We start from the raw sequence: 72,089 nt of genomic DNA, 5'->3' as shown, positions 1-72,089 counted from the left end.
TGCGCACTTTTCTCCATGGGAGTAATGTCTCAAACAGTCTACGCTTTGATCGTTCCCTGGAAGACGAGTAGTAGTTTCCGATGCATAGCTGGAGCCATTCTGTAATCTGTGGACTATCAGAGTGTTGATGAAACACTGAATTTGCATCGGGATTGAATACAACAGTCATCATGCGCACTTTCCTCCATGGGAGTAATGTCTCAAACAGTCTACGCTTCGATCGTTCCCTGGAAGACCAGTAGTAGTTTCCGATGCACATCTGTAAACATTCTGTAATCTGTGGACTTTCAAAGTGTTGATGAAGCACAGAAATTGCTTCGGGATTGAATACAACAGGCACCATGCGGATTCTCTCCATGGGAGTGATGTCTCAAACTGTCTACGCTTTAATCGTTCCCTGGAAGACCAGTAGTAGTTTCCGAAGCCCATCTGGAGTCATTCTGTAATCTGTGGACAATCAGAGTGTTGATTAAACACAGAAATAGCATAGGGGTTGAATACAACAGGCACCATGCGGGCTTTTCTCCACGGGAAAAATGTCTCAAACTGTCTACGCTTTGATCGTTCCCTGGAAGACGAGTAGTAGTTTCCGATGCACAGCTGGAGCCATTCTGTAATCTGTGGACTATCAGAGTGTTGATGAAACACTGAATTTGCATCGGGATTGAATACAACAGTCATCATGCGCACTTTCCTCCATGGGAGTAATGTCTCAAACAGTCTACGCTTTGATCGTTCCCTGGAAGACCAGTAGTAGTTTCCGATGCACATCTGGAAACATTCTGTAATCTGTGGACTTTCAAAGTGTTGATGAAGCACAGATATTGCATCGGGATTGAATACAACAGGCACCATGCAGGCTTTTCTCCATATGAGTATTGTCTCAAAATGTCTAGACTTTGATCGCTCCCTGGAAGATCAGTATTAGTTTCCGATGCCCATCTGCAGGCATTCTGTAATCTGTGGACTATCAGAGTGTTGATGAAACACAGAAATTGCATCGAGATTGAATACAACAGGCACCATGCGGATTCTCTCCATGGGATTGATGTCTCAAACTGTCTATGCTTTAATCGTTCCCTGGAAGACCAGTAGTAGTTTCCGAAGCCCATCTGGAGTCATTCTGTAATCTGTGGACAATCAGAGTATTGATTAAACACAGAAATAGCATCTGGATTGAATACAACAGGCACCATGCAGGCTTTTCTCCATGGGAGTATTGTATCAAACTGTCTACACTTTGATCGCTCCCTGGAAGACCAGTAGTAAATTGCGAAGCCCATCTGGAGTCATTCTGTAATCTGTGGACAGTCAGAGTGTTGATTAAACACAGAAATAGCATCGGGATTGAATACAACAGGCACCATGCGGGCTTTTCGCCACGGGAGTAATGTCTCTAACTGTCTACGCTTTGATCGTTCCCTGGAAACCAGTAGTAGTTTCCGATGCACATTTGGAGGCATTCTGTAATCTGCGGACTCTCAGAGTGTTGATGAAACACAGAAATTGCATCCGGATTGAATACAACAGTCACGATGCGCACTTTCCTACATGTGAGTAATGTCTCAAACAGAATGCGCTTTGATCGTTCCCTGGAAGACCATTAGTAGTTTCCGATGCACATCTGGAGGAATTCTGTAATCTGTGGACCTTCAAAGTGTTGATGAAACACAGAAATTGCATCGGGATGGAATACAACAGTCACCATGCGCACTTTCCTCCATGGGAGTAATGTCTCAAACTGTCTACGTTTGATCGTTCAGTGGGAGAGCAGTTGTAGTTTCCGAAGCACATCTGGAGGCATTCTATAATATGTGGACCTTCAGAGTGTTGATGAAACACAGAAATTGCATCGGGATTGAATACAATAGGCACCACGCAGGCTTTTCTCCATCGGAGTAATGTCTCAAACTGTCTACGCTTTGTTCGATTCCTGGGAGACCACCAGTAGTTTCCGAAGCATATCTGGAGGTATTCTGTAATCAGTGGTCGTTTTGAGTGTTGATGAAACACTGAAATTGCAACGGGATTGAATAAAACAGGCCAAATGCGGACTGTTCACCATGGGAGTAATGTCTTAAACTGTCTACGCTTTGATCGTTCCCTGGGAGACCAGTAGTGGTTTCCGAAGCACATCTGAAGGCTTCCTGTAATCTGTGGACGTTCAGATTGTTGATGAAACACAGAAATACCATCGGGATTGAATACAACAGGCACCATGCTGACTTTTCTCCATGGTAGTAATGTCTCAAACTGTCAACGCTTAGATCGTTCCCTGGGTGACCAGTAGTAGTTTCCGTAGTACATCTGGAGGATTCCTGTCATGTGTGGACGTTCAGAGTGTTGATGAAACACAGAAATTGCATCGGGATTGAATATAACAGGCACCATGCGGAATTTTCTCCATTGGAGTAATGTCTCAAACTGTCTACGCTTCGATCGATTCCTGGGAGACCAGTAGTAGTTTTCGAGGCACATCTGAATTCTTCATGTAATCTGGGGACTTTCAGAGTTTTCATGAAACACAGGAAATGCATCGGGATTGAATACAACAGGCACCATCGGGACTTCTCTCCGTGGGAATAATGTCTCAAACTGTCTACACTTTGATCGATTCTTGGGACACCAGTAGTAGTTTCCGAAGTACATCTAAAGACATTCTGTTATCTGTGGACGTTCAGAGTGTTTATGAAACACAGATATTGCTTCGCGATTGAATACAACGTTCACCATGCGGACTTTTCACCGTGAGAGTAATGTCTCAAACTGTCTACGTTTGATCGTTCCCTGTTAGACCAGTTGTAGTTTCCGAAGCACATCTGTAGGATTGCTGTAATCTGTGGACCTTCAGAGTATTGATGAAACACAGAATTTCCATCGGGATTGAATACAACAGGCACCATGCGGACTTTTCTCCACAATAAGTATGTCTCAAACTGTCTACGCTTTGATCGATTCCCGGGAGACCAGTAGAAGCTTCCGAAGCACATCTTGAGGCATTCTCTAATCTGTGGACATTCTGAGTGATGATGAAACACAGAAATTGCATCGGGATTGAATACAACAGGCACTAAGTGGACTTTTCTCCATGGGAGTAATGTCTCAAACTGTCTACTGTTTGATCGATTCCTGTGAGACCAGTAGTAGTTTCCGAAGCACATTTGGAGACATTCTGTAATCTTTGGACGTTCAGAGTGTTGATGAAACACAGATATTGCATCGGGATTGAATACAAGAGTGACCATGCGGATTTTTCTCCATGGGAGTAGTGTCTCAAACTGTCTAAGCTTTGATTGTACCCTGGGAGACCAGTAGTAGTTTCCGAAGCGCATCTGGAGGCATCCTGTAATCTGTGGCCCTTTAGAGTGTTGTTGAAACACAGAAATTGCATCGGGATTGAATACAACAGGCACCATGCGGGCTTTTCTCCATGGGGGTAATGTCTCAAACTGTCTACACTTTAATCGATCCCTGGGAGATGATTATTAGTTTAAGAAGCACATCTGGAGACTTCCTGTAATCTGTGGAAGTTCAGAGTGTTGATCAAACACAGAAATTGCATCGGGATTGAATACAACAGGCACCATGTGGACTTTTCTCCATGGGAGTAATGTCGCAAACTGTCTACGCTATGATTGATTCCTGGGCGACCAGTAATAGTTTCCGAAACACATCTGTTTGGCATTCTGTAATCTGTGGACCATCAGAGTGTTGACGAAACACAGAAATTGCATCGGAATTGAATACAACAGGCAGCATGCGTACTTTGTCCATGGGAGTAATGTCTCTAACTATCTACGCTTTGAAGGATTCCTGGTGGACCAGTAGTAGTGTCCAAAGCACATCAGGATTCATTCTATAATCTGTGGACGCTCAGATTGTTGATGAAGCACAGAAATTGCGTCGGGATTGTATACAACATGCAACATGAGTACATTTCCCAATGGGAGTAATGTCTGAAAGTGTCTACACTTTAATCGACTCCTGGGAGACCAGTAGTAGTTTAAGAAGAGCTTCTTTAGTCATTCTGTAATCTGTGGACGTTCAGAGTGTTGATGAAACACAGAAATTGCATCGGGATTGAATACAAGAGTCACCATGCGGAATTTTCTCCATGGGAGTAATGTCTCCAACTGTCTACGCCTTGATTGTTCCCTGGGAAACCAGCATTAGTTTCCCAAGCACTTCTAGAGGCTTCCTGTAATCTGTCAACGTTCAGAGTCTGGATGAAACTCAGAAATTGCATCGGGATTGAAAACAACAGGCACCATGCGGACTTTTCTCCATGGGAGTAATGTCTCAAATCGTCTACGCTTTTATCATTCCATGGGAAACCAGTAGTAGTGTCCGAAGCACATCTGGAAGCTTCCTGTAATCTGTGGACGTTCAGAGTGTTGATCTAACACAGAAAATGCTTCGGGATTGAATACAACATGCACCCTGCGGACTTTTGTCATAGGGAGTAATGTCTCAAACTCACTACGCTTTGATCGATTCCTGGGAGACCAGTAGTAGTTTCCGAATCACATCTGGAGGCTTCCTGTAATCTGTGGACGGTCAGAGTGTTGATGAAAGACAGAAATTGCATCGGGATTGAATACAACAGTCACCATGCACACTTTACAACATGGGAGTAATGTCTCAAACAGTCTACGCTTTGATCGTTCCCTGGAAGACCAGTATTAGTTTTCGATGCACATCTGGAGGCATTCTGTAATCTGTGGAATATCTGAGTGTTGATGAAATACAGAAATTTCATCGGGATTGAATTCAACAGTCACCATGCGCACATTCCACGATGGGAGTAACGTCTCAATCGGTCTACGCAATGATCGATCCCTGGAAGACCAGTAGTAGTTTCCGATGCACATCTGCAGGCATTCTGTAACCTGTGGACTATCAGAGTGTTGATGAAACACAGAAATTGCATCGAGATTGAATACAACAGGCACCATGCGGATTCTCTCCATGGGAGTGATGTCTCAAACTGTCTACGCTTTTATCGTTCCCTGGAAGAGCAGTAGTAGTTTCCGAAGCCCATCTGGAGTCATTCTGTAATCTGTGGACCATCAGAGTGTTGATTAAACACAGAAATAGCATAGGGGTTGAATACAACAGGCACCATGCGGGCTTTTCTCCATGGGAAAAATGTCTTAAACTATCTACGCTTTGATCGCTCCCTGGAAGACCAGTAGTAGTTTCCGATGCACATCTGGAGGCATTCTGTAATCGTCTGACTATCAGAGTGTTGATGAAACACAGAAATAGCATCGGGATTGAATACAACAGTCACCATCGCACTTTCCTCCATGGGAGTAATGTCTCGAACAGTCTACGCTTTGATCGATCCCTGGAAGACCAGTAGTAGTTTCCGATGCACATCTGGAGGCATTCTGTAATCTGTGGACTCTCAGAGTGTTGATGAAAGACAGATGTTGCATCGGGATTGAATACAACAGTCACCATGCACACTTTACAACATGGGAGTAATGTCTCAAACAGTCTACGCTTTGATCGTTCCCTGGAAGACCAGTATTAGTTTTCGATGCACATCTGGAGGCATTCTGTAATCTGTGGAATATCAGAGTGTTGATGAAACACAGAAATTGCATCGGGATTGAATACAACAGTCACCATGCGCACATTCCACCATGGGAGTAACGTCTCAAACGGTCTACGCATTGATCGATCCCTGGAAGACCAGTAGTAGTTTCCGATGCACATCTGGAGGCAATCTGTAATCTGTGGACTTTCAAAGTGTTGATGAAACACAGAAATTGCATCATAAAACAGTCACCATGCGCACTTTCGTCCATGGGAGTAATAGCTCAAACAGTCTACGCTTTGATCGTTCCCTGGAAGACCAGTAGTAGTTTCCGATGCACATCTGAAGAAATTCTGTAACCTGTGGACTATCAGAGTGTTGATAAAACACAGAAATTGCATCGGGATTGAATACAACAGTCACCATGCGCACTTTCCTCCATGTGAGTAATGTCTCAAACAGTCTACGTTTTGATCGTTCCCTGGAAGACCAGTATTAGTTTTCGATGCACATCTGGAGGCATTCTGTAATCTGTGGAGTATCAGAGTGTTGATGAAACACAGAAATTTCATCGGGATTGAATACAACAGTCACCATGCGCACTTTCCTCCATGGGACTAATGCCTCAAACAGTATACGCTTTGATCGTTCCCTGGAAGACCAGTAGTATTTTCCGATGCACATCTGGAGGCATTCTGTAATCTGTGGACTGTCAGAGTGTTGATGAAACACTGAAATTGCATCGGGATTGAATACAACAGTCATTATGTGCACTTTCCTCCATGGGAGTAATGTCTCAAATAGTCTACTCTTTGATCGTTCCCTGAAAGACCAGTAGTAGTTTCCGATGCACATCTAGAGGGATTCTGTAATCTGTGGACCTTCAAAGTGTTGATGAAACACAGAAATTGCATCGGGATGGAATACAACAGTCACCATGCGCACTTTCCTCCATGGGAGTAATGTCTCAAACAGTCTACGCTTTGATCGTTAACTGGCAGATAAGTAGTAGTTTCCGATGCACATCTGGAGGCATTCTGTAATATGTGGACTATCACAGTTTTGATGAAACACAGAAATTGCATCGCGATTGAATACAAGAGTCATCATACGCACTTCCCTCCATGGGAGTAATGTCTCAAACAGTCTACGCTTTGATCGTTCCCTGGAAGACCAGTAGTAGATTCCGATGCACATCTGGAGGCATTCTGTAATCTGTGGACGGTCAGAGTGTTGATTAAACACGGAAATAGCATCGGGATTGAATACAACAATCACCATGCGGGCTTTTTGCCACGGGAGTAATGTCTCAAACTGTCTACGCTTTGATCGGTCCCTGGAAGACCAGTAGTAGTTTCCGATGCACATTTGGTGGCATTCTGTAATCTGCGGACTATCAGAGTGTTGATGAAACACAGAAATTGCATCCGGATTGAATACAACAGTCACCATGCGCACTTTCCTCCATCGGAGTAATGTCTCAAACAGTCTACGATTTGATCGTTCCCTGGAAGACCATTAGTAGTTTCCGATGGACATCTGGAGGAATTCTGTAATCTATGGACCTTCAAAGTGTTGATGAAACAGAGAAATTGCATCGGGAAGGAATACCACAGTCACCATGCGCACTTACTTCCATGGGAGTAATGTCTCAAACAGTCTACGCTTTGTTCGTTCCCTGACAGAACAGTGGTAGTTTCCGATGCACATCTCGTGGCATTCTGTAATCTGTGGACCTTCAAAGTGTTGATGAAACACAGAAATTGCATCGGGATGGAATACAACAGTCACCATGCGCACTTTCCTCCATGGGAGTATTGTCTCAAATTGTCTAGACTTTGATTGCTCTCTGGAAGACCAGTATTAGTTTCCGATGCACATCTGGAGGCATTCTGTAATCTGTGGACTTTCAAAGTGTTGATGAAGCACAGAAATTGCATCGGGATTGAATACAACAGGCACCATGCAGGCTTCTCTCCATGAGAGTATTGTCTCAAACTGTCTAGACTTTGATCGCTCCCTGGAAGACCAGTATTAGTTTCCGATGCACATCTGCAGGCATTCTGTAATCTGTGGACTATCAGAGTGTTGATGAAACACAGAAATTGCATCGAGATTGAATACAACAGGCACCATTCGGATTCTCTCCATGGGAGTGATGTCTCAAACTGTCTACGCTTTTATCGTTCCCTGGAAGACCAGTAGTAGCTTCCGAAGCCCATCTGGAGTCATTCTGTAATCTGTGGACCATCAGAGTGTTGATTAAACACAGAAATAGCATAGGGGTTTAATACAACAGGCACCATGCGGGCTTTTCTCCACGGGAAAAATGTCTCAAACAGTCTACGCTTTGATCGTTCCCTGGAAGACCAGTATTAGTTTTCGATGCACATCTGGAGGCATTCTGTAATCTGTGGAATATCAGGGTGTTGATGAAACACAGAAATTGCATCGGGATTGAATACAACAGGCACCATGCAGGTTTTCTCCTTGGGAGTAATGTCTACTGTCTACGCTTTGATCGTTCCCTGGAAGACCAGTAGTAGTTTCCGAAGCCCATCTGGAGTCATTCTGTAATCTGTGGACTTTCAGAGTGTTGATAAAACACAGAAATTGCATCGGGATTGAATACAACAGGCACCATGCGGGCTTTTCTCCACGGGCGTAATGTCTCAAACTGTCTACGCTTTGATCGATCCCTGGAAGACCAGTAGTAGTTTCCGATGCACATCTGGAGGCAATCTGTAATCTGTGGACTTTCAAAGTGTTGATGAAACACAGAAATTGCATCATAAAACAGTCACCATGCGCACTTTCGTCCATGGGAGTAATAGCTCAAACAGTCTACGCTTTGATCGTTCCCTGGAAGACCAGTAGTAGTTTCCGATGCACATCTGAAGAAATTCTGTAACCTGTGGACTATCAGAGTGTTGATAAAACACAGAAATTGCATCGGGAATGAATACAACAGTCACCATGCCCACTTTCCTCCATGTGAGTAATGTCTCAAACAGTCTACGCTTTGAATGTTCCCTGGAAGACCAGTATTAGTTTTCGATGCACATCTGGAGGCATTCTGTAATCTGTGGAGTATCAGAGTGTTGATGAAACACAGAAATTTCATCGGGATTGAATACAACAGTCACCATGCGCACTTTCCTCCATGGGACTAATGCCTCAAACAGTATACGCTTTGATCGTTCCCTGGAAGACCAGTAGTATTTTCCGATGCACATCTGGAGGCATTCTGTAATCAGTGGACTGTCAGAGTGTTGATGAAACACAGAAATTGCATCGGGATTGAATACAACAGTAATTATGTGCACTTTCCTCCATGGGAGTAATGTCTCAAATAGTCTACTCTTTGATCGTTCCCTGAAAGACCAGTAGTAGTTTCCGATGCACATCTAGAGGGATTCTGTAATCTGTGGACCTTCAAAGTGTTGATGAAACACAGAAATTGCATCGGGATGGAATACAACAGTCACCATGCGCACTTTCCTCCATGGGAGTAATGTCTCAAACAGTCTACGCTTTGATCGTTAACTGGCAGATAAGTAGTAGTTTCCGATGCACATCTGGAGGCATTCTGTAATATGTGGACTATCACAGTTTTGATGAAACACAGAAATTGCATCGCGATTGAATACAAGAGTCATCATACGCACTTCCCTCCATGGGAGTAATGTCTCAAACAGTCTACGCTTTGATCGTTCCCTGGAAGACCAGTAGTAGATTCCGATGCACATCTGGAGGCATTCTGTAATCTGTGGACGGTCAGAGTGTTGATTAAACACGGAAATAGCATCGGGATTGAATACAACAATCACCATGCGGGCTTTTTGCCACGGGAGTAATGTCTCAAACTGTCTACGCTTTGATCGTTCCCTGGAAGACCAGTAGTAGTTTCCGATGCACATTTGGTGGCATTCTGTAATCTGCGGACTATCAGAGTGTTGATGAAACACAGATATTGCATCCGGATTGAATACAACAGTCACCATGCGCACTTTCCTCCATCGGAGTAATGTCTCAAACAGTCTACGATTTGATCGTTCCCTGGAAGACCATTAGTAGTTTCCGATGGACATCTGGAGGAATTCTGTAATCTATGGACCTTCAAAGTGTTGATGAAACACAGAAATTGCATCGGGATGGAATACCACAGTCACCATGCGCACTTTCCTCCATGGGAGTAATGTCTCAAACAGTCTACGCTTTGTTCGTTCCCTGACAGAACAGTGGTAGTTTCCGATGCACATCTCGTGGCATTCTGTAATCTGTGGACCTTCAAAGTGTTGATGAAACACAGAAATTGCATCGGGATGGAATACAACAGTCACCATGCGCACTTTCCTCCATGGGAGTATTGTCTCAAATTGTCTAGACTTTGATTGCTCTCTGGAAGACCAGTATTAGTTTCCGATGCACATCTGGAGGCATTCTGTAATCTGTGGACTTTCAAAGTGTTGATGAAGCACAGAAATTGCATCGGGATTGAATACAACAGGCACCATGCAGGCTTCTCTCCATGACAGTATTGGCTCAAACTGTCTAGACTTTGATCGCTCCCTGGAAGATCAGTATTAGTTTCCGATGCACATCTGCAGGCATTCTGTAATCTGTGGACTATCAGACTGTTGATGAAACACAGAAATTGCATCGAGATTGAATACAACAGGCACCATTCGGATTCTCTCCATGGGAGTGATGTCTCAAACTGTCTACGCTTTTATCGTTCCCTGGAAGACCAGTAGTAGCTTCCGAAGCCCATCTGGAGTCATTCTGTAATCTGTGGACCATCAGAGTGTTGATTAAACACAGAAATAGCATAGGGGTTTAATACAACAGGCACCATGCGGGCTTTTCTCCACGGGAAAAATGTCTCAAACAGTCTACGCTTTGATCGTTCCCTGGAAGACCAGTATTAGTTTTCGATGCACATCTGGAGGCATTCTGTAATCTGTGGAATATCAGAGTGTTGATGAAACACAGAAATTGCATCGGGATTGAATACAACAGTCACCATGCGCACATTCCACCATGGGAGTAACGTCCCAAAAGGTCTACGCATTGATCGATCCCTGGAAGACCAGTAGTAGTTTCCGATGCACATCTGGAGGCAGTCTGTAATCTGTGGACGTTCAAAGTGTTGATGAAACACAGAAATTGCATCATAAAACAGTCACCATGCGCACTTTCCTCCATGGGAGTAATATCTCAAACAGTCTACGCTTTGATCGTTCCCTGGAAGACCAGTAGTAGTTTCCGATGCACATCTGAAGAAATTCTGTAACCTGTGGACTATCAGAGTGTTGATAAAACACAGAAATTGCATCGGGATTGAATACAACAGTCACCATGCGCACTTTCCTCCATGTGAGTAATGTCTCAAACAGTATACTCTTTGATCGTTCCCTGGAAGACCAGTTTTAGTTTTCGATGCACATCTAGAGGGATTCTGTAATCTGTGGACCTTCAAAGTGTTGATGAAACACAGAAATTGCATCGGGATGGAATACAACAGTCACCATGCGCACTTTCCTCCATGGGAGTAATGTCTAAAACTGTCTACGTTTTGATCGTTCCCTGAAAGACAAGTAGTAGTTTCCGATGCACATCTGGAGGCATTCTGTAATCTGTGGCCCTTCAAAGTGTTGATGAAACACACAAACTGCAACGGGATGGAATACAACAGTCACTATGCGCACTTTCCTCCATGTGATTAATGTCTCAAACAGTCTACGCTTTGATCGTTCCCTGAAAGACCAGTGGTAGTTTCCGATGCACATCTCGAATCATTCTGTAATCTGTGGACCTTCAAAGTGTTGATGAAACATAGAAATTGCATCGGGATGGAATACAACAGTCACCATGCGCACTTTCCTCCATGGGAGTAATGTCTCAAATAGTCTACTCTTTGATCGTTCCCTGAAAGACCAGTAGTAGTTTCCGATGCACATCTGGAGGCATTCTGTAATCTGTGGACTATCAGTGTGTTGATGAAACACTGAAATTGCATCGGGATTGAATACAACAGTCACCATGCGCACATTCCTCCATGGGAGTAATGTCTCAAATAGTCTACTCTTTGATCGTTCCCTGAAAGACCAGTAGTAGTTTCCGATGCACATCTAGAGGGATTCTGTAATCTGTGGACCTTCAAAGTGTTGATGAAACACAGAAATTGCATCGGGATGGAATACAACAGTCACCATGCGCACTTTCCTCCATGGGAGTAATGTCTAAAACTGTCTACGTTTTGATCGTTCCCTGAAAGACAAGTAGTAGTTTCCGATGCACATCTGGAGGCATTCTGTAATCTGTGGCCCTTCAAAGTGTTGATGAAACACACAAACTGCAACGGGATGGAATACAACAGTCACTATGCGCACTTTCCTCCATGTGATTAATGTCTCAAACAGTCTACGCTTTGATCGTTCCCTGAAAGACCAGTGGTAGTTTCCGATGCACATCTCGAATCATTCTGTAATCTGTGGACCTTCAAAGTGTTGATGAAACATAGAAATTGCATCGGGATGGAATACAACAGTCACCATGCGCTCTTTCGTCCATGGGAGTAATGTCTCAAACAGTCTACGCTTTGATCGTTCCCTGGAAGACCAGTAGTAGTTTCCGATGCACATCTGGAGGCATTCTGTAATCTGTGGAGTATCAGAGTGTTGATGAAACTAAGATATTGCATCGGGATTGAATACAACAGTCACCATGCGCACTTTCCTCCATGGGAGTAACCCTGAAAGAGTCTACGCTTTAATCGTTCCCTGGAAGACCAGTAGTAGTTTCCGATGCACATCTGGCGGCATTCTGTAATCTGTGGACTATCAGAGTGTTGATGAAAAACAGAAAACGCATCGGGATTGAATACAACAGACACCATGCACACTTTTCTCCATGGGAGTAATGTCTCAAACAGTCTACGCTTTGATCGTTCCCTGGAAGACGAGTAGTAGTTTCCGATGCACAGCTGGAGCCATTCTGTAATCTGTGGACTATCAGAGTGTTGATGAAACACTGAATTTGCATCGGGATTGAATACAAAAGTCATCATGCGCACTTTCCTCCATGGGAGTAATGTCTCAAACAGTCTACGCTTTGATCGTTCCCTGGAAGACCAGTAGTAGTTTCCGATGCACATCTGGAAACATTCTGTAATCTGTGGACTTTCAAAGTGTTGATGAAGCACAGAAATTGCATCGGGATTGAATACAACAGGCACCATGCAGGCTTTTCTCCATGAGAGTATTGTCTCAAACTGTCTAGACTTTGATCGCTCCCTGGAAGATCAGTATTAGTTTCCGATGCACATCTGGAGGCATTCTGTAATCTGTGGACTATCAGAGTGTTGATGAAACACAGAAATTGCATCGAGATTGAATACAACAGGCACCATGCGGATTCTCTCCATGGGAGTTATGTCTCAAACTGTCTACGCTTTAATCGTTCCCTGGAAGACCAGTAGTAGTTTCCGAAGCCCATCTGGAGTCATTCTGTAATCTGTGGACAATCAGAGTGTTAATTAAACACAGAAATAGCATAGGGGTTGAATACAACAAGCACCATGAGGGCTTTTCTCCACGGGAAAAATGTCTCAAACTGTATACGCTTTGATCGCTTTCTGGAAGACCAGTAGTAGTTTCCGATGCACATCTGGAGGCATTCTGTAATCTGTGGACTATCAGAGTGTTGATGAAAGACAGAAATTGCATCGGGATTGAATACAACAGTCACCATGCACACTTTACATCATGGGAGTAATGTCTCAGACAGTCTACGCATTGATCGTTCCCTGGAAGACAAGTAGTAGTTTCCGATGTACATCTGGAGGCATTCTGTAAGCTGTGGACCTTCAAAGGGTTGATAAAACACAGAAATTTCATCGGGATTGAATACAACAGTCACCATGCGCACTTTTCTCCATGTGAGTAATGTCTCAAACAGTCTACGCTTTGATCGTTCCCTGGAAGACCAGTATTAGTTTTCGATGCACATCTAAAGGCATTCTGTAATCTGTGGAATATCTGAGTGTTGATGAAATACAGAAATTGCATCGGGATTGAATACAACAGTCACCATGCGCACATTCCACCATTGGGAGTAACGTCTCAAACGGTCTACGCATTGATCGATCCCTGGAAGACCAGTAGTAGTTTCCGATGCACATCTGGAGGCATTCTGTGATCTGTGGACTTTCAAAGTGTTGATGAAACACAGAAATTGCATCACAAAACAGTCACCATGCGCACTTTCCTCCATGGGAGTAATGTCTCAAACAGTCTACGCTTTGATCGTTCCCTGGAAGACCAGTAGTAGTTTCCGATGCACATCTGGATGCATTCTGTAATCTGTGGACTTTCAAAGTGTTGATGAAGCACAGAAATTGCATCGGGATTGAATACAACAGGCACCATGCAGGCTTCTCTCCATGAGAGTATTGTCTCAAACTGTCTAGACTTTGATCGCTCCCTGGAAGACCAGTATTAGTTTCCGATGCACATCTGCTGGCATTCTGTAACCTGTGGACTATCAGAGTGTTGATGAAACACAGAAATTGCATCGAGATTGAATACAACAGGCACCATGCGGATTCTCTCCATGGGAATGATGTCTCAAACTCTCCACGTTTTTATCGTTCCCTGGAGGAGCAGTAGTAGTTTCCGAAGCCCATCTGGAGTCATTCTGTAATCTGTGGACCATTAGAGTGTTGATTAAACACAGAAATAGCATAGGGATTGAATACAACAGTCACCATGCACACTTTACAACATGGGAGTAATGTCTCAAACAGTCTACGCTTTGATCGTTCCTTGGAAGACCAGTATTAGTTTTCGATGCACATCTGGAGGAATTCTGTAATCTGTGGTATATCAGAGTGTTGATGAAACACAGAAATTGCATCGGGATTGAATACAACAATCACCATGCGCACTTTCCTCCATGTGAGTAATGTCTCAAACAGTCTACGCTTTGATCGTTCCCTGGAAGACCAGTATTAGTTTTCGATGCACATCTGGAGGCATTCTGTAATCTGTGGACTATCAGAGTGTTGATGAAAGACAGAAGTTGCATCGGGATTGAATACAACAGTCACCATGCACACTTTACAACATGGGAGTAATGTCTCAAACAGTCTACGCTTTGATCGTTCCCTGGAAGACCAGTATTAGTTTTCGATGCACATCTGGAGGAATTCTGTAATCTGTGGTATATCAGAGTGTTGATGAAACACAGAAATTGCATCGGGATTGAATACAACAATCACCATGCGCACTTTCCTCCATGTGAGTAATGTCTCAAACAGTATACGCTTTGATCGTTCCCTGGAAGACCAGTAGTATTTTCCGATGCACATCTGGAGGCATTCTTTAATCTGTGGACTGTCAGAGTGTTGATGAAACACAGAAACTGCAACGGGATGGAATACAACAGTCACTATGCGCACTTTCCTCCATGTGAGTAATGTCTCAAACAGTCTACGCTTTGATCGTTCCCTGAAAGACCAGTTGTAGTTTCCGATGCACATCTCGAGGCATTGTGTAATCTGTGGACCTTCAAAGTGTTGATGAAACATAGAAATTGCATCGGGATGGAATACAACAGTCACCATGCGCACTTTCCTCCATGCGAGTAATGTCTCAAACAGTCTACGCTTTGATCGTTCCCTGGAAGACCAGTAGTAGTTTCCGATGCACATCTGGAGGCATTCTGTAATCTGTGGAGTATCAGAGTGTTGATGAAACTAAGATATTGCATCGGGATTGAATACAACAGTCACCATGCGCACTTTCCTCCATGGGAGTAACCCTGAAAGAGTCTACGCATTAATCGTTCCCTGGAAGACCAGTAGTAGTTTCCGATGCACATCTGGCGGCATTCTGTAATCTGTGGACTATCAGAGTGTTGATGAAAAACAGAAAATGCATCGGGATTGAATACAACAGACACCATGCACACTTTTCTCCATGGGAGTAATGTCTCAAACAGTCTACGCTTTGATCGTACCCTGGAAGACGAGTAGTAGTTTCTGATGCACAGCTGGAGCCATTCTGTAATCTGTATACTATCAGAGTGTTGATGAAACACTGAATTTGCATCGGGATTGAATACAACAGTCATCATGCGCACTTTCCTCCATGGGAGTAATGTCTCAAACAGTCTACGCTTTGATCGTTCCCTGGAAGGCCAGTAGTAGTTTCCGATGCACATCTGGAAACATTCTGTAAGCTGTGGACTTTCAAAGTGTTGATGAAGCACAGAAATTGCATCGGGATTGAATACAACAGGCACCATGCAGGCTTTTCTCCATATGAGTATTGTCTCAAACTGTCTAGACTTTGATCGCTCCCTGGAAGATCAGTATTAGTTTCCGATGCACATCTGCAGGCATTCTGTAATCTGTGGACTATCAGAGTGTTGATGAAACACAGAAATTGCATCGAGATTGAATACAACAGGCACCATGCGGATTCTCTCCATGGGAGTGATGTCTCAAACTGTCTACGCTTTAATCGTTCCCTGGAAGACCAGTAGTAGTTTCCGAAGCCCATCTGGAGTCATTCTGTAATCTGTGGACAATCAGAGTGTTGATTAAACACAGAAATAGCATAGGGGTTGAATACAACAAGCACCATGCGGGCTTTTCTCCACGGGAAAAATGTCTCAAACTGTCTACGCTTTGATCGCTTCCTGGAAGACCAGTAGTAGTTTCCGATGCACATCTGGAGGCATTCTGTAATCTGTGGACTATCAGAGTGTTGATGAAAGACAGAAATTGAATCGGGATTGAATACAACAGTCACCATGCACACTTTACAACATGGGAGTAATGTCTCAGACAGTCTACGCATTGATCGTTCCCTGGAAGACCAGTAGTAGATTCCGATGCACATCTGGAGGCATTCTGTAATCTGTGGACGGTCAGAGTGTTGATTAAACACGGAAATAGCATCGGGATTGAATACAACAATCACCATGCGGGCTTTTTGCCACGGGAGTAATGTCTCAAACTGTCTACGCTTTGATCGTTCCCTGGAAGACCAGTAGTAGTTTCCGATGCACATTTGGTGGCATTCTGTAATCTGCGGACTATCAGAGTGTTGATGAAACACAGATATTGCATCCGGATTGAATACAACAGTCACCATGCGCACTTTCCTCCATCGGAGTAATGTCTCAAACAGTCTACGATTTGATCGTTCCCTGGAAGACCATTAGTAGTTTCCGATGGACATCTGGAGGAATTCTGTAATCTATGGACCTTCAAAGTGTTGATGAAACACAGAAATTGCATCGGGATGGAATACCACAGTCACCATGCGCACTTTCCTCCATGGGAGTAATGTCTCAAACAGTCTACGCTTTGTTCGTTCCCTGACAGAACAGTGGTAGTTTCCGATGCACATCTCGTGGCATTCTGTAATCTGTGGACCTTCAAAGTGTTGATGAAACACAGAAATTGCATCGGGATGGAATACAACAGTCACCATGCGCACTTTCCTCCATGGGAGTATTGTCTCAAATTGTCTAGACTTTGATTGCTCTCTGGAAGACCAGTATTAGTTTCCGATGCACATCTGGAGGCATTCTGTAATCTGTGGACTTTCAAAGTGTTGATGAAGCACAGAAATTGCATCGGGATTGAATACAACAGGCACCATGCAGGCTTCTCTCCATGACAGTATTGGCTCAAACTGTCTAGACTTTGATCGCTCCCTGGAAGATCAGTATTAGTTTCCGATGCACATCTGCAGGCATTCTGTAATCTGTGGACTATCAGACTGTTGATGAAACACAGAAATTGCATCGAGATTGAATACAACAGGCACCATTCGGATTCTCTCCATGGGAGTGATGTCTCAAACTGTCTACGCTTTTATCGTTCCCTGGAAGACCAGTAGTAGCTTCCGAAGCCCATCTGGAGTCATTCTGTAATCTGTGGACCATCAGAGTGTTGATTAAACACAGAAATAGCATAGGGGTTTAATACAACAGGCACCATGCGATCTTTTCTCCACGGGAAAACTGTCTCAAACAGTCTACGCTTTGATCGTTCCCTGGAAGACCAGTATTAGTTTTCGATGCACATCTGGAGGCATTCTGTAATCTGTGGAATATCAGAGTGTTGATGAAACACAGAAATTGCATCGGGATTGAATACAACAGTCACCATGCGCACATTCCACCATGGGAGTAACGTCCCAAAAGGTCTACGCACTGATCGATCCCTGGAAGACCAGTAGTAGTTTCCGATGCACATCTGGAGGCAGTCTGTAATCTGTGGACGTTCAAAGTGTTGATGAAACACAGAAATTGCATCATAAAACAGTCACCATGCGCACTTTCCTCCATGGGAGTAATATCTCAAACAGTCTACGCTTTGATCGTTCCCTGGAAGACCAGTAGTAGTTTCCGATGCACATCTGAAGAAATTCTGTAACCTGTGGACTATCAGAGTGTTGATAAAACACAGAAATTGCATCGGGATTGAATACAACAGTCACCATGCGCACTTTCCTCCATGTGAGTAATGTCTCAAACAGTATACTCTTTGATCGTTCCCTGGAAGACCAGTTTTAGTTTTCGATGCACATCTAGAGGGATTCTGTAATCTGTGGACCTTCAAAGTGTTGATGAAACACAGAAATTGCATCGGGATGGAATACAACAGTCACCATGCGCACTTTCCTCCATGGGAGTAATGTCTAAAACTGTCTACGTTTTGATCGTTCCCTGAAAGACAAGTAGTAGTTTCCGATGCACATCTGGAGGCATTCTGTAATCTGTGGCCCTTCAAAGTGTTGATGAAACACACAAACTGCAACGGGATGGAATACAACAGTCACTGTGCGCACTTTCCTCCATGTGATTAATGTCTCAAACAGTCTACGCTTTGATCGTTCCCTGAAAGACCAGTGGTAGTTTCCGATGCACATCTCGAATCATTCTGTAATCTGTGGACCTTCAAAGTGTTGATGAAACATAGAAATTGCATCGGGATGGAATACAACAGTCACCATGCGCACTTTCCTCCATGGGAGTAATGTCTCAAATAGTCTACTCTTTGATCGTTCCCTGAAAGACCAGTAGTAGTTTCCGATGCACATCTGGAGGCATTCTGTAATCTGTGGACTATCAGAGTGTTGATGAAACACTGAAATTGCATCGGGATTGAATACAACAGTCACCATGCGCACATTCCTCCATGGGAGTAATGTCTCAAATAGTCTACTCTTTGATCGTTCCCTGAAAGACCAGTAGTAGTTTCCGATGCACATCTAGAGGGATTCTGTAATCTGTGGACCTTCAAAGTGTTGATGAAACACAGAAATTGCATCGGGATGGAATACAACAGTCACCATGCGCACTTTCCTCCATGGGAGTAATGTCTAAAACTGTCTACGTTTTGATCGTTCCCTGAAAGACAAGTAGTAGTTTCCGATGCACATCTGGAGGCATTCTGTAATCTGTGGCCCTTCAAAGTGTTGATGAAACACACAAACTGCAACGGGATGGAATACAACAGTCACTATGCGCACTTTCCTCCATGTGATTAATGTCTCAAACAGTCTACGCTTTGATCGTTCCCTGAAAGACCAGTGGTAGTTTCCGATGCACATCTCGAATCATTCTGTAATCTGTGGACCTTCAAAGTGTTGATGAAACATAGAAATTGCATCGGGATGGAATACAACAGTCACCATGCGCACTTTCCTCCATGGGAGTAATGTCTCAAACAGTCTACGCTTTGATCGTTCCCTGGAAGACCAGTAGTAGTTTCCGATGCACATCTGGAGGCATTCTGTAATCTGTGGAGTATCAGAGTGTTGATGAAACTAAGATATTGCATCGGGATTGAATACAACAGTCACCATGCGCACTTTCCTCCATGGGAGTAACCCTGAAAGAGTCTACGCTTTAATCGTTCCCTGGAAGACCAGTAGTAGTTTCCGATGCACATCTGGCGGCATTCTGTAATCTGTGGACTATCAGAGTGTTGATGAAAAACAGAAAACGCATCGGGATTGAATACAACAGACACCATGCACACTTTTCTCCATGGGAGTAATGTCTCAAACAGTCTACGCTTTGATCGTTCCCTGGAAGACGAGTAGTAGTTTCCGATGCACAGCTGGAGCCATTCTGTAATCTGTGGACTATCAGAGTGTTGATGAAACACTGAATTTGCATCGGGATTGAATACAAAAGTCATCATGCGCACTTTCCTCCATGGGAGTAATGTCTCAAACAGTCTACGCTTTGATCGTTCCCTGGAAGACCAGTAGTAGTTTCCGATGCACATCTGGAAACATTCTGTAATCTGTGGACTTTCAAAGTGTTGATGAAGCACAGAAATTGCATCGGGATTGAATACAACAGGCACCATGCAGGCTTTTCTCCATGAGAGTATTGTCTCAAACTGTCTAGACTTTGATCGCTCCCTGGAAGATCAGTATTAGTTTCCGATGCACATCTGCAGGCATTCTGTAATCTGTGGACTATCAGAGTGTTGATGAAACACAGAAATTGCATCGAGATTGAATACAACAGGCACCATGCGGATTCTCTCCATGGGAGTTATGTCTCAAACTGTCTACGCTTTAATCGTTCCCTGGAAGACCAGTAGTAGTTTCCGAAGCCCATCTGGAGTCATTCTGTAATCTGTGGACAATCAGAGTGTTAATTAAACACAGAAATAGCATAGGGGTTGAATACAACAAGCACCATGAGGGCTTTTCTCCACGGGAAAAATGTCTCAAACTGTATACGCTTTGATCGCTTCCTGGAAGACCAGTAGTAGTTTCCGATGCACATCTGGAGGCATTCTGTAATCTGTGGACTATCAGAGTGTTGATGAAAGACAGAAATTGCATCGGGATTGAATACAACAGTCACCATGCACACTTTACAACATGGGAGTAATGTCTCAGACAGTCTACGCATTGATCGTTCCCTGGAAGACAAGTAGTAGTTTCCGATGTACATCTGGAGGCATTCTGTAAGCTGTGGACCTTCAAAGGGTTGATAAAACACAGAAATTTCATCGGGATTGAATACAACAGTCACCATGCGCACTTTTCTCCATGTGAGTAATGTCTCAAACAGTCTACGCTTTGATCGTTCCCTGGAAGACCAGTATTAGTTTTCGATGCACATCTAAAGGCATTCTGTAATCTGTGGAATATCTGAGTGTTGATGAAATACAGAAATTGCATCGGGATTGAATACAACAGTCACCATGCGCACATTCCACCATGGGAGTAACGTCTCAAACGGTCTACGCATTGATCGATCCCTGGAAGACCAGTAGTAGTTTCCGATGCACATCTGGAGGCATTCTGTGATCTGTGGACTTTCAAAGTGTTGATGAAACACAGAAATTGCATCACAAAACAGTCACCATGCGCACTTTCCTCCATGGGAGTAATGTCTCAAACAGTCTACGCTTTGATCGTTCCCTGGAAGACCAGTAGTAGTTTCCGATGCACATCTGGATGCATTCTGTAATCTGTGGACTTTCAAAGTGTTGATGAAGCACAGAAATTGCATCGGGATTGAATACAACAGGCACCATGCAGGCTTCTCTCCATGAGAGTATTGTCTCAAACTGTCTAGACTTTGATCGCTCCCTGGAAGACCAGTATTAGTTTCCGATGCACATCTGCTGGCATTCTGTAACCTGTGGACTATCAGAGTGTTGATGAAACACAGAAATTGCATCGAGATTGAATACAACAGGCACCATGCGGATTCTCTCCATGGGAATGATGTCTCAAACTCTCCACGTTTTTATCGTTCCCTGGAGGAGCAGTAGTAGTTTCCGAAGCCCATCTGGAGTCATTCTGTAATCTGTGGACCATTAGAGTGTTGATTAAACACAGAAATAGCATAGGGATTGAATACAACAGTCACCATGCACACTTTACAACATGGGAGTAATGTCTCAAACAGTCTACGCTTTGATCGTTCCTTGGAAGACCAGTATTAGTTTTCGATGCACATCTGGAGGAATTCTGTAATCTGTGGTATATCAGAGTGTTGATGAAACACTGAATTTGCATCGGGATTGAATACAACAGTCATCATGCGCACTTTCCTCCATGGGAGTAATGTCTCAAACAGTCTACGCTTTGATCGTTCCCTGGAAGGCCAGTAGTAGTTTCCGATGCACATCTGGAAACATTCTGTAAGCTGTGGACTTTCAAAGTGTTGATGAAGCACAGAAATTGCATCGGGATTGAATACAACAGGCACCATGCAGGCTTTTCTCCATATGAGTATTGTCTCAAACTGTCTAGACTTTGATCGCTCCCTGGAAGATCAGTATTAGTTTCCGATGCACATCTGCAGGCATTCTGTAATCTGTGGACTATCAGAGTGTTGATGAAACACAGAAATTGCATCGAGATTGAATACAACAGGCACCATGCGGATTCTCTCCATGGGAGTGATGTCTCAAACTGTCTACGCTTTAATCGTTCCCTGGAAGACCAGTAGTAGTTTCCGAAGCCCATCTGGAGTCATTCTGTAATCTGTGGACAATCAGAGTGTTGATTAAACACAGAAATAGCATAGGGGTTGAATACAACAAGCACCATGCGGGCTTTTCTCCACGGGAAAAATGTCTCAAACTGTCTACGCTTTGATCGATTCCTGGAAGACCAGTAGTAGTTTCCGATGCACATCTGGAGGCATTCTGTAATCTGTGGACTATCAGAGTGTTGATGAAAGACAGAAATTGAATCGGGATTGAATACAACAGTCACCATGCACACTTTACAACATGGGAGTAATGTCTCAGACAGTCTACGCATTGATCGTTCCCTGGAAGACAAGTAGTAGTTTCCGATGTACATCTGGAGGCATTCTGTAAGCTGTGGACTTTCAAAGTGTTGATAAAACACAGAAATTTCATCGGGATTGAATACAACAGTCACCATGCGCACTTTTATCCATGTGAGTAATGTCTCAAACAGTCTACGCTTTGATCGTTCCCTGGAAGACCAGTATTAGTTTTCGATGCACATCTGGAGGCATTCTGTAATCTGTGGAATATCTGAGTGTTGATGAAATACAGAAATTGCATCGGGATTGAATACAACAGTCACCATGCGCACATTCCACCATGGGAGTAACGTCTCAAACGGTCTACGCATTGATCGATCCCTGGAAGACCAGTAGTAGTTTCCGATGCACATCTGGAGGCATTCTGTGATCTGTGGACTTTCAAAGTGTTGATGAAACACAGAAATTGCATCACAAAACAGTCACCATGCGCACTTTCCTCCATGGGAGTAATGTCTCAAACACTCTACGCTTTGATCGTTCCCTGGAAGACCAGTAGTAGTTTCCGATGCACATCTGGAGGCATTCTGTAATCTGTGGACTTTCAAAGTGTTGATGAAGCACAGAAATTGCATCGGGATTGAATACAACAGGCACCATGCAGGCTTCTCTCCATGAGAGTATTGTCTCAAACTGTCTAGACTTTGATCGCTCCCTAAAAGACCAGTATTAGTTTCCGATGCACATCTGCTGGCATTCTGTAACCTGTATACTATCAGAGTGTTGATGAAACACAGAAATTGCATCGAGATTGAATACAACAGTCACCATGCGGATTCTCTCCATGGGAGTGATGTCTCAAACTGTCTACGCTTTTATCGTTCCCTGGAAGAGCAGTAGTAGTTTCCGAAGCCCATCTGGAGTCATTCTGTAATCTGTGGACCATCAGAGTGTTGATTAAACACAGAAATAGATAGGGGTTGAATACAACAGGCAGCATGCGGCCTTTGTCCACGGGAAAAATGTCTTAAACTATCTACACTTTGATCGCTCCCTGGAAGACCAGTAGTAGTTTCCGATGCACATCTGGAGGCATTCTGTAATCGTCTGACTATCAGAGTGTTGATGAAACACAGAAATTGCATCGGGATTGAATACAACAGTCACCATGCGCACTTTCGTCCATGGGAGTAATGTCTCAAACAGTCTACGCTTTGATCGATCCCTGGAAGACCAGTAGTAGTTTCCGATGCACATCTGGAGGCATTCTGTAATCTGTGGAGTATCAGAGTGTTGATGAAACTAAGATATTGCATCGGGATTGAATACAACAGTCACCATGCGCACTTTCCTCCATGGGAGTAACCCTGAAAGAGTCTACGCATTAATCGTTCCCTGGAAGACCAGTAGTAGTTTCCGATGCACATCTGGCGGCATTCTGTAATCTGTGGACTATCAGAGTGTTGATGAAAAACAGAAAATGCATCGGGATTGAATACAACAGACACCATGCACACTTTTCTCCATGGGAGTAATGTCTCAAACAGTCTACGCTTTGATCGTACCCTGGAAGACGAGTAGTAGTTTCTGATGCACAGCTGGAGCCATTCTGTAATCTGTGGACTATCAGAGTGTTGATGAAACACTGAATTTGCATCGGGATTGAATACAACAGTCATCATGCGCACTTTCCTCCATGGGAGTAATGTCTCAAACAGTCTACGCTTTGATCGTTCCCTGGAAGGCCAGTAGTAGTTTCCGATGCACATCTGGAAACATTCTGTAAGCTGTGGACTTTCAAAGTGTTGATGAAGCACAGAAATTGCATCGGGATTGAATACAACAGGCACCATGCAGGCTTTTCTCCATATGAGTATTGTCTCAAACTGTCTAGATTTTGATCGCTCCCTGGAAGATCAGTATTAGTTTCCGATGCACATCTGCAGGCATTCTGTAATCTGTGGACTATCAGAGTGTTGATGAAACACAGAAATTGCATCGAGATTGAATACAACAGGCACCATGCGGGTTCTCTCCATGGGAGTGATGTCTCAAACCGTCTACGCTTTAATCGTTCCCTGGAAGACCAGTAGTAGTTTCCGAAGCCCATCTGGAGTCATTCTGTAATCTGTGGACAATCAGAGTGTTGATTAAACACAGAAATAGCATAGGGGTTGAATACAACAAGCACCATGCGGGCTTTTCTCCACGGGAAAAATGTCTCAAACTGTCTACGCTTTGATCGCTTCCTGGAAGACCAGTAGTAGTTTCCGATGCACATCTGGAGGCATTCTGTAATCTGTGGACTATCAGAGTGTTGATGAAAGACAGAAATTGAATCGGGATTGAATACAACAGTCACCATGCACACTTTACAACATGGGAGTAATGTCTCAGACAGTCTACGCATTGATCGTTCCCTGGAAGACAAGTAGTAGTTTCCGATGTACATCTGGAGGCATTCTGTAAGCTGTGGACTTTCAAAGTGTTGATAAAACACAGAAATTTCATCGGGATTGAATACAACAGTCACCATGCGCACTTTTATCCATGTGAGTAATGTCTCAAACAGTCTACGCTTTGATCGTTCCCTGGAAGACCAGTATTAGTTTTCGATGCACATCTGGAGGCATTCTGTAATCTGTGGAATATCTGAGTGTTGATGAAATACAGAAATTGCATCGGGATTGAATACAACAGTCACCATGCGCACATTCCACCATGGGAGTAACGTCTCAAACGGTCTACGCATTGATCGATCCCTGGAAGACCAGTAGTAGTTTCCGATGCACATCTGGAGGCATTCTGTGATCTGTGGACTTTCAAAGTGTTGATGAAACACAGAAATTGCATCACAAAACAGTCACCATGCGCACTTTCCTCCATGGGAGTAATGTCTCAAACAGTCTACGCTTTGATCGTTCCCTGGAAGACCAGTAGTAGTTTCCGATGCACATCTGGAGGCATTCTGTAATCTGTGGACTTTCAAAGTGTTGATGAAGCACAGAAATTGCATCGGGATTGAATACAACAGGCACCATGCAGGCTTCTCTCCATGAGAGTATTGTCTCAAACTGTCTAGACTTTGATCGCTCCCTAAAAGACCAGTATTAGTTTCCGATGCACATCTGCTGGCATTCTGTAACCTGTATACTATCAGAGTGTTGATGAAACACAGAAATTGCATCGAGATTGAATACAACAGTCACCATGCGGATTCTCTCCATGGGAGTGATGTCTCAAACTGTCTACGCTTTTATCGTTCCCTGGAAGAGCAGTAGTAGTTTCCGAAGCCCATCTGGAGTCATTCTGTAATCTGTGGACCATCAGAGTGTTGATTAAACACAGAAATAGATAGGGGTTGAATACAACAGGCAGCATGCGGCCTTTGTCCACGGGAAAAATGTCTTAAACTATCTACACTTTGATCGCTCCCTGGAAGACCAGTAGTAGTTTCCGATGCACATCTGGAGGCATTCTGTAATCTGTGGACTATCAGAGTGTTGATGAAAGACAGAAGTTGCATCGGGATTGAATACAACAGTCACCATGCACACTTTACAACATGGGAGTAATGTCTCAAACAGTCCACGCTTTGATCGTTCCCTGGAAGACCAGTATTAGTTTTCGATGCACATCTGGAGGCATTCTGTAATCTGTGGAATATCTGAGTGTTGATGAAATACAGAAATTGCATCGGGATTGAATACAACAGTCACCAGGCCTTCTTTCCTCCATGTTAGTAATGTCTCATACAGTCTACGCTTTGATCGTTCCCTGGAAGACCAGTAGTAGTTTCCGATGCTCATCTGGAGTCATTCTCTAATCTGTGGACTGTCAGAGTGTTGATGAAACACAGAGATTGCATCGGGATTGAATACAACAGTCACCTTGCGCACTTACCTCTATGGGTGTAATGTCTCAAACAGTTTACGCTTTGATCGTTCCCTGGAAAACCAGTAGTAGTTACCGATGCACATCTGGACGCATATGGTCATCTGTGGACTATCAGAGTGTTTATGAAACACAGAAATAGCATAGGGGTTTAATACAACAGGCACCATGCGGGCTTTTCTCCACGGGAAAAATGTCTTAAACTGTCTACGCTTTGATCGCTCACTGGAAGACCAGTAGTAGATTCCGATGCACATCTGGAGGCATTCTGTAATCTGTGGACTATCAGAGTGTTGATTAAACACAGAAATAGCATCTGGATTGAATGCAACAGGCACCATGCAGGCTTTTCTCCATGGGAGTATTGTCTCAAACTGTCTACACTTTGATCGCTCCCTCCAAGACCAGTAGTAAATTCCGAAGCCCATCTGGAGTCATTCTGTAATCTGTGGACAGTCAGAGTGTTGATTAAACACGGAAATAGCATCGGGATTGAATACAACAATCACAGTGCGGGCTTTTTGCCACGGGAGTAATGTCTCAAACTGTCTACGCTTTGATCGTTCCCTGGAAGACCAGTAGTAGTTTCCGATGCACATTTGGTGGCATTCTGTAATCTGCGGACTATCAGAGTGTTGATGAAACACAGAAATTGCATACGGATTGAATACAACAGTCACCATGCGCACTTTCCTCCATCGGAGTAATGTCTCAAACAGTCTACGCTTTGATCGTTCCCTGGAAGACCATTAGTAGTTTCCGATGGACATCTGGAGGAATTCTGTAATCTATGGACCTTCAAAGTGTTGATGAAACACAGAAATTGCATCGGGATGGAATACAACAGTCACCATGCGCACTTTCCTCCATGGGAGTAATGTCTCAAACAGTCTACGCTTTGTTTGTTCCCTGAAAGACCAGTGGTAGTTTCCGATGCACATCTCGTGGCATTCTGTAATCTGTGGACCTTCAAAGTGTTGATGAAGCACAGAAATTGCATCGGGATTGAATACAACAGGCACCATGCAGGCTTCTCTCCATGAGAGTATTGTCTCAAACTGTCTAGACTTTGATCGCTCCCTGGAAGACCAGTATTAGTTTCCGATGCACATCTGCAGGCATTCTTTAATCTGTGGACTATCAGAGTGTTGATGAAACACAGAAATTGCATCGAGATTGAACACAACAGGCACCATGCGGATACTCTCCATGGGAGTGATGTCTCAAACTGTCTACGCTTTTATCGTTCTCTGGAAGACCAGTAGTAGTTTCCGAAGCCCATCTGGAGTCATTCTGTAATCTGTGGACCATCAGAGTGTTGATTAAACACAGAAATAGCATAGGGGTTTAATACAACAGGCACCATGCGGGCTTTTCTCCACGGGAAAAATGTCTTAAACTGTCTACGCTTTGATCGCTCACTGGAAGACCAGTAGTAGCTTCCGATGCACATCTGGAGGCATTCTGTAATAGTCTGACTATCAGAGTGTTGATGAAACACAGAAATTGCATCGGAATTGAATACAACACTCACCATGCGCACTTTCCTCCATGGGAGTAATGTCTCAAACAGTCTACGCTTTGATCGATCCCTGGAAGACCAGTAGTAGTTTCCGATGCACATCTGGAGGCATTCTGTAATCTGTGGACTATCAGAGTGTTGATGAAAGACAGAAGTTGCATCGGGATTGAATACAACAGTCACCATGCACACTTTACAACATGGGAGTAATGTCTCAAACAGTCTACGCTTTGATCGTTCCCTGGAAGACCAGTATTAGTTTTCGATGCACATCTGGAGGCATTCTGTAATCTGTGGAATATCAGAGTGTTGATGAAACACAGAAATTGCATCGGGATTGAATACAACAGTCACCATGCGCACATTCCACCATGGGAGTAACGTCTCAAAAGGTCTACGCATTGATCGATCCCTGGAAGACCAGTAGTAGTTTCCGATGCACATCTGGAGGCAGTCTGTAATCTGTGGACTTTCAAAGTGTTGATGAAACACAGAAATTGCATCATAAAACAGTCACCATGCGCACTTTCCTCCATGGGAGTAATATCTCAAACAGTCTACGCTTTGATCGTTCCCTGGAAGACCAGTAGTAGTTTCCGATGCACATCTGAAAAAATTCTGTAACCTGTGGACTATCAGAGTGTTGATAAAACACAGAAATTGCATCGGGATTGAATACAACAGTCACCATGCGCACTTTCCTCCATGTGAGTAATGTCTCAAACAGTCTACGCTTTGATCGTTCCCTGGAAGACCAGTATTAGTTTTCGATGCACATCTGGAGGCATTCTGTAATCTGTGGAGTATCAGAGTGTTGATGAAACACAGAAATTTCATCGGGATTGAATACAACAGTCACCATGCGCACTTTCCTCCATGGGACTAATGTCTCAAACAGTATACGCTTTGATCGTATCCTGGAAGACCAGTAGTATTTTCCGATGCACATCTGGAGGCATTCTGTAATCTGTGGACTGTCAGAGTGTTGATGAAACACTGAAATTGCATTGGGATTGAATACAAGAGTCATCATACGCACTTCCCTCCATGGGAGTAATGTCTCAAACAGTCTACGCTTTGATCGTTCCCTGGAAGACCATTAGTAGTTTCCGATGGACATCTGGAGGAATTCTGTAATCTGTGGACCTTCAAAGTGTTGATGAAATACAGAAATTGCAACGGGATTGAATACAACAGTCACCATGCGCACTTTCCTCCATGTGAGTAATGTCTCAAACAGTCTACGTTTTGTTCGTTCCTGAAAGACCAGTGGTAGTTTCCGATGCACATCTGGAAACATTCTGTAATCTGTGGACTTTCAAAGTGTTGATGAAGCACAGAAATTGCATCGGGATTGAATACAACAGGCACCATGCAGGCATTTCTCCATATGAGTATTGTCTCAAACTGTCTAGACTTTGATCGCTCCCTGCAAGATAAGTATTAGTTTCCGATGCACATCTGCAGGCATTCTGTAATCTGTGGACTATCAGAGTGTTGATGAAAAACAGAAAATGCATCGGGATTGAATACAACAGACACCATGCACACTTTTCTCCATGGGAGTAATGTCTCAAACAGTCTACGCTTTGATCGTTCCCTGGAAGACGAGTAGTAGTTTCCGATGCACAGCTGGAGCCATTCTGTAATCTGTGGACTATCAGAGTGTTGATGAAACACTGAATTTGCATCGGGATTGAATACAACAGTCATCATGCGCACTTTCCTCCATGGGAGTAATGTCTCAAACAGTCTACGCTTTGATCGTTCCCTGGAAGACCAGTAGTAGTTTCCGATGCACATCTGGAAACATTCTGTAATCTGTGGACTTTCAAAGTGTTGATGAAGCACAGAAATTGCATCGGGATTGAATATAACAGGCACCATGCAGGCTTTTCTCCATATGAGTATTGTCTCAAACTGTCTAGACTTTGATCGCTCCCTGGAAGATCAGTATTAGTTTCCGATGCACATCTGCAGGCATTCTGTAATCTCTGGACTATCAGAGTGTTGATGAAACACAGAAATTGCATCGAGATTGAATACAACAGGCACCATGCGGATTCTCTCCATGGGAGTGATGTCTCAAACTGTCTACGCTTTAATCGTTCCCTGGAAGACCAGTAGTAGTTTCCGAAGCCCATCTGGAGTCATTCTGTAATCTGTGGACAATCAGAGTGTTGATTAAACACAGAAATAGCATAGGGGTTGAATACAACAAGCACCATGCGGGCTTTTCTCCACGGGAAAAATGTCTCAAACTGTCTACGCTTTGATCGCTTCCTGGAAGACCAGTAGTAGTTTCCGATGCACATCTGGAGGCATTCTGTAATCTGTGGACTATCAGAGTGTTGATGAAAGACAGAAATTGCATCGGGATTGAATACAACAGTCACCATGCACACTTTACAACATGGGAGTAATGTCTCAGACAGTCTACGCATTGATCGTTCCCTGGAAGACAAGTAGTAGTTTCCGATATACATCTGGAGGCATTCTGTAAGCTGTGGACCTTCAAAGTGTTGATAAAACACAGAAATTTCATCGGGATTGAATACAACAGTCACCATGCGCACTTTTCTCCATGTGAGTAATGTCTCAAACAGTCTACGCTTTGATCGTTCCCTGGAAGACCAGTATTAGTTTTCGATGCACATCTGGAGGCATTCTGTAATCTGTGGAATATCTGAGTGTTGATGAAATACAGAAATTGCATCGGGATTGAATACAACAGTCACCATGCGCACATTCCACCATGGGAGTAACGTCTCAAACGGTCTACGCATTGATCGATCCCTGGAAGACCAGTAGTAGTTTCCGATGCACATCTGGAGGCATTCTGTGATCTGTGGACTTTCAAAGTGTTGATGAAACACAGAAATTGCATCACAAAACAGTCACCATGCGCACTTTCCTCCATGGGAGTAATGTCTCAAACAGTCTACGCTTTGATCGTTCCCTGGAAGACCAGTAGTAGTTTCCGATACACATCTGGAGGCATTCTGTAATCTGTGGACTTTCAAAGTGTTGATGAAGCACAGAAATTGCATCGGGATTAAATACAACAGGCACCATGCAGGCTTCTCTCCATGAGAGTATTGTCTCAAACTGTCTAGACTTTGATCGCTCCCTGGAAGACCAGTATTAGTTTCCGATGCACATCTGCTGGCATTCTGTATCCTGTGGACTATCAGAGTGTTGATGAAACACAGAAATTGCATCGAGATTGAATACAACAGGCACCATGCGGATTCTCTCCATGGGAGTGATGTCTCAAACTGTCTACGCTTTTATCGTTCCCTGGAAGAGCAGTAGTAGTTTCCGAAGCCCATCTGGAGTCATTCTGTAATCTGTGGGCCATCAGAGTGTTGATTAAACACAGAAATAGCATAGGGGTTGAATACAACAGGCACCATGCGGGCTTTTCTCCACGGGAAAAATGTCTTAAACTATCTACACTTTGATCGCTCCCTGGAAGACCAGTAGTAGTTTCCGATGCACATCTGGAGGCATTCTGTAATCGTCTGACTATCAGAGTGTTGATGAAACACAGAAATTGCATCGGGATTGAATACAAAGTCACCATGCGCACTTTCCTCCATGGGAGTAATGTCTCAAACAGTCTACACTTTGATCGATCCCTGGAAGACCAGTAGTAGTTTCCGATGCACATCTGGAGGCAGTCTGTAATCGGTGGACTTTCAAAGTGTTGATGAAACACAGAAATTGCATCATAAAACAGTCACCATGCGCACTTTCCTCCATGAGAGTAATATCTCAAACAGTCTACGCTTTGATCGTTCCCTGGAAGACCAGTAGTAGTTTCCGATGCACATCTGAAAAAATTCTGTAACCTGTGGACTATCAGAGTGTTGATAAAACACAGAAATTGCATCGGGATTGAATACAACAGTCACCATGCGCACTTCCCTCCATGTGAGTAATGTCTCAAACAGTCTACGCTTTGATCGTTCCCTGGAAGACCAGTATTAGTTTTCGATGCACATCTGGAGGCATTCTGTAATCTGTGGAGTATCAGAGTGTTGATGAAACACAGAAATTTCATCGGGATTGAATACAACAGTCACCATGCGCACTTTCCTCCATGGGACTAATGTCTCAAACAGTATACGCTTTGATCGTTCCCTGGAAGACCATTAGTAGTTTCCGATGGACATCTGGAGGAATTCTGTAATCTGTGGACCTTCAAAGTGTTGATGAAACACAGAAATTGCAACGGGATTGAATACAACAGTCACCATGCGCACTTTCCTCCATGTGAGTAATGTCTCAAACAGTCTACGCTTTGTTCGTTCCCTGAAAGACCAGTGGTAGTTTCCGATGCACATCTGGAAACATTCTGTAATCTGTGGACTTTTCAAGTGTTGATGAAGCACAGAAATTGCATCGGGATTGAATACAACAGGCACCATGCAGGCTTTTCTCCATATGAGTATTGTCTCAAACTGTCTAGACTTTGATCGCTCCCTGGAAGATAAGTATTAGTTTCAAATGCACATCTGCAGGCATTCTGTAATCTGTGGACTATCAGAGTGTTGATGAAAAACAGAAAATGCATCGGGATTGAATACAACAGACACCATGCACACTTTTCTCCATGGGAGTAATGTCTCAAACAGTCTACGCTTTGATCGTTCCCTGGAAGACGAGTAGTAGTTTCCGATGCACAGCTGGAGCCATTCTGCAATCTGTGGACTATCAGAGTGTTGATGAAACACTGAATTTGCATCGGGATTGAATACAACAGTCATCATGCGCACTTTCCTCCATGGGAGTAATGTCTCAAACAGTCTACGCTTTGATCGTTCCCTGGAAGACCAGTAGTAGTTTCCGATGCACATCTGGAAACATTCTGTAATCTGTGGACTTTCAAAGTATTGATGAAGCACAGAAATTGCATCGGGATTGAATACAACAGGCACCATGCAGGCTTATCTCCATATGAGTATTGTCTCAAACTGTCTAGACTTTGATCGCTCCCTGGAAGATCAGTATTAGTTTCCGATGCACATTTGCAGGCATTCTGTAATCTGTGGACTATCAGAGTGTTGATGAAACACAGAAATTGCATCGAGATTTAATACAACAGGCACCATGCGGATACTCTCCATGGGAGTGATGTCTCAAACTGTCTACGCTTTAATCGGTCCCTGGAAGACCAGTAGTAGTTTCCGAAGCCCATCTGGAGTCATTCTGTAATCTGTGGACAATCAGAGTGTTGATTAAACACAGAAATAGCATAGGGGTTGAATACAACAAGCACCATGCGGGCTTTTCTCCACGGGAAAAATGTCTCAAACTGTCTACGCTTTGATCGCTTCCTGGAAGACCAGTAGTAGTTTCCGATGCACATCTGGAGGCATTCTGTAATCTGTGGACTATCAGAGAGTTGATGAAAGACAGAAATTGCATCGGGACTGAATACAACAGTCACCATGCACACTTTACAACATGGGAGTAATGTCTCAGACAGTCTACGCATTGATCGTTCCCTGGAAGACAAGTAGTAGTTTCCGATGTACATCTGGAGGCATTCTGTAAGCTGTGGACCTTCAAAGTGTTGATAAAACACAGAAATTTCATCGGGATTGAATACAACAGTCACCATGCGCACTTTTCTCCATGTGAGTAATGTCTCAAACAGTCTACGCTTTGATCGTTCCCTGGAAGACCAGTATTAGTTTTCGATGCACATCTGGAGGCATTCTGTAATCTGTGGAATATCTGAGTGTTGATGAAATACAGAAATTGCATCGGGATTGAATACAACTGTCACCATGCGCACATTCCACCATGGGAGTAACGTCTCAAACGGTCTACGCATTGATCGATCCCTGGCAGACCAGTAGTAGTTTCCGATGCACATCTGGAGGCATTCTGTGATCTGTGGACTTTCAAAGTGTTGATGAAACACAGAAATTGCATCACAAAACAGTCACCATGCGCACTTTCCTCCATGGGAGTAATGTCTCAAACAGTCTACGCTTTGATCGTTCCCTGGAAGACCAGTAGTAGTTTCCGATGCACATCTGGAGGCATTCTGTAATCTGTGGACTTTCAAAGTGTTGATGAAGCACAGAAATTGCATCGGGATTGAATACAACAGGCACCATGCAGGCTTCTCTCCATGAGAGTATTGTCTCAAACTGTCTAGACTTTGATCGCTCCCTGGAAGACCAGTATTAGTTTCCGATGCACATCTGCTGGCATTCTGTAACCTGTGGACTATCAGAGTGCTGATGAAACACAGAAATTGCATCGAGATTGAATACAACAGGCACCATGCGGATTCTCTCCATGGGAGTGATGTCTCAAACTGTCTACGCTTTTATCGTTCCCTGGAAGAGCAGTAGTAGTTTCCGAAGCCCATCTGGAGTCATTCTGTAATCTGTGGACCATCAGAGTGTTGATTAAACACAGAAATAGCATAGGGGTTGAATACAACAGGCACCATGCGGGCTTTTCTCCACGGGAAAAATGTCTTAAACTATCTACACTTTGATCGCTCCCTGGAAGACCAGTAGTAGTTTCCGATGCACATCTGGAGGCATTCTGTAATCGTCTGACTATCAGAGTGTTGATGAAACACAGAAATTGCATCGGGATTGAATACAACAGTCACCATGCGCACTTTCCTCCATGGGAGTAATGTCTCAAACAGTCTACGCTTTGATCGATCCCTGGAAGACCAGTAGTAGTTTCCGATGCACATCTGGAGGCATTCTGTAATCTGTGGACTATCAGAGTGTTGATGAAAGACAGAAGTTGCATCGGGATTGAATACAACAGTCACCATGCACACTTTACAACATGGGAGTAATGTCTCAAACAGTCTACGCTTTGATCGTTCCCTGGAAGACCAGTATTAGTTTTCGATGCACATCTGGAGGCATTCTGTAATCTGTGGAATATCAGAGTGTTGATGAAACACAGAAATTGCATCGGGATTGAATACAACAATCACCATGCGCACATTCCACCATGGGAGTAACGTCTCAAACGGTCTACGCATTGATCGATCCCTGGAAGACCAGTAGTAGTTTCCGATGCACATCTGGAGGCAATCTGTAATCTGTGGACTTTCAAAGTGTTGATGAAACACAGAAATTGCATCATAAAACAGTCACCATGCGCACTTTCCTCCATGGGAGTAATAGCTCAAATAGTCTACGCTATGATCGTTCCCTGGAAGACCAGTAGTAGTTTCCGATGCACATCTGAAGAAATTCTGTAACCTGTGGACTATCAGAGTGTTGATAAAACACAGAAATTGCATCGGGATTGAATACAACAGTCACCATGCGCACTTTCCTCCATGTGAGTAATGTCTCAAACAGTCTACGCTTTGATCGTTCCCTAGAAGACCAGTATTAGTTTTCGATGCACATCTGGAGGCATTCTGTAATCTGTGGAGTATCAGAGTGTTGATGAAACACAGAAATTTCATCGGGATTGAATACAACAGTCACCATGCGCACTTTCCTCCATGGGACTAATGCCTCAAACAGTATACGCTTTGATCGTTCCCTGGAAGACCAGTAGTATTTTCCGATGCACATCTGGAGGCATTCTATAATCTGTGGACTGTCAGAGTGTTGATGAAACACTGAAATTGCATCGGGATTGAATACAACAGTCATTATGTGCACTTTCCTCCATGGGAGTAATGTCTCAAATAGTCTACTCTTTGATCGATCCCTGAAAGACCAGTAGTAGTTTCCGATGCACATCTAGAGGGATTCTGTAATCTGTGGACCTTCAAAGTGTTGATGAAACACAGAAATTGCATCGGGATGGAATACAACAGTCACCATGCGCACTTTCTTCCATAGGAGTAATGTCTCTATCAGTCTACGCTTTGATCGTTCCCTCGAAGACCAGTAGTAGTTTCCGATGCACATCTGGACGCATTCTGTAATCTGTGGACCTTCAAAATATTGATGAAGCACAGATATTGCATCGGGATGGAATACAACAGTCACCATGCGCACTTTCCTCCATGGGAGTAATGTCTCAAACAGTCTACGCTTTGATCGTTAACTGGCAGACCAGTAGTAGTTTCCGATGCACATCTGGAGGCATTCTGTAATATGTGGACTATCACAGTTTTGATGAAACACAGAAATAGCATCGCTATTGAATACAAGAGTCATCATACGCACTTCCCTCCATGGGAGTAATGTCTCAAACAGTCTACGCTTTGATCGTTCACTGGAAGACCAGTAGTAGATTCCGATGCACATCTGGAGGCATTCTGTAATCTGTGGACTATCAGAGTGTTGATTAAACACAGAAATAGCATCTGGATTGAATGCAACAGGCACCATGCAGTCTTTTCTCCATGGGAGTATTGTCTCAAACTGTCTACACTTTGATCGCTCCCTCCAAGACCAGTAGTAAATTCCGAAGCACATCTGGAGTCATTCTGTAATCTGTGGACAGTCAGAGTGTTGATTAAACACGGAAATAGCATCGGGATTGAATACAACAATCACCATGCCGGCTTTTTGCCACGGGAGTAATGTCTCAAACTGTCTACGCTTTGATCGTTCCCTGGAAGACCAGTAGTAGTTTCCGATGCACATTTGGTGGCATTCTGTAATCTGCGGACTATCATAGTGTTGATGAAACACAGAAATTGCATCCGGATTGAATACAACAGTCACCATGCGCACTTTCCTCCATCGGAGTAATGTCTCAAACAGTCTACGCTTTGATCGTTCCCTGGAAGTCCATTAGTAGTTTCCGATGGACATCTGGAGGAATTCTAAAATCTATGGACCTTCAAAGTGTTGATGAAACACAGAAATTGCATCGGGATGGAATACAACAGTCACCATGCGCACTTTCCTCCATGGGAGTAATGTCTCAAACAGTCTACGCTTTGTTTGTTCCCTGAAAGACCAGTGGTAGTTTCCGATGCACATCTCGTGGCATTCTGTAATCTGTGGACCTTCAAAGTGTTGATGAAACACAGAAATTGCATCGGGATGGAATACAACAGTCACCATGCGCACTTTCCTCCATGGGAGTATTGTCTCAAACTGTCTAGACTTTGATTGCTCTCTGGAAGACCAGTATTAGTTTCCGATGCACATCTGGAGGCATTCTGTAATCTGTGGACTTTCAAAGTGTTGATGAAGCACAGAAATTGCATCGGGATTGAATACAACAGGCACCATGCAGGCTTCTCTCCATGAGAGTATTGTCTCAAACTGTCTAGACTTTGATCGCTCCCTGGAAGACCAGTATTAGTTTCCGATGCACATCTGCAGGCATTCTGTAATCTGTGGACTATCAGAGTGTTGATGAAACACAGAAATTGCATCGAGATTGAATACAACAGGCACCATGCGGATTCTCTCCATGGGAGTGATGTCTCAAACTGTCTACGCTTTTATCGTTCCCTGGAAGACCAGTAGTAGTTTCCGAAGCCCATCTGGAGTCATTCTGTAATCTGTGGACCATCAGAGTGTTGATTAAACACAGAAATAGCATAGGGGTTTAATACAACAGGCACCATGCGGGCTTTTCTCCACGGGAAAAATGTCTTAAACTGTCTACGCTTTGATCGCTCACTGGAAGACCAGTAGTAGCTTCCGATGCACATCTGGAGGCATTCTGTAATCGTCTGACTATCAGAGTGTTGATGAAACACAGAAATTGCATCGGGATTGAATACAACAGTCACCATGCGCACTTTCCTCCATGGGAGTAATGTCTCAAACAGTCTACGCTTTGATCGATCCCTGGAAGACCAGTAGTAGTTTTCGATGCACATCTGGAGGCATTCTGTAATCTGTGGAATATCTGAGTGTTGATGAAATACAGAAATTGCATCGGGATTGAATACAACAGTCACCATGCGCACATTCCACCATGGGAGTAACGTCTCAAACGGTCTACGCATTGATCGATCCCTGGAAGACCAGTAGTAGTTTCCGATGCACATGTGGAGACATTCTGTAATCTGTGGACTATCAGAGTGTTGATGAAAGACAGAAGTTGCATCGGGATTGAATACAACAGTCACCATGCACACTTTACAACATGGGAGTAATGTCTCAAACAGTCTACGCTTTGATCGTTCCCTGGAAGACCAGTATTAGTTTTCGATGCACATCTGGAGGCATTCTGTAAGCTGCGGAATATCAGAGTGTTGATGAAACACAGAAATTGCATCGGGATTGAATACAACAATCACCATGCGCACATTCCACCATGGGAGTAACGTCTCAAACGGTCTACGCATTGATCGATCCCTGGAAGACCAGTAGTAGTTTCCAATGCACATCTGGAGGCAACCTGTAATCTGTGGACTTTCAAAGTGTTGATGAAACACAGAAATTGCATCATAAAACAGTCACCATGCGCACTTTCCTCCATGGGAGTAATAGCTCAAATAGTCTATGCTTTGATCGTTCCCTGGAAGACCAGTAGTAGTTTCCGATGCACATCTGTAGAAATTCTGTAACCTGTGGACTATCAGAGTGTTGATAAAACACAGAAATTGCATCGGGATTGAATACAACAGTCACCATGCGCACTTTCCTCCATGTGAGTAATGTCTCAAACAGTCTACGCTTTGATCGTTCCCTGGAAGGCCAGTATTAGTTATCGATGCACATCTGGAGGCATTCTGTAATCTGTGGAGTATCAGAGTGTTGATGAAACACAGAAATTTCATCGGCATTGAATACAACAGTCACCATGCGCACTTTCCTCCATGGGACTAATGCCTCAAACAGTATACGCTTTGATCGTTCCCTGGAAGACCAGTAGAATTTTCCGATGCACATCTGGAGGCATTCTGTAATCTGTGGACTGTCAGAGTGTTGATGAAACACTGAAATTGCATCGGGATTGAATACAACAGTCATTATGTGCACTTTCCTCCATGGGAGTAATGTCTCAAATAGTCTACTCTTTGATCGTTCCCTGAAAGACCAGTAGTAGTTTCCGATGCACATCTAGAGGGATTCTGTAATCTGTGGACCTTCAAAGTGTTGATGAAACACAGAAATTGCATCGGGATGGAATACAACAGTCACCATGCGCACTTTCTTCCATGGGAGTAATGTCTCTATCAGTCTACGCTTTGATCGTTCCCTCGAAGACCAGTAGTAGTTTCCGATGCACATCTGGACGCATTCTGTAATCTGTGGACCTTCAAAATATTGATGAAGCACAGATATTGCATCGGGATGGAATACAACAGTCACCATGCGCACTTTCCTCTATGGGAGTAATGTCTCAAACAGTCTACGCTTTGATCGTTAACTGGCAGACCAGTAGTAGTTTCCGATGCACATCTGGAGGCATTCTGTAATATGTGGACTATCACAGTTTTGATGAAACACAGAAATAGCATCGCGATTGAATACAAGAGTCATCATACGCACTTCCCTCCATGGGAGTAATGTCTCAAACAGTCTACGCTTTGATCGTTCCCTGGTAGACCAGTAGTAGATTCCGATGCAGATCTGGAGGCATTCTGTAATCTGTGGACTATCAGAGTGTTGATTAAACACAGAAATAGCATCTGGATTGAATGCAACAGGCACCATGCAGGCTTTTCTCCATGGGAGTATTGTCTCGAACTGTCTACACTTTGATCGCTCCCTCCAAGACCAGTAGTAAATTCCGAAGCCCATCTGGAGTCATTCTGTAATCTGTGGACAGTCAGAGTGTTGATTAAACACGGAAATAGCATCGGGATTGAATACAACAATCACCATGCGGGCTTTTTGCCACGGGAGTAATGTCTCAAACTGTCTACGCTTTGATCGTTCCCTGGAAGACCAGTAGTAGTTTCCGATGCACATTTGGTGGCATTCTGTAATCTGCGGACTATCAGAGTGTTGATGAAACACAGAAATTGCATCCGGATTGAATACAACAGTCACCATGCGCACTTTCCTCCATCGGAGTAATGTCTCAAACAGTCTACGCTTTGATCGTTCCCTGGAAGACCATTAGTAGTTTCCGATGGACATCTGGAGGAATTCTGTAATCTATGGACCTTCAAAGTGTTGATGAAACACAGAAATTGCATCGGGATGGAATTCAACAGTCACCATGCGCACTTTCCTCCATGGGAGTAATGTCTCAAACAGTCTACGCTTTGTTTGTTCCCTGAAAGACCAGTGGTAGTTTCCGATGCACATCTCGTGGCATTCTGTAATCTGTGGACCTTCAAAGTGTTGATGAAACACAGAAATTGCATCGGGATGGAATACAACAGTCACCATGCGCACTTTCCTCCATGGGAGTATTGTCTCAAACTGTCTAGACTTTGATTGCTCTCTGGAAGACCAGTATTAGTTTCCGATGCACATCTGCAGGCATTCTGTAATCTGTGGACTTTCAAAGTGTTGATGAAGCACAGAAATTGCATCGGGATTGAATACAACAGGCACCATGCAGGCTTCTCTCCATGAGAGTATTGTCTCAAACTGTCTAGACTTTGATCGCTCCCTGGAAGACCAGTATTAGTTTCCGATGCACATCTGCAGGCATTCTGTAATCTGTGGACTATCAGAGTGTTGATGAAACACAGAAATTGCATCGAGATTGAATACAACAGGCACCATGCGGATTCTCTCCATGGGAGTGATGTCTCAAACTGTCTACGCTTTTATCGTTCCCTGGAAGACCAGTAGTAGTTTCCGAAGCCCATCTGGAGTCATTCTGTAATCTGTGGACCATCAGAGTGTTGATTAAACACAGAAATAGCATAGGGGTTTAATACAACAGGCACCATGCGGGCTTTTCTCCACGGGAAAAATGTCTTAAACTGTCTACGCTTTGATCGCTCACTGGAAGACCAGTAGTGGCTTCCGATGCACATCTGGAGGCATTCTGTAATCGTCTGACTATCAGAGTGTTGATGAAACACAGAAATTGCGTCGGGATTGAATACAACAGTCACCATGCGCACTTTCCTCCATGGGAGTAATGTCTCAAACAGTCTACGCTTTGATCGATCCCTTTAAGACCAGTAGTAGTTTCCGATGCACATCTGGAGGCATTCTGTAATCTGTGGACTATCAGAGTGTTGACGAAAGACAGAAGTTGCATCGGGATTGAATACAACAGTCACCATGCACACTTTACAACATGGGAGTAATGTCTCAAACAGTCTACGCTTTGATCGTTCCCTGGAAGACCAGTATTAGTTTTCGATGCACATCTGGAGGCATTCTGTAATCTGTGGAATATCAGAGTGTTGATGAAACACAGAAATTGCATCGGGATTGAATACAACAGTCACCATGCGCACATTCCACCATGGGAGTAACATCTCAAAAGGTCTACGCATTGATCGATCCCTGGAAGACCAGTAGTAGTTTCCGATGCACATCTGGAGGCAGTCTGTAATCTGTGGACTTTCAAAGTGATGATGAAACACAGAAATTGCATCATAAAACAGTCACCATGCGCACTTTCCTCCATGGGAGTAATATCTCAAACAGTCTACGCTTTGATCGTTCCCTGGAAGACCAGTAGTAGTTTCCGATGCACATCTGAAGAAATTCTGTAACCTGTGGACTATCAGAGTGTTGATAAAACACAGAAATTGCATCGGGATTGAATACAACAGTCACCATGCGCACTTTCCTCCATGTGAGTAATGTCTCAAACAGTCTACGCTTTGATCGTTCCCTGGAAGACCAGTAGTAGTTTCCGAAGCCCATCTGGAGTCATTCTGTAATCTGTGGACAATCAGAGTGTTGATTAAACACAGAAATAGCATAGGGGTTGAATACAACAAGCACCATGCGGGCTTTTCTCCACGGGAAAAATGTCTCAAACTGTCTACGCTTTGATCGCTTCCTGGAAGACCAGTAGTAGTTTCCGATGCACATCTGGAGGCATTCTGTAATCTGTGGACGATCAGAGTGTTGATGAAAGACAGAAATTGCATCGGGATTGAATACAACAGTCACCATGCACACTTTACAACATGGGAGTAATGTCTCAGACAGTATACGCATTGATCGTTCCCTGGAAGACAAGTAGTAGTTTCCGATGTACATCTGGAGGCATTCTGTAAGCTGTGGACCTTCAAAGTGTTGATAAAACACAGAAATTTCATTGGGATTGAATACAACAGTCACCATGCGCACTTTTCTCCATGTGAGTACAGTCTCAAACAGTCTACGCTTTGATCGTTCCCTCGAAGACCACTATTAGTTTTCGATGCACATCTGGAGGCATTCTGTAATCTGTGGAATATCTGAGTGTTGATGAAATACAGAAATTGCATCGGGATTGAATACAAGAGTCACCATGCGCACATTCCCCCATGGGAGTAACGTCTCAAACGGTCTACGCATTGATCGATTCCTGGAAGACCAGTAGTAGTTTCCGATGCACATCTGGAGGCATTCTGTGATCTGTGGACTTTCAAAGTGTTGATGAAACACAGAAATTGCATCACAAAACAGTCACCATGCGCACTTTCCTCCATCGGAGTAATGTCTCAAACACTCTACGCTTTCATCGTTCCCTGGAAGACCAGTAGTAGTTTCCGATGCACATCTGGAGGCATTCTGTAATCTGTGGACTTTCAAAGTGTTGATGAAGCACAGAAATTGCATCGGGATTGAATACAACAGGCACCATGCAGGCTTCTCTCCATGAGAGTATTGTCTCAAACTGTCTAGACTTTGATCGCTCCCTGGAAGACCAGTATTAGTTTCCGATGCACATCTGCAGGCATTCTGTAATCTGTGGACTATCAGAGTGTTGATGAAACACAGAAATTGCATCGAGATTGAATACAACAGGCACCATGCGGATTCTCTCCATGGGAGTGATGTCTCAAACTGTCTACGCTTTTATCGTTCCCTGGAAGACCAGTAGTAGTTTCCGAAGCCCATCTGGAGTCATTCTGTAATCTGTGGACCATCAGAGTGTTGATTAAACACAGAAATAGCATAGGGGTTTAATACAACAGGAACCATGCGGGCTTTTCTCCACGGGAAAAATGTCTTAAACTGTCTACGCTTTGATCGCTCACTGGAAGACCAGTAGTAGCTTCCGATGCACATCTGGAGGCATTCTGTAATCGTCTGACTATCAGAGTGTTGATGAAACACAGAAATTGCATCGGGATTGAATACAACAGTCACCATGCGCACTTTCCTATATGGGAGTAATGTCTCAAACAGTCTACGCTTTGATCGATCCCTGGAAGACCAGTAGTAGTTTTCGATGCACATCTGGAGGCATTCTGTAATCTGTGGAATAACTGAGTGTTGATGAAATACAGAAATTGCATCGGGATTGAATACAACAGTCACCATGCGCACATTCCACCATGGGAGTAACGTCTCAAACGGTCTACGCATTGATCGATCCCTGGAAGACCAGTAGTAGTTTCCGATGCACATGTGGAGACATTCTGTGATCTGTGGACTTTCAAAGTGTTGATGAAACACAGAAATTGCATCACAAAACAGTCACCATGCGCACTTTCCTCCATGGGAGTAATGTCTCAAACAGTCTACGCTTTGATCGTTCCCTGGAAGACCAGTAGTAGTTTCCGATGCACATCTGGAGGCATTCTGTAATCTGTGGACTTTCAAAGTGTTGATGAAGCACAGAAATTGCATCGGGATTGAATACAACAGGCACCATGCAGGCTTCTCTCCATGAGAGTATTGTCTCAAACTGTCTAGACTTTGATCGCTCCCTGGAAGACCAGTAGTAGTTTCCGATGCACATCTGGAGGCATTCTGTAATCGTCTGACTATCAGAGTGTTGATGAAACACAGAAATTGCATCGGGATTGAATACAACAGTCACCATGCGCACTTTCCTCCATGGGAGTAATGTCTCAAACAGTCTACGCTTTGATCGATCCCTGGAAGACCAGTAGTAGTTTCCGATGCACATCTGGAGGCATTCTGTAATCTGTGGACTATCAGAGTGTTGATGAAAGACAGAAGTTGCATCGGGATTGAATACAACAGTCACCATGCACACTTTACAACATGGGAGTAATGTCTCAAACAGTCTACGCTTTGATCGTTCCCTGGAAGACCAGTATTAGTTTTCGATGCACATCTGGAGGCATTCTGTAATCTGTGGAATATCAGAGTGTTGATGAAACACAGAAATTGCATCGGGATTGAATACAACAATCACCATGCGCACATTCCACCATGGGAGTAACGTCTCAAACGGTCTACGCATTGATCGATCCCTGGAAGACCAGTAGTAGTTTCCAATGCACATCTGGAGGCAACCTGTAATCTGTGGACTTTCAAAGTGTTGATGAAACACAGAAATTGCATCATAAAACAGTCACCATGCGCACTTTCCTCCATGGGAGTAATAGCTCAAATAGTCTATGCTTTGATCGTTCCCTGGAAGACCAGTAGTAGTTTCCGATGCACATCTGTAGAAATTCTGTAACCTGTGGACTATCAGAGTGTTGATAAAACACAGAAATTGCATCGGGATTGAATACAACAGTCACCATGCGCACTTTCCTCCATGTGAGTAATGTCTCAAACAGTCTACGCTTTGATCGTTCCCTGGAAGGCCAGTATTAGTTATCGATGCACATCTGGAGGCATTCTGTAATCTGTGGAGTATCAGAGTGTTGATGAAACACAGAAATTTCATCGGGATTGAATACAACAGTCACCATGCGCACTTTCCTCCATGGGACTAATGCCTCAAACAGTATACGCTTTGATCGTTCCCTGGAAGACCAGTAGTATTTTCCGATGCACATCTGGAGGCATTCTGTAATCTGTGGACTGTCAGAGTGTTGATGAAACACTGAAATTGCTTCGGGATTGAATACAACAGTCATTATGTGCACTTGCCTCCATGGGAGTAATGTCTCAAATAGTCTACTCTTTGATCGTTCCCTGAAAGACCAGTAGTAGTTTCCGATGCACATCTAGAGGGATTCTGTAATCTGTGGACCTTCAAAGTGTTGATGAAACACAGAAATTGCATCGGGATGGAATACAACAGTCACCATGCGCACTTTCTTCCATGGGAGTAATGTCTCTATCAGTCTACGCTTTGATCGTTCCCTCGAAGACCAGTAGTAGTTTCCGATGCACATCTGGACGCATTCTGTAATCTGTGGACCTTCAAAATATTGATGAAGCACAGATATTGCATCGGGATGGAATACAACAGTCACCATGCGCACTTTCCTCTATGGGAGTAATGTCTCAAACAATCTACGCTTTGATCGTTAACTGGCAGACCAGTAGTAGTTTCCGATGCACATCTGGAGGCATTCTGTAATATGTGGACTATCACAGTTTTGATGAAACACAGAAATAGCATCGCGATTGAATACAAGAGTCATCATACGCACTTCCCTCCATGGGAGTAATGTCTCAAACAGTCTACGCTTTGATCGTTCCCTGGTAGACCAGTAGTAGATTCCGATGCAGATCTGGAGGCATTCTGTAATCTGTGGACTATCAGAGTGTTGATTAAACACAGAAATAGCATCTGGATTGAATGCAACAGGCACCATGCAGGCTTTTCTCCATGGGAGTATTGTCTCGAACTGTCTACACTTTGATCGCTCCCTCCAAGACCAGTAGTAAATTCCGAAGCCCATCTGGAGTCATTCTGTAATCTGTGGACAGTCAGAGTGTTGATTAAACACGGAAATAGCATCGGGATTGAATACAACAATCACCATGCGGGCTTTTTGCCACGGGAGTAATGTCTCAAACTGTCTACGCTTTGATCGTTCCCTGGAAGACCAGTAGTAGTTTCCGATGCACATTTGGTGGCATTCTGTAATCTGCGGACTATCAGAGTGTTGATGAAACACAGAAATTGCATCCGGATTGAATACAACAGTCACCATGCGCACTTTCCTCCATCGGAGTAATGTCTCAAACAGTCTACGCTTTGATCGTTCCCTGGAAGACCATTAGTAGTTTCCGATGGACATCTGGAGGAATTCTGTAATCTATGGACCTTCAAAGTGTTGATGAAACACAGAAATTGCATCGGGATGGAATTCAACAGTCACCATGCGCACTTTCCTCCATGGGAGTAATGTCTCAAACGGTCTACGCATTGATCGATCCCTGGAAGACCAGTAGTAGTTTCCGATGCACATGTGGAGACATTCTGTGATCTGTGGACTTTCAAAGTGTTGATGAAACACAGAAATTGCATCACAAAACAGTCACCATGCGCACTTTCCTCCATGGGAGTATTGTCTCAAACTGTCTAGACTTTGATCGCTCCCTGGAAGACCAGTATTAGTTTCCGATGCACATCTGCAGGCATTCTGTAATCTGTGGACTATCAGAGTGTTGATGAAACACAGAAATTGCATCGAGATTGAATACAACAGGCACCATGCGGATTCTCTCCATGGGAGTGATGTCTCAAACTGTCTACGCTTTTATCGTTCCCTGGAAGACCAGTAGTAGTTTCCGAAGCCCATCTGGAGTCATTCTGTAATCTGTGGACCATCAGAGTGTTGATTAAACACAGAAATAGCATAGGGGTTTAATACAACAGGAACCATGCGGGCTTTTCTCCACGGGAAAAATGTCTTAAACTGTCTACGCTTTGATCGCTCACTGGAAGACCAGTAGTAGCTTCCGATGCACATCTGGAGGCATTCTGTAATCGTCTGACTATCAGAGTGTTGATGAAACACAGAAATTGCATCGGGATTGAATACAACAGTCACCATGCGCACTTTCCTATATGGGAGTAATGTCTCAAACAGTCTACGCTTTGATCGATCCCTGGAAGACCAGTAGTAGTTTTCGATGCACATCTGGAGGCATTCTGTAATCTGTGGAATAACTGAGTGTTGATGAAATACAGAAATTGCATCGGGATTGAATACAACAGTCACCATGCGCACATTCCACCATGGGAGTAACGTCTCAAACGGTCTACGCATTGATCGATCCCTGGAAGACCAGTAGTAGTTTCCGATGCACATGTGGAGACATTCTGTGATCTGTGGACTTTCAAAGTGTTGATGAAACACAGAAATTGCATCACAAAACAGTCACCATGCGCACTTTCCTCCATGGGAGTAATGTCTCAAACAGTCTACGCTTTGATCGTTCCCTGGAAGACCAGTAGTAGTTTCCGATGCACATCTGGAGGCATTCTGTAATCTGTGGACTTTCAAAGTGTTGATGAAGCACAGAAATTGCATCGGGATTGAATACAACAGGCACCATGCAGGCTTCTCTCCATGAGAGTATTGTCTCAAACTGTCTAGACTTTGATCGCTCCCTGGAAGACCAGTAGTAGTTTCCGATGCACATCTGGAGGCATTCTGTAATCGTCTGACTATCAGAGTGTTGATGAAACACAGAAATTGCATCGGGATTGAATACAACAGTCACCATGCGCACTTTCCTCCATGGGAGTAATGTCTCAAACAGTCTACGCTTTGATCGATCCCTGGAAGACCAGTAGTAGTTTCCGATGCACATCTGGAGGCATTCTGTAATCTGTGGACTATCAGAGTGTTGATGAAAGACAGAAGTTGCATCGGGATTGAATACAACAGTCACCATGCACACTTTACAACATGGGAGTAATGTCTCAAACAGTCTACGCTTTGATCGTTCCCTGGAAGACCAGTATTAGTTTTCGATGCACATCTGGAGGCATTCTGTAATCTGTGGAATATCAGAGTGTTGATGAAACACAGAAATTGCATCGGGATTGAATACAACAATCACCATGCGCACATTCCACCATGGGAGTAACGTCTCAAACGGTCTACGCATTGATCGATCCCTGGAAGACCAGTAGTAGTTTCCAATGCACATCTGGAGGCAACCTGTAATCTGTGGACTTTCAAAGTGTTGATGAAACACAGAAATTGCATCATAAAACAGTCACCATGCGCACTTTCCTCCATGGGAGTAATAGCTCAAATAGTCTATGCTTTGATCGTTCCCTGGAAGACCAGTAGTAGTTTCCGATGCACATCTGTAGAAATTCTGTAACCTGTGGACTATCAGAGTGTTGATAAAACACAGAAATTGCATCGGGATTGAATACAACAGTCACCATGCGCACTTTCCTCCATGTGAGTAATGTCTCAAACAGTCTACGCTTTGATCGTTCCCTGGAAGGCCAGTATTAGTTATCGATGCACATCTGGAGGCATTCTGTAATCTGTGGAGTATCAGAGTGTTGATGAAACACAGAAATTTCATCGGGATTGAATACAACAGTCACCATGCGCACTTTCCTCCATGGGACTAATGCCTCAAACAGTATACGCTTTGATCGTTCCCTGGAAGACCAGTAGTATTTTCCGATGCACATCTGGAGGCATTCTGTAATCTGTGGACTGTCAGAGTGTTGATGAAACACTGAAATTGCTTCGGGATTGAATACAACAGTCATTATGTGCACTTGCCTCCATGGGAGTAATGTCTCAAATAGTCTACTCTTTGATCGTTCCCTGAAAGACCAGTAGTAGTTTCCGATGCACATCTAGAGGGATTCTGTAATCTGTGGACCTTCAAAGTGTTGATGAAACACAGAAATTGCATCGGGATGGAATACAACAGTCACCATGCGCACTTTCTTCCATGGGAGTAATGTCTCTATCAGTCTACGCTTTGATCGTTCCCTCGAAGACCAGTAGTAGTTTCCGATGCACATCTGGACGCATTCTGTAATCTGTGGACCTTCAAAATATTGATGAAGCACAGATATTGCATCGGGATGGAATACAACAGTCACCATGCGCACTTTCCTCTATGGGAGTAATGTCTCAAACAATCTACGCTTTGATCGTTAACTGGCAGACCAGTAGTAGTTTCCGATGCACATCTGGAGGCATTCTGTAATATGTGGACTATCACAGTTTTGATGAAACACAGAAATAGCATCGCGATTGAATACAAGAGTCATCATACGCACTTCCCTCCATGGGAGTAATGTCTCAAACAGTCTACGCTTTGATCGTTCCCTGGTAGACCAGTAGTAGATTCCGATGCAGATCTGGAGGCATTCTGTAATCTGTGGACTATCAGAGTGTTGATTAAACACAGAAATAGCATCTGGATTGAATGCAACAGGCACCATGCAGGCTTTTCTCCATGGGAGTATTGTCTCGAACTGTCTACACTTTGATCGCTCCCTCCAAGACCAGTAGTAAATTCCGAAGCCCATCTGGAGTCATTCTGTAATCTGTGGACAGTCAGAGTGTTGATTAAACACGGAAATAGCATCGGGATTGAATACAACAATCACCATGCGGGCTTTTTGCCACGGGAGTAATGTCTCAAACTGTCTACGCTTTGATCGTTCCCTGGAAGACCAGTAGTAGTTTCCGATGCACATTTGGTGGCATTCTGTAATCTGCGGACTATCAGAGTGTTGATGAAACACAGAAATTGCATCCGGATTGAATACAACAGTCACCATGCGCACTTTCCTCCATCGGAGTAATGTCTCAAACAGTCTACGCTTTGATCGTTCCCTGGAAGACCATTAGTAGTTTCCGATGGACATCTGGAGGAATTCTGTAATCTATGGACCTTCAAAGTGTTGATGAAACACAGAAATTGCATCGGGATGGAATTCAACAGTCACCATGCGCACTTTCCTCCATGGGAGTAATGTCTCAAACAGTCTACGCTTTGTTTGTTCCCTGAAAGACCAGTGGTAGTTTCCGATGCACATCTCGTGGCATTCTGTAATCTGTGGACCTTCAAAGTGTTGATGAAACACAGAAATTGCATCGGGATGGAATACAACAGTCACCATGCGCACTTTCCTCCATGGGAGTATTGTCTCAAACTGTCTAGACTTTGATTGCTCTCTGGAAGACCAGTATTAGTTTCCGATGCACATCTGCAGGCATTCTGTAATCTGTGGACTTTCAAAGTGTTGATGAAGCACAGAAATTGCATCGGGATTGAATACAACAGGCACCATGCAGGCTTCTCTCCATGAGAGTATTGTCTCAAACTGTCTAGACTTTGATCGCTCCCTGGAAGACCAGTATTAGTTTCCGATGCACATCTGCAGGCATTCTGTAATCTGTGGACTATCAGAGTGTTGATGAAACACAGAAATTGCATCGAGATTGAATACAACAGGCACCATGCGGATTCTCTCCATGGGAGTGATGTCTCAAACTGTCTACGCTTTTATCGTTCCCTGGAAGACCAGTAGTAGTTTCCGAAGCCCATCTGGAGTCATTCTGTAATCTGTGGACCATCAGAGTGTTGATTAAACACAGAAATAGCATAGGGGTTTAATACAACAGGCACCATGCGGGCATTTCTCCACGGGAAAAATGTCTTAAACTGTCTACGCTTTGATCGCTCACTGGAAGACCAGTAGTGGCTTCCGATGCACATCTGGAGGCATTCTGTAATCGTCTGACTATCAGAGTGTTGATGAAACACAGAAATTGCGTCGGGATTGAATACAACAGTCACCATGCGCACTTTCCTCCATGGGAGTAATGTCTCAAACAGTCTACGCTTTGATCGATCCCTTTAAGACCAGTAGTAGTTTCCGATGCACATCTGGAGGCATTCTGTAATCTGTGGACTATCAGAGTGTTGATGAAAGACAGAAGTTGCATCGGGATTGAATACAACAGTCACCATGCACACTTTACAACATGGGAGTAATGTCTCAAACAGTCTACGCTTTGATCGTTCCCTGGAAGACCAGTATTAGTTTTCGATGCACATCTGGAGGCATTCTGTAATCTGTGGAATATCAGAGTGTTGATGAAACACAGAAATTGCATCGGGATTGAATACAACAGTCACCATGCGCACATTCCACCATGGGAGTAACATCTCAAAAGGTCTACGCATTGATCGATCCCTGGAAGACCAGTAGTAGTTTCCGATGCACATCTGGAGGCAGTCTGTAATCTGTGGACTTTCAAAGTGTTGATGAAACACAGAAATTGCATCATAAAACAGTCACCATGCGCACTTTCCTCCATGGGAGTAATATCTCAAACAGTCTACGCTTTGATCGTTCCCTGGAAGACCAGTAGTAGTTTCCGATGCACATCTGAAGAAATTCTGTAACCTGTGGACTATCAGAGTGTTGATAAAACACAGAAATTGCATCGGGATTGAATACAACAGTCACCATGCGCACTTTCCTCCATGTGAGTAATGTCTCAAACAGTCTACGCTTTGATCGTTCCCTGGAAGACCAGTAGTAGTTTCCGAAGCCCATCTGGAGTCATTCTGTAATCTGTGGACAATCAGAGTGTTGATTAAACACAGAAATAGCATAGGGGTTGAATACAACAAGCACCATGCGGGCTTTTCTCCACGGGAAAAATGTCTCAAACTGTCTACGCTTTGATCGCTTCCTGGAAGACCAGTAGTAGTTTCCGATGCACATCTGGAGGCATTCTGTAATCTGTGGACGATCAGAGTGTTGATGAAAGACAGAAATTGCATCGGGATTGAATACAACAGTCACCATGCACACTTTACAACATGGGAGTAATGTCTCAGACAGTATACGCATTGATCGTTCCCTGGAAGACAAGTAGTAGTTTCCGATGTACATCTGGAGGCATTCTGTAAGCTGTGGACCTTCAAAGTGTTGATAAAACACAGATATTTCATTGGGATTGAATACAACAGTCACCATGCGCACTTTTCTCCATGTGAGTACTGTCTCAAACAGTCTACGCTTTGATCGTTCCCTCGAAGACCACTATTAGTTTTCGATGCACATCTGGAGGCATTCTGTGATCTGTGGACTTTCAAAGTGTTGATGAAACACAGAAATTGCATCACAAAACAGTCACCATGCGCACTTTCCTCCATCGGAGTAATGTCTCAAACACTCTACGCTTTCATCGTTCCCTGGAAGACCAGTAGTAGTTTCCGATGCACATCTGGAGGCATTCTGTAATCTGTGGACTTTCAAAGTGTTGATGAAGCACAGAAATTGCATCGGGATTGAATACAACAGGCACCATGCAGGCTTCTCTCCATGAGAGTATTGTCTCAAACTGTCTAGACTTTGATCGCTCCCTGGAAGACCAGTATTAGTTTCCGATGCACATCTGCTGGCATTCTGTAACCTGTGGACTATCAGAGTGTTGATGAAACACAGAAATTGCATCGAGATTGAATACAACAGGCACCATGCGGATTCTCTCCATGGGAGTGATGTCTCAAACTGTCTACGCTTTTATCGTTCCCTGGAAGAGCAGTAGTAGTTTCCGAAGCCCATCTGGAGTCATTCTGTAATCTGTGGACCATCAGAGTGTTGATTAAACACAGAAATAGCATAGGGGTTGAATACAACAGGCACCATGCGGGCTTTTCTCCACGGGAAAAATGTCTTAAACTATCTACACTTTGATCGCTCCCTGGAAGACCAGTAGTAGTTTCCGATGCACATCTGGAGGCATTCTGTAATCGTCTGACTATCAGAGTGTTGATGAAACACAGAAATTGCATCGGGATTGAATACAACAGTCACCATGCGCACTTTCCTCCATCGGAGTAATGTCTCAAACAGTCTACGCTTTGATCGATCCCTGGAAGACCAGTAGTAGTTTCCGATGCACATCTGGAGGCATTCTGTAATCTGTGGACTATCAGAGTGTTGATGAAAGACAGAAGTTACATCGGGATTGAATACAACAGTCACCATGCACACTTTACAACATGGGAGTAATGTCTCAAACAGTCTACGCTTTGATCGTTCCCTGGAAGACCAGTATTAGTTTTCGATGCACATCTGGAGGCATTCTGTAATCTGTGGAATATCAGATTGTTGATGAAACACAGAAATTGCTTCGGGATTGAATACAACAATCACCATGCGCACATTCCACCATGGGAGTAACGTCTCAAACGGTCTACGCATTGATCGATCCCTGGAAAACCAGTAGTAGTTTCCCATGCACATCTGGAGGCAATCTGTAATCTGTGGACTTTCAAAGTGTTGATGAAACACAGAAATTGCATCATAAAACAGTCACCATGCGCACTTTCCTCCATGGGAGTAATAGCTCAAATAGTCTACGCTTTGATCCTTCCCTTTAAGACCAGTAGTAGTTTCCGATGCACATCTGGAAACATTCTGTAATCTGTGGACTTTCAAAGTGTTGATGAAGCACAGACGTTACATCGGGTTTGAATACAACAGTCACCATGCACACTTTACAACATGGGAGTAATGTCTCAAACAGTCTACGCTTTGATCGTTCCCTGGAAGTCCAGTATTAGTTTTCGATGCACATCTGGAGGCATTCTGTAATCTGTGGACTTTCAAAGTGTTGATGAAGCACAGAAATTGCATCGGGATTGAATACAACAGGCACCATGCAGGCTTTTCTCCATATGAGTATTGTCTCAAACTGTCTAGACTTTGATCGCTCCCTGGAAGACCAGTAGTAGTTTCCGATGCACATCTGGAGGCATTCTGTGATCTGTGGACTTTCAAAGTGTTGATGAAACACAGAAATTGCATCACAAAACAGTCACCATGCGCACTTTCCTCCATGGGAGTAATGTCTTAAACAGTCTACGCTTTGATTGCTCTCTGGAAGACCAGTATTAGTTTCCGATGCACATCTGCAGGCATTCTGTAATCTGTGGACTTTCAAAGTGTTGATGAAGCACAGAAATTGCATCGGGATTGAATACAACAGGCACCATGCAGGCTTCTCTCCATGAGAGTATTGTCTCAAACTGTCTAGACTTTGATCGCTCCCTGGAAGACCTGTATTAGTTTCCGATGCACATCTGCAGGCATTCTGTAATCTGTGGACTATCAGAGTGTTGATGAAACACAGAAATTGCATCGAGATTGAATACAACAGGCACCATGCGGATTCTCTCCATGGGAGTGATGTCTCAAACTGTCTACGCTTTTATCGTTCCCTGGAAGACCAGTAGTAGTTTCCGAAGCCCATCTGGAGGCATTCTGTAATCTGTGGACTATCAGAGTGTTGATGAAAGACAGAAGTTGCATCGGGATTGAATACAACAGTCACCATGCACACTTTACAACATGGGAGTAATGTCTCAAACAGTCTACGCTTTGATCGTTCCCTGGAAGACCAGTATTAGTTTTCGATGCACATCTGGAGGCATTCTGTAATCTGTGGAATATCAGAGTGTTGATGAAACACAGAAATTGTATCGGGATTGAATACAACAGTCACCATGCGCACATTCCACCATGGGAGTAACATCTCAAAAGGTCTACGCATTGATCGATCCCTGGAAGACCAGTAGTAGTTTCCGATGCACATCTGGAGGCAGTCTGTAATCTGTGGACTTTCAAAGTGTTGATGAAACACAGAAATTGCATCATAAAACAGTCACCATGCGCACTTTCCTCCATGGGAGTAATATCTCAAACAGTCTACGCTTTGATCGTTCCCTGGAAGACCAGTAGTAGTTTCCGATGCACATCTGAAGAAATTCTGTAACCTGTGGACTATCAGAGTGTTGATAAAACACAGACATTGCATCGGGATTGAATACAACAGTCACCATGCGCACTTTCCTCCATGTGAGTAATGTCTCAAACAGTCTACGCTTTGATCGTTCCCTGGAAGACCAGTATTAGTTTTCGATGCACATCTGGAGGCATTCTGTAATCTGTGGAGTATCAGAGTGTTGCTGAAACACAGAAATTTCATCGGGATTGAATACAACAGTCACCATGCGCACTTTCCTCCATGGGACTAATGTCTCAAACAGTATACGCTTTGATCGTTCCCTGGAAGACCAGTAGTATTTTCCGATGCACATCTGGAGGCATTCTGTAATCTGTGGACTGTCAGAGTGTTGATGAAACACTGAAATTGCATCGGGATTGAATACAAGAGTCATCATACGCACTTCCCTCCATGGGAGTAATGTCTCAAACAGTCTACGCTTTGATCGTTCCCTGGAAGACCATTAGTAGTTTCCGATGGACATCTGGAGGAATTCTGTAATCTGTGGACCTTCAAAGTGTTGATGAAACACAGAAATTGCAACGGGATTGAATACAACAGTCACCATGCGCACTTTCCTCCATGTGAGTAATGTCTCAAACAGTCTACGCTTTGTTCGTTCCCTGAAAGACCAGTGGTAGTTTCCGATGCACATCTGGAAACATTCTGTAATCTGTGGACTTTCAAAGTGTTGATGAAGCACAGAAATTGCATCGGGATTGAATACAACAGGCACCATGCAGGCTTTTCTCCATATGAGTATTGTCTCAAACTGTCTAGACTTTGATCGCTCATTGGAAGATCAGTATTAGTTTCCGATGCACATCTGCAGGCATTCTGTAATCTGTGGACTATCAGAGTGTTGATGAAAAACAGAAAATGCATCGGGATTGAATACAACAGACACCATGCACACTTTTCTCCATGGGAGTAATGTCTCAAACAGTCTACGCTTTAATCGTTCCCTGGAAGACGATTAGTAGTTTCCGATGCACAGCTGGAGCCATTCTGTAATCTGTGGACTATCAGAGTGTTGATGAAACACTGAATTTGCATCGGGATTGAATACAACAGTCATCATGCGAACTTTCCTCCATGGGAGTAATGTCTCAAACAGTCTACGCTTTGATCGTTCCCTGGAAGACCAGTAGTAGTTTCCGATGCACATCTGGAAACATTCTGTAATCTGTGGACTTTCAAAGTGTTGATGAAGCACAGAAATTGCATCGGGATTGAATACAACAGGCACCATGCAGGCTTTTCTCCATATGAGTATTGTCTCAAACCGTCTAGACTTTGATCGCTCCCTGGAAGACCAGTAGTAGTTTCCGATGCACATCTGGAGGCATTCTGTGATCTGTGGACTTGCAAAGTGTTGATGAAACACAGAAATTGCATCACAAAACAGTCACCATGCGCACTTTCCTCCATGGGAGTAATGTCTTAAACAGTCTACGCTTTGATTGCTCTCTGGAAGACCAGTATTAGTTTCCGATGCACATCTGCAGGCATTCTGTAATCTGTGGACTTTCAAAGTGTTGATGAAGCACAGAAATTGCATCGGGATTGAATACAACAGGCACCATGCAGGCTTCTCTCCATGAGAGTATTGTCTCAAACTGTCTAGACTTTGATCGCTCCCTGGAAGACCTGTATTAGTTTCCGATGCACATCTGCAGGCATTCTGTAATCTGTGGACTATCAGAGTGTTGATGAAACACAGAAATTGCATCGAGATTGAATACAACAGGCACCATGCGGATTCTCTCCATGGGAGTGATGTCTCAAACTGTCTACGCTTTTATCGTTCCCTGGAAGACCAGTAGTAGTTTCCGAAGCCCATCTGGAGTCATTCTGTAATCTGTGGACCATCAGAGTGTTGATTAAACACAGAAATAGCATAGGGGTTTAATACAACAGCCACCATGCGGGCTTTTCTCCACGGAAAAAATGTCTTAAACTGTCTACGCTTTGATCGCTCACTGGAAGACCAGTAGTAGCTTCCGATGCACATCTGGAGGCATTCTGTAATCGTCCGACTATCAGAGTGTTGATGAAACACAGAAATTGCATCGGGATTGAATACAACAGTCACCATGTGCACTTTCCTCCATGGGAGTAATGTCTCAAACAGTCTACGCTTTGATCGATCCCTTTAAGACCAGTAGTAGTTTCCGATGCACATCTGGAGGCATTCTGTAATCTGTGGACTATCAGAGTGTTGATGAAAGACAGAAGTTGCATCGGGATTGAATACAACAGTCACCATGCACACTTTACAACATGGGAGTAATATCTCAAACAGTCTACGCTTTGATCGTTCCCTGGAAGACCAGTATTAGTTTTCGATGCACATCTGGAGGCATTCTGTAATCTGTGGAATATCAGAGTGTTGATGAAACACAGAAATTGCATCGGGATTGAATACAACAGTCACCATGCGCACATTCCACCATGGGAGTAACATCTCAAAAGGTCTACGCATTGATCGATCCCTGGAAGACCAGTAGTAGTTTCCGATGCACATCTGGAGGCAGTCTGTAATCTGTGGACTTTCAAAGTGTTGATGAAACACAGAAATTGCATCATAAAACAGTCACCATGCGCACTTTCCTCCATGGGAGTAATATCTCAAACAGTCTACGCTTTGATCGTTCCCTGGAAGACCAGTAGTAGTTTCCGATGCACATCTGAAGAAATTCTGTAACCTGTGGACTATCAGAGTGTTGATAAAACACAGACATTGCATCGGGATTGAATACAACAGTCACCATGCGCACTTTCCTCCATGTGAGTAATGTCTCAAACAGTCTACGCTTTGATCGTTCCCTGGAAGACCAGTATTAGTTTTCGATGCACATCTGGAGGCATTCTGTAATCTGTGGAGTATCAGAGTGTTGCTGAAACACAGAAATTTCATCGGGATTGAATACAACAGTCACCATGCGCACTTTCCTCCATGGGACTAATGTCTCAAACAGTATACGCTTTGATCGTTCCCTGGAAGACCAGTAGTATTTTCCGATGCACATCTGGAGGCATTCTGTAATCTGTGGACTGTCAGAGTGTTGATGAAACACTGAAATTGCATCGGGATTGAATACAAGAGTCATCATACGCACTTCCCTCCATGGGAGTAATGTCTCAAACAGTCTACGCTTTGATCGTTCCCTGGAAGACCATTAGTAGTTTCCGATGGACATCTGGAGGAATTCTGTAATCTGTGGACCTTCAAAGTGTTGATGAAACACAGAAATTGCAACGGGATTGAATACAACAGTCACCATGCGCACTTTCCTCCATGTGAGTAATGTCTCAAACAGTCTACGCTTTGTTCGTTCCCTGAAAGACCAGTGGTAGTTTCCGATGCACATCTGGAAACATTCTGTAATCTGTGGACTTTCAAAGTGTTGATGAAGCACAGAAATTGCATCGGGATTGAATACAACAGGCACCATGCAGGCTTTTCTCCATATGAGTATTGTCTCAAACTGTCTAGACTTTGATCGCTCATTGGAAGATCAGTATTAGTTTCCGATGCACATCTGCAGGCATTCTGTAATCTGTGGACTATCAGAGTGTTGATGAAAAACAGAAAATGCATCGGGATTGAATACAACAGACACCATGCACACTTTTCTCCATGGGAGTAATGTCTCAAACAGTCTACGCTTTAATCGTTCCCTGGAAGACGATTAGTAGTTTCCGATGCACAGCTGGAGCCATTCTGTAATCTGTGGACTATCAGAGTGTTGATGAAACACTGAATTTGCATCGGGATTGAATACAACAGTCATCATGCGAACTTTCCTCCATGGGAGTAATGTCTCAAACAGTCTACGCTTTGATCGTTCCCTGGAAGACCAGTAGTAGTTTCCGATGCACATCTGGAAACATTCTGTAATCTGTGGACTTTCAAAGTGTTGATGAAGCACAGAAATTGCATCGGGATTGAATACAACAGGCACCATGCAGGCTTTTCTCCATATGAGTATTGTCTCAAACTGTCTAGACTTTGATCGCTCCCTGGAAGATCAGTATTAGTTTCCGATGCACATCTGCAGGCATTCTGTAATCTGTGGACTATCAGAGTGTTGATGAAACACAGAAATTGCATCGAGATTGAATACAACAGGCACCATGCGGATTCTCTCCATGGGAGTGATGTCTCAAACTGTCTATGCTTTAATCGTTCCCTGGAAGACCAGTAGTAGTTTCCGAATCCCATCTGGAGTCATTCTGTAATCTGTGGACAATCAGAGTGTTGATTAAACACAGAAATAGCATAGGGGTTGAATACAACAAGCACCATGCGGGCTTTTCTCCACGGGAAAAATGTCTCAAACTGTCTACGCTTTGATCGCTTCCTGGAAGACCAGTAGTAGTTTCCGATGCACATCTGGAGGCATTCTGTAATCTGTGGAGTATCAGAGTGTTGATGAAAGACAGAAATTGCATCGGGATTGAATACAACAGTCACCATGCACACTTTACAACATGGGAGTAATGTCTCAGACAGTATACGCATTGATCGTTCCCTGGAAGACAAGTAGTAGTTTCCGATGTACATCTGGAGGCATTCTGTAAGCTGTGGACCTTCAAAGTGTTGATAAAACACAGAAATTTCGTCGGGATTGAATACAACAATCACCATGCGCACTTTTCTCCATGTGAGTAATGTCTCAAACAGTCTACGCTTTGATCGGTCCCTGGAAGACCAGTATTACTTTTCGATGCACATCTGGAGGCATTCTGTAATCTGTGGAATATCTGAGTGTTGATGAAATACAGAAATTGCATCGGGATTGAATACAACAGTCACCATGCACACTTTACAACATGGGAGTAATGTCTCAAACAGTCTACGCTTTGATCGTTCCCTGGAAGACCAGTATTAGTTTCCGATGCACATCTGCTGGCATTCTGTAACCTGTGGACTATCAGAGTGTTGATGAAACACAGAAATTGCATCGAGATTGAATACAACAGGCACCATGCGGATTCTCTCCATGGGAGTGATGTCTCAAACTGTCTACGCTTTTATCGTTCCCTGGAAGAGCAGTAGTAGTTTCCGAAGCCCATCTGGAGTCATTCTGTAATCTGTGGACCATCAGAGTGTTGATTAAACACAGAAATAGCATAGGGGTTGAATACAACAGGCACCATGCGGGCTTTTCTCCACGGGAAAAATGTCTTAAACTATCTACACTTTGATCGCTCCCTGGAAGACCAGTAGTAGTTTCCGATGCACATCTGGAGGCATTCTGTAATCGTCTGACTAACAGAGTGTTGATGAAACACAGAAATTGCATCGGGATTGAATACAACAGTCACCATGCGCACTTTCCTCCATCGGAGTAATGTCTCAAACAGTCTACGCTTTGATCGATCCCTGGAAGACCAGTAGTAGTTTCCGATGCACATCTGGAGGCATTCTGTAATCTGTGGACTATCAGAGTGTTGATGAAAGACAGAAGTTACATCGGGATTGAATACAACAGTCACCATGCACACTTTACAACATGGGAGTAATGTCTCAAACAGTCTACGCTTTGATCGTTCCCTGGAAGACCAGTATTACTTTTCGATGCACATCTGGAGGCATTCTGTAATCTGTGGAATATCAGAGTGTTGATGAAACACAGAAATTGCTTCGGGATTGAATACAACAATCACCATGCGCACATTCCACCATGGGAGTAACGTCTCAAACGGTCTACGCATTGATCGATCCCTGGAAGACCAGTAGTAGTTTCCGATGCACATCTGGAGGCAATCTGTAATCTGTGGACTTTCAAAGTGTTGATGAAACACAGAAATTGCATCATAAAACAGTCACCATGCGCACTTTCCTCCATGGGAGTAATAGCTCAAATAGTCTACGCTTTGATCGTTCCCTGGAAGACCAGTAGTAGTTTCCGATGCACATCTGGAAACATTCTGTAATCTGTGGACTTTCAAAGTGTTGATGAAGCACAGAAATTGCATCGGGATTGAATACAACAGGCACCATGCAGGCTTTTCTCCATATGAGTATTGTCTAAAACTGTCTAGACTTTGATCGCTCCCTGGAAGATCAGTATTAGTTTCCGATGCACATCTGCAGGCATTCTGTAATCTGTGGACTATCAGAGTGTTGATGAAACACAGAAATTGCATCGAGATTGAATACAACAGGCACCATGAGGATTCTCTCCATGGGAGTGATGTCTCAAACTGTCTACGCTTTAATCGTTCCCTGGAAGACCAGTAGTAGTTTCCGAAGCCCATCTGGAGTCATTCTGCAATCTGTGGACAATCAGAGTGTTGATTAAACACAGAAATAGCATAGGGGTTGATACAACAAGCACCATGCGGGCTTTTCTCCACGGGAAAAATGTCTCAAACTGTCTACGCTTTGATCGCTTCCTGGAAGACCAGTAGTAGTTTCCGATGCACATCTGGAGGCATTCTGTAATCTGTGGACTATCAGAGTGTTGATGAAAGACAGAAATTGCATCGGGATTGAATACAACAGTCACCATGCACACTTTACAACATGGGAGTAATGTCTCAGAGAGTATACGCATTGATCGTTCCCTGGAAGACAAGTAGTAGTTTCCGATGTACATCTGGAGGCATTCTGTAAGCTGTGGACCTTCAAAGTGTTGATAAAACACAGAAATTTCATCGGGATTGAATACAACAGTCACCATGCGCACTTTTCTCCATGTGAGTAATGTCTCAAAGAGTCTACGCTTTGATCGTTCCCTGGAAGACCAGTATTAGTTTTCGATGTACATCTGGAGGCATTCTGTAATCTGTGGAATATCTGAGTGTTGATGAAATACAGAAATTGCATCGGGATTGAATACAACAGTCACCATGCACACTTTACAACATGGGAGTAATGTCTCAAACAGTCTACGCTTTGATCGTTCCCTGGAAGACCAGTAGTAGTTTCCGATGCACATCTGGAGGCATTCTGTAATCTGTGGACTTTCAAAGTGTTGATGAAGCACAGAAATTGCATCGGGATTGAATACAACAGGCACCATGCAGGCTTCTCTCCATGAGAGTATTGTCTCAAACTGTCTAGACTTTGATCGCTCCCTGGAAGACCAGTAGTAGTTTCCGATGCACATCTGGAGGCATTCTGTAATCGTCTGACTATCAGAGTGTTGATGAAACACAGAAATTGCATCGGGATTGAATACAACAGTCACCATGCGCACTTTCCTCCATCGGAGTAATGTCTCAAACAGTCTACGCTTTGATCGATCCCTGGAAGACCAGTAGTAGTTTCCGATGCACATCTGGAGGCATTCTGTAATCTGTGGACTATAAGAGTGTTGATGAAAGACAGAAGTTACATCGGGATTGAATACAACAGTCACCATGCACACTTTACAACATGGGAGTAATGTCTCAAACAGTCTACGCTTTGATCGTTCCCTGGAAGACCAGTATTAGTTTTCGATGCACATCTGGAGGCATTCTGTAATCTGTGGAATATCAGAGTGTTGATGAAACACAGAAATTGCATCGAGATTGAATACAACAGACACCATGCGGATTCTCTCCATGGGAGTGATGTCTCAAACTGTCTACGCTTTAATCGTTCCCTGGAAGACCAGTAGTAGTTTCCGAAGCCCATCTGGAGTCATTCTGTAATCTGTGGACAATCAGAGTGTTGATTAAACACAGAAATAGCATAGGGGTTGAATACAACAAGCACCATGCGGGCTTTTCTCCACGGGAAAAATGTCTCAAACTGTCTACGCTTTGATCGCTTCCTGGAAGACCAGTAGTAGTTTCCGATGCACATCTGGAGGCATTCTGTAATCTGTGGACTATCAGAGTGTTGATGAAAGACAGAAATTGCATCGGGATTGAATACAACAGTCACCATGCACACTTTACAACATGGGAGTAATGTCTCAGACAGTATACGCATTGATCGTTCCCTGGAAGACAAGTAGTAGTTTCCGATGTACATCTGGAGGCATTCTGTAAGCTGTGGACCTTCAAAGTGTTGATAAAACACAGAAATTTCATCGGGATTGAATACAACAGTCACCATGCGCACTTTTCTCAATGTGAGTAATGTCTCAAACAGTCTACGCTTTGATCGTTCCCTGGAAGACCAGTATTAGTTTTCGATGCACATCTGGAGGCATTCTGTAATCTGTGGAATATCTGAGTGTTGATGAAATACAGAAATTGCATCGGGATTGATTACAACAGTCACCATGCGCACATTCCCCCATGGGAGTAACGTCTCAAACGGTCTACGCATTGATCGATTCCTGGAAGACCAGTAGTAGTTTCCGATGCACATCTGGAGGCATTCTGTGATCTGTGGACTTTCAAAGTGTTGATGGAGCACAGAAATTGCATCGGGATTGAATACAACAGGCACCATGCAGGCTTCTCTCTATGAGAGTATTGTCTCAAACTGTCTAGACTTTGATCGCTCCCTGGAAGACCTGTATTAGTTTCCGATGCACATCTGCTGGCATTCTGTAACCTGTGGACTATCAGAGTGTTGATGAAACACAGAAATTGCATCGAGATTCAATACAACAGGCACCATGCGGATTCTCTCCATGGGAGTGATGTCTCAAACTGTCTACGCTTTTATCGTTCCCTGGAAGAGCAGTAGTAGTTTCCGAAGCCCATCTGGAGTCATTCTGTAATCTGTGGACCATCAGAGTGTTGATTAAACACAGAAATAGCATAGGGGTTGAATACAACAGGCACCATGCGGGCTTTTCTCCCCGGGAAAAATGTCTTAAACTATCTACACTTTGATCGCTCCCTGGAAGATTAGTAGTAGTTTCCGATGCACATCTGGAGGCATTCTGTAATCGTCTGACTATCAGAGTGTTGATGAAACACAGAAATTGCATCGGGATTGAATACAACAGTCACCATGCGCACTTTCCTCCATCGGAGTAATGTCTCAAACAGTCTACGCTTTGATCGATCCCTGGAAGACCAGTAGTAGTTTCCGATGCACATCTGGAGGCATTCTGTAATCTGTGGACTATCAGAGTGTTGATGAAAGACAGAAGTTACATCGGGATTGAATACAACAGTCACCATGCACACTTTACAACATGGGAGTAATGTCTCAAACAGTCTACGCTTTGATCGTTCCCTGGAAGATCAGTATTAGTTTCCGATGCACATCTGGAGGCATTCTGTAATCTGCGGACTTTCAAAGTGTTGATGAAACACAGAAATTGCATCATAAAACAGTCACCATGCGCACTTTCCTCCATGGGAGTAATAGCTCAAATAGTCTACGCTTTGATCGTTCCCTGGAAGACCAGTAGTAGTTTCCGATGCACATCTGGAAACATTCTGTAATCTGTGGACTTTCAAAGTGTTGATGAAGCACAGAAATTGCATCGGGATTGAATACAACAGGCACCATGCAGGCTTTTCTCCATCTGAGTATTGTCTCAAACTGTCTAGACTTTGATCGCTCCCTGGAAGATCAGTATTAGTTTCCGATGCACATCTGCAGGCATTCTGTAATCTGTGGACTATCAGAGTGTTGATGAAACACAGAAATTGCATCGAGATTGAATACAACAGGCACCATGCGGATTCTCTCCATGGGAGTGATGTCTCAAACTGTCTACGCTTTAATCGTTCCCTGGAAGACCAGTAGTAGTTTCCGAAGCCCATCGGGAGTCATTCTGTAATCTGTGGACAATCAGAGTGTTGATTAAACACAGAAATAGCATAGGGGTTGAATACAACAAGCACCATGCGGGCTTTTCTCCACGGGAAAAATGTCTCAAACTGTCTACGCTTTGATCGCTTCCTGGAAGACCAGTAGTAGTTTCCGATGCACATCTGGAGGCATTCTGTAATCTGTGGACTATCAGAGTGTTGATGAAAGACAGAAATTGCATCGGGATTGAATACAACAGTCACCATGCACACTTTACAACATGGGAGTAATGTCTCAGACAGTATACGCATTGATCGTTCCCTGGAAGACAAGTAGTAGTTTCCGATGTACATCTGGAGGCATTCTGTAAGCTGTGGACCTTCAAAGTGTTGATAAAACACAGAAATTTCATCGGGATTGAATACAACAGTCACCATGCGCACTTTTCTCCATGTGAGTAATGTCTCAAACAGTCTACGCTTTGATCGTTCCCTGGAAGACCAGTATTAGTTTTCGATGCACATCTGGAGGCATTCTGTAATCTGTGGAATATCTGAGTGTTGATGAAATACAGAAATTGCATCGGGATTGAATACAACAGTCACCATGCGCACATTCCACCATGGGAGTAACGTCTCAAACGGTCTACGCATTGATCGATCCCTGGAAGACCAGTAGTAGTTTCCGATGCACATCTGGAGGCATTCTGTGATCTGTGGACTTTCAAAGTGTTGATGAAACACAGAAATTGCATCACAAAACAGTCACCATGCGCACTTTCCTCCATGGGAGTAATGTCTCAAACAGTGTACGCTTTGATCGTTCCCTGGAAGACCAGTAGTAGTTTCCGATGCACATCTGGAGGCATTCTGTAATCTGTGGACTTTCAAAGTGTTGATGAAGCACAGAAATTGCATCGGGATTGAATACAACAGGCACCATGCAGGCTTCGCTCCATGAGAGTATTGTCTCAAACTGTCTAGACTTTGATCGCTCCCTGGAAGACCAGTATTAGTTTCCGATGCACATCTGCTGGCATTCTGTAACCTGTGGACTATCAGAGTGTTGATGAAACACAGAAATTGCATCGAGATTGAATACAACAGGCACCATGCGGATTCTCTCCATGGGAGTGATGTCTCAAACTGTCTACGCTTTTATCGTTCCCTGGAAGAGCAGTAGTAGTTTCCGAAGCCCATCTGGAGTCATTCTGTAATCTGTGGACCATCAGAGTGTTGATTAAACACAGAAATAGCATAGGGGTTGAATACAACAGGCACCATGCGTGCTTTTCTCCACGGGAAAAATGTCTTAAACTATCTACACTTTGATCGCTCCCTGGAAGACCAGTAGTAGTTTCCGATGCACATCTGGAGGCATTCTGTAATCGTCTGACTATCAGAGTGTTGATGAAACACAGAAATTGCATCGGGATTGAATACAACAGTCACCATGCGCACTTTCCTCCATGGGAGTAATGTCTCAAACAGTCTACGCTTTGATCGATCCCTGGAAGACCAGTAGTAGTTTCCGATGCACATCTGGAGGCATTCTGTAATCTGTGGACTATCAGAGTGTTGATGAAACACTGAATTTGCATCGGGATTGAATACAACAGTCATCATGCGCACTTTCCTCCATGGGAGTAATGTCTCAAACAGTCTACGCTTTGATCGTTCCCTGGAAGACCAGTAGTAGTTTCCGATGCACATCTGGAAACATTCTGTAATCTGTGGACTTTCAAAGTGTTGATGAAGCACAGAAATTGCATCGGGATTGAATACAACAGGCACCATGCAGGCTTTTCTCCATATGAGTATTGTCTCAAACTGTCTAGACTTTGATCGCTCCCTGGAAGATCAGTATTAGTTTCCGATGCACATCTGCAGGCATTCTGTAATCTGTGGACTATCAGAGTGTTGATGAAACACAGAAATTGCATCGAGATTGAATACAACAGGCACCATGCGGATTCTCTCCATGGGAGTGATGTCTCAAACTGTCTACGCTTTAATCGTTCCCTGGAAGACCAGTAGTAGTTTCCGAAGCCCATCTGGAGTCATTCTGTAATCTGTGGACAATCAGAGTGTTGATTAAACACAGAAATAGCATAGGGGTTGAATACAACAAGCACCATGCGGGCTTTTCTCCACGGGAAAAATGTCTCAAACTGTCTACGCTTTGATCGCTTCCTGGAAGACCAGTAGTAGTTTCCGATGCACATCTGGAGGCATTCTGTAATCTGTGGACTATCAGAGTGTTGATGAAAGACAGAAATTGCATCGGGATTGAATACAACAGTCACCATGCACACTTTACAACATGGGAGTAATGTCTCAGACAGTATACGCATTGATCGTTCCCTGGAAGACAAGTAGTAGTTTCCGATGTACATCTGGAGGCATTCTGTAAGCTGTGGACCTTCAAAGTGTTGATAAAACACAGAAATTTCATCGGGATTGAATACAACAGTCACCATGCGCACTTTTCTCCATGTGAGTAATGTCTCAAACAGTCTACGCTTTGATCGTTCCCTGGAAGACCAGTATTAGTTTTCGATGCACATCTGGAGGCATTCTGTAATCTGTGGAATATCTGAGTGTTGATGACATACAGAAATTGCATCGGGATTGATTACAACAGTCACCATGCGCACATTCCCCCATGGGAGTTACGTCTCAAACGGTCTACGCATTGATCGATTCCTGGAAGACCAGTAGTAGTTTCCGATGCACATCTGGAGGCATTCTGTGATCTGTGGACTTTCAAAGTGTTGATGAAACACAGAAATTGCATCACAAAACAGTCACCATGCGCACTTTCCTCCATGGGAGTAATGTCTCAAACAGTCTACGCTTTGATCGTTCCCTGGAAGACCAGTAGTAGTTTCCGATGCACATCTGGAGGCATTCTGTAATCTGTGGACTTTCAAAGTGTTGATGAAGCACAGAAATTGCATCGGGATTGAATACAACAGGCACCATGCAGGCTTCTCTCCATGAGAGTATTGTCTCAAACTGTCTAGACTTTGATCGCTCCCTGGAAGACCAGTATTAGTTTCCGATGCACATCTGCTGGCATTCTGTAACCTGTGGACTATCAGAGTGTTGATGAAACACAGAAATTGCATCGAGATTGAATACAACAGGCACCATGCGGATTCTCTCCATGGGAGTGATGTCTCAAACTGTCTACGCATTTATCGTTCCCTGGAAGAGCAGTAGTAGTTTCCGAAGCCCATCTGGAGTCATTCTGTAATCTGTGGACCATCAGAGTGTTGATTAAACACAGAAATAGCATAGGGGTTGAATACAACAGGCACCATGCGGGCTTTTCTCCACGGGAAAAATGTCTTAAACTATCTACACTTTGATCGCTCCCTGGAAGACCAGTAGTAGTTTCCGATGCACATCTGAAGGCATTCTGTAATCTGTGGACAATCAGAGTGTTGATGAAAGACAGAAGTTACATCGGGATTGAATACAACAGTCACCATGCACACTTTACAACATGGGAGTAATGTCTCAAAGAGTCTACGCTTTGATCGTTCCCTGGAAGACCAGTATTAGTTTTCGATGCACATCTGGAGGCATTCTGTAATCTGTGGAATATCAGAGTGTTGATGAAACACAGAAATTGCTTCGGGATTGAATACAACAATCACCATGCGCACATTCCACCATGGGAGTAACGTCTCAAACGGTCTACGCATTGATCGATCCCTGGAAGACCAGTAGTAGTTTCCGATGCACATCTGGAGGCAATCTGTAATCTGTGGACTTTCAAAGTGATGATGAAACACAGAAATTGCATCATAAAACAGTCACCATGCGCACTTTCCTCCATGGGAGTAATAGCTCATATAGTCTACGCTTTGATCGTTCCCTGGAAGACCAGTAGTAGTTTCCGATGCACATCTGGAAACATTCTGTAATCTGTGGACTTTCAAAGTGTTGATGAAGCACAGAAATTGCATCGGGATTGAATACAACAGGCACCATGCAGGCTTTTCTCCATATGAGTATTGTCTCAAACTGTCTAGACTTTGATCGCTCCCTGGAAGATCAGTATTAGTTTCCGATGCACATCTGCAGGCATTCTGTAATCTGTGGACTATCAGAGTGTTGATGAAACACAGAAATTGCATCGAGATTGAATACAACAGGCACCATGCGGATTCTCTCCATGGGAGTGATGTCTCAAACTGTCTACGCTTTAATCGTTCCCTGGAAGACCAGTAGTAGTTTCCGAAGCCCATCTGGAGTCATTCTGTAATCTGTGGACAATCAGAGTGTTGATTAAACACAGAAATAGCATAGGGGTTGAATACAACAAGCACCATGCGGGCTTTTCTCCACGGGAAAAATGTCTCAAACTGTCTACGCTTTGATCGCTTCCTGGAAGACCAGTAGTAGTTTTCGATGCACATCTGGAGGCATTCTGTAATCTGTGGACTATCAGAGTGTTGATGAAAGACAGAAATTGCATCGGGATTGAATACAACAGTCACCATGCACACTTTACAACATGGGAGTAATGTCTCAGACAGTATACGCATTGATCGTTCCCTGGAAGACAAGTAGTAGTTTCCGATGTACATCTGGAGGCATTCTGTAAGCTGTGGACCTTCAAAGTGTTGATAAAACACAGAAATTTCATCGGGATTGAATACAACAGTCACCATGCGCACATTCCACCATGGGAGTAACGTCTCAAACGGTCTACGCATTGATCGATCCCTGGAAGACCAGTAGTAGTTTCCGATGCACATCTGGAGGCATTCTGTAATCTGTGGACTATCAGAGTGTTGATGAAAGACAGAAATTGCATCGGGATTGAATACAACAGTCACCATGCACACTTTACAACATGGGAGTAATGCCTCAGACAGTATACGCATTGATCGTTCCCTGGAAGACAAGTAGTAGTTTCCGATGTACATCTGGAGGCATTCTGTAAGCTGTGGACCTTCAAAGTGTTGATAAAACACAGAAATTTCATCGGGATTGAATACAACAGTCACCATGCGCACTTTTCTCCATGTGAGTAATGTCTCAAACAGTCTACGCTTTGATCGTTCCCTGGAAGACCAGTATTAGTTTTCGATGCACATCTGGAGGCATTCTGTAATCTGTGGAATATCTGAGTGTTGATGAAATACAGAAATTGCATCGGGATTGATTACAACAGTCACCATGCGCACATTCCCCCATGGGAGTAACGTCTCAAACGGTCTACGCATTGATCGATTCCTGGAAGACCAGTAGTAGTTTCCGATGCACATCTGGAGGCATTCTGTGATCTGTGGACTTTCAAAGTGTTGATGAAACACAGAAATTGCATCACAAAACAGTCACCATGCGCACTTTCCTCCATGGGAGTAATGTCTCAAACAGTCTACGCTTTGATCGTTCCCTGGAAGACCAGTAGTAGTTTCCGATGCACATCTGGAGGCATTCTGTAATCTGTGGACTTTCAAAGTGTTGATGAAGCACAGAAATTGCATCGGGATTGAATACAACAGGCACCATGCAGGCTTCTCTCCATGAGAGTATTGTCTCAAACTGTCTAGACTTTGATCGCTCCCTGGAAGACCAGTATTAGTTTCCGATGCACATCTGCTGGCATTCTGTAACCTGTGGACTATCAGAGTGTTGATGAAACACAGAAATTGCATCGAGATTGAATACAACAGGCACCATGCGGATTCTCTCCATGGGAGTGATGTCTCAAACTGTCTACGCATTTATCGTTCCCTGGAAGAGCAGTAGTAGTTTCCGAAGCCCATCTGGAGTCATTCTGTAATCTGTGGACCATCAGAGTGTTGATTAAACACAGAAATAGCATAGGGGTTGAATACAACAGGCACCATGCGGGCTTTTCTCCACGGGAAAAATGTCTTAAACTATCTACACTTTGATCGCTCCCTGGAAGACCAGTAGTAGTTTCCGATGCACATCTGGAGGCATTCTGTAATCGTCTGACTATCAGAGTGTTGATGAAACACAGAAATTGCATCGGGATTGAATACAACAGTCACCATGCGCACTTTCCTCCATCGGAGTAATGTCTCAAACAGTCTACGCTTTGATCGATCCCTGGAAGACCAGTAGTAGTATCCGATGCACATCTGGAGGCATTCTGTAATCTGTGGACAATCAGAGTGTTGATGAAAGACAGAAGTTACATCGGGATTGAATACAACAGTCACCATGCACACTTTACAACATGGGAGTAATGTCTCAAACAGTCTACGCTTTGATCGTTCCCTGGAAGACCAGTATTAGTTTTCGATGCACATCTGGAGGCATTCTGTAATCTGTGGAATATCAGAGTGTTGATGAAACACAGAAATTGCTTCGGGATTGAATACAACAATCACCATGCGCACATTCCACCATGGGAGTAACGTCTCAAACGGTCTACGCATTGATCGATCCCTGGAAGACCAGTAGTAGTTTCCGATGCACATCTGGAGGCAATCTGTAATCTGTGGACTTTCAAAGTGATGATGAAACATAGAAATTGCATCATAAAACAGTCACCATGCGCACTTTCCTCCATGGGAGTAATAGCTCATATAGTCTACGCTTTGATCGTTCCCTGGAAGACCAGTAGTAGTTTCCGATGCACATCTGGAAACATTCTGTAATCTGTGGACTTTCAAAGTGTTGATGAAGCACAGAAATTGCATCGGGATTGAATACAACAGGCACCATGCAGGCTTTTCTCCATATGAGTATTGTCTCAAACTGTCTAGACTTTGATCGCTCCCTGGAAGATCAGTATTAGTTTCCGATGCACATCTGCATGCATTCTGTAATCTGTGGACTATCAGAGTGTTGATGAAACACAGAAATTGCATCGAGATTGAATACAACAGGCACCATGCGGATTCTCTCCATGGGAGTGATGTCTCAAACTGTCTACGCTTTAATCGTTCCCTGGAAGACCAGTAGTAGTTTCCGAAGCCCATCTGGAGTCATTCTGTAATCTGTGGACAATCAGAGTGTTGATTAAACACAGAAATAGCATAGGGGTTGAATACAACAAGCACCATGCGGGCTTTTCTCCACGGGAAAAATGTCTCAAACTGTCTACGCTTTGATCGCTTCCTGGAAGACCAGTAGTAGTTTCCGATGCACATCTGGAGGCATTCTGTAATCTGTGGACTATCAGAGTGTTGATGAAAGACAGAAATTGCATCGGGATTGAATACAACAGTCACCATGCACACTTTACAACATGGGAGTAATGTCTCAGACAGTATACGCATTGATCGTTCCCTGGAAGACAAGTAGTAGTTTCCGATGTACATCTGGAGGCATTCTGTAAGCTGTGGACCTTCAAAGTGTTGATAAAACACAGAAATTTCATCGGGATTGAATACAACAGTCACCATGCGCACATTCCACCATGGGAGTAACGTCTCAAACGGTCTACGCATTGATCGATCCCTGGAAGACCAGTAGTAGTTTCCGATGCACATCTGGAGGCATTCTGTGATCTGTGGACTTTCAAAGTGTTGATGAAACACAGAAATTGCATCACAAAACAGTCACCATGCGCACTTTCCTCCATGGGAGTAATGTCTCAAACAGTCTACGCTTTGATTGTTCCCTGGAAGACCAGTAGTAGTTTCCGATGCACATCTGGAGGCATTCTGTAATCTGTGGACTTTCAAAGTGTTGATGAAGCACAGAAATTGCATCGGGATTGAATACAACAGGCACCATGCAGGCTTCTCTCCATGAGAGTATTGTCTCAAACTGTCTAGACTTTGATCGCTCCCTGGAAGACCAGTATTAGTTTCCGATGCACATCTGCTGGCATTCTGTAACCTGTGGACTATCAGAGTGTTGATGAAACACAGAAATTGCATCGAGATTGAATACAACAGGCACCATGCGCACTTTCCTCCATGTGAGTAATGTCTCAAACAGTCTACGCTTTGATCGTTCCCTGGAAGACCAGTATTAGTTTTCGATGCACATCTGGAGGCATTCTGTAATCTGTGGAGTATCAGAGTGTTGATGAAACACAGAAATTTCATCGGGATTGAATACAACAGTCACCATGCGCACTTTCCTCCATGGGACTAATGCCTCAAACAGTATACGCTTTGATCGTTCCCTGGAAGACAAGTAGTATTTTCCGATGCACATCTGGAGGCATTCTG

Source organism: Schistocerca gregaria, chromosome 3 (genome assembly GCF_023897955.1).
Source record: "Schistocerca gregaria isolate iqSchGreg1 chromosome 3, iqSchGreg1.2, whole genome shotgun sequence".
Taxonomy (NCBI): Eukaryota; Metazoa; Arthropoda; class Insecta; order Orthoptera; family Acrididae; genus Schistocerca; species Schistocerca gregaria.
Note: the sequence above shows the minus strand (reverse complement) of the source record.